At 38.6% G+C, this 72,089-nt stretch overlaps 1 protein-coding gene across 2 annotated transcripts; it reads left to right on the top strand.

The window, feature by feature from the left end:
* The first annotated feature begins 35,594 nt into the window (after window positions 1–35,594).
* Window positions 35,595–50,912, top strand: fmr1 (fragile X messenger ribonucleoprotein 1). Of its 2 annotated transcripts, XR_014031400.1 has the most exons (16): window positions 35,595–35,896; window positions 37,349–37,401; window positions 37,583–37,676; window positions 37,808–37,879; window positions 38,417–38,565; window positions 38,698–38,791; window positions 38,877–38,993; window positions 40,823–40,993; window positions 41,128–41,206; window positions 41,316–41,428; window positions 42,867–42,953; window positions 44,610–44,808; window positions 45,277–45,462; window positions 45,698–45,777; window positions 48,570–48,830; window positions 49,889–50,912. XR_014031400.1 is itself a non-coding variant. In XM_081383246.1 (15 exons), the coding sequence occupies exons 1-15, from the start codon at window positions 35,846–35,848 to the stop codon at window positions 48,735–48,737; spliced, it is 1,713 nt and encodes a 570-aa protein (XP_081239372.1). In that variant the 5' UTR covers window positions 35,595–35,845; the 3' UTR covers window positions 48,738–49,169. The 2 variants fall into 2 exon arrangements, 1 of the variants encoding a protein (XP_081239372.1); XM_081383246.1 differs by lacking the exon at window positions 49,889–50,912 and having other exon boundaries at window positions 48,570–49,169.
* Window positions 50,913–72,089: the final 21,177 nt, after the last annotated feature.

Raw genomic sequence — 72,089 nt, 5'->3', positions numbered from 1 at the left:
GCTGCGACAGCCTGACATATGCCATTAGATCGTGTTTTGAATCAGTTTTTGGCTTATGAACAGACCCCCTGAGGTCATCATTGAAAGTGTGTTGCTCTCCAGTGACCTCGAGCTGAGCAAATGAAAACTGTAATTTGATACAACTTCAAATGAACAAACCATGTTCAATAAATCGAAGAGATATTAGCACCTGCGTTTTGTATTTGAGTGCAACAGTCTGAAACGCTGCTGAATACTTGTTAACTACTAGATGCTTTTTCAACCTTTTGTATAAAGCCCTGACAGTATGAAAGAGTGAGAGCACATTGTTACTGACAGTCGCAGGGAACACAAGCAGAGACTCAATCTCTCATTGATATTGTGGTGCAATGCACCATGCATCTACTATTAAGATCCACTGTCAACATCTTCCTTTGCTTGGCCCCCGTGTACAATAACTACAGCAGCTGACAAGAATCTTGGACATGTCGGGATGCAGTGGCCGTGATAGTTGAAGAAGCGTGCAGAGGGTTCGGAAACATGCCAAACATCCATTTCTTTGCTTCCCCTTCTGTCAGCATGAATCATATGAGACTTCAAATCCAATGCTCCTAGAGATTTTGAGTGGCTGAGGTCCATGAGCCTATGGGCCCATGACTGAGCCAAACATCTGAGTAATGATGCCTCAAAACAAAAAGTCTTGTTACTTATTCAGGAGTTTGTAAGCTGTAGCCAAAGACAGTCACAGTGGGTGTGGCTTCAGACCTCGGATTGGCATTAATTTTATATACAAATATATTAAAATGGGGACATTAGTTGTCCATGGGAAATATCATGACTTGGGGAGATGTTTCCTCCATGACCAGGGAATGTCAGGAAGTTAAAAACGATTCGGTCATGGAAAGGGCAGGGTCTAGAGGCTACAGGCACTCCAAGTTTCTAGTGATCCTGAGGTCCTTGATTGCCTGGTTCAGGCGTGTTTAATTTGGGGCTAGCTAAACTCTGCTAGATGGCAGCCATTCAGGGGCAGGATTGAACACCGCTGTTATACACATACCTCCTCTTATGAGAAAAAGTTTGTTCAAGTGTACTATTAGTACACTTCTTTTAAACTAAAAAATAAGAAAGTATACTTTCAGTATACTTTTTATGTACTTCTCAAAAATATGCTTAAAATTGCACTTAAAGGCCCACTATGCAAGATTTGTACCTTAAAGGAGAACTCCGGTCAATTTTAACATTGAGCTCATTTTTTTGTACATTTGGAGTGCTGTCAATACAGAGAACAACGACAAAAATCGTTGTTGCCTACACCGAGTTATTCTATTTTTAAAATTTGCACCCTGTTGACTTCAATGGGGCAAGTACTAAACCTGCTTTCAGCCTCTTAACATCCTTGATGTGTCATTACAAGTGCACAGCTAATGTGAGTGATTCCTTCTGAGTGAACACGAGTGAATCTGACTGCAGTAGATGTGAAAGATATGTATAAAAATGATGTTATTTAAGCCAGTGCAAATACCTGTGTTTACATCCTGTTTTCGGTTGAAGTCTAAAGTAGTCGATTGTCGAGTTCACGCGCATAGGTTTAGTTACCTATGATCACGCGCGTGAACTCGGCAATCAATTACTGTGGACTTCAACCGAAAACAGGATGTAAACACAGGTATTTGCGCTGGCTTAAATAACATCATTTTTATACATATCTTTCACATCTACTGCAGTCAGATTCACTCGTGTTCACTCAGAAGGAATCACTCACATTTTCTGTGCACTTGTAATGACACATCAAGGATGTTAAGAGGCTAAAAGCAGGTTTAGTACTTGCCCCATTGAAGTCAACAGGGTGCAAATTTTAAAAATAGAATAACTCGGTGTAGGCAACACCGATTTTTGTCGTTGTTCTCTGTATTGACAGCACTCCAAATGTACAAAAAAATGAGCTCAATTTTAAAATTGACCGGAGTTCTCCTTTAATATACCAGCCTCGAAATCATTTTGATGGTAAACGAACTTATAGTAGGGCGAATCATCCCGATAGCAAAACAGGTGGGCAAACGCCGCTGGCAAAACCAGCAATGCAAGATTGAGAGGTGGTGCCCCGCCAAATCTCGCGAGAATCACAACTTGCTTTACGGCACAATGTCACATACATCAACAACATATGAAGCAGCCTCTATGGAAGACACTAGCACGCATTTCAGACGTGAATCATGGCAGAGTCGACAAAGAAAGCGAAGAAAGCGTGGTCGGAAGAGTGCAGGGACGGCTCTGCGCGAGTGGTTTGACGACAGTAACGTTAACCCTTTCACACGTAAGTTTAAAATATTCTGGCTGACCCCCCAGCGTGAGTTTTTCAAGGCGACCGTTATTTAGAACGTGTCACTTTATGGTTTCCATGGTGACGCGTCATTGCTTCTCACGTGACATACCGCAGCAACAACAAAGCTGAATGAATGATGATCTGCTTTTATGTCCGTTTTCCTTTTTAATTCAAAATATTCACAAATTTGCTAGCTATGGCATGAAATATCTGATATTCCGATTGTCAAATATATGCAAGTGGAAGTGTTTTGTTGTTTAAACACCTTTATAATGATCGCGTTAGTTGAGCTGTATGCGCGATGGGCGCCGCCATGTTAGTTTGTGCCGCAGACGCAGTTCAGAGAATCGGATCTGTTGGATTTATTTACAACACGTGAATTCATCCACTTCTCCTGAAATACATAAAAGTAAGTGGCTGGTGAACTGGGAGAAGAATAGAGTAAACTTTAAAGTTACTTACACAATGTGTATCTGATATGAATAAAACGTTATAATGGAAAGGATTGTTGTTGCCTCTTCCATAGACATCAGTGTGTATTTTACAAACTCTAAATGTATTGTTTTTTTAGTACTTATGTAAATGTATATGTCTGAAACCTAAAATAAGCATTATGTGGTTGAAAACACTGAAAAGTTGTGATATATGACAGCTCTGAGCGCGCCTGTCTCTGGCTCAGCGCCAGCCAACGCGCGAAAGCACATTTGAATTTAGGAGTTGATCACGTGATGCGCTGACCGTTCTAATCACACCGGTGTGATCGTACGCTCCAGGGACCAGCCTAGACTGATCACACCGGTGTGATCGTACGTGCGAAAGGGTTAAATACAAGTACTCCACAGCGACTCTAGGGGTCGCTGTTTGAGAAGAACGGAAACTGCATCGTGTGCCTTTAAACAGAAAGGCCTAAGTATATTTGGACTATGTACTCAATCTTTTGAAAGAGATATGCTTAAGGTATAATTAAGTATGCTAAGGATACTTGGCTTGTAGTTGTGTTTGCTCTTGAATGAGTAGCCAATTACATTTCTTTTTTTCACATAGTTTTGCATACAGTCTTATAAACTTATAAACCGCCACTGACTGAATTTTTTACTGTTATCTGATAGGGGACGCTATTATCTTCTAGTACAGATTCAGGATCAAAACACAGTTGAAGAAGCAGAAACAAGAGGTAGAAGATTGCTTGCTAATGGAAAATAACGTGATCATTAAACATTGAACAGCAAATAAATCAAAACTGCCAAATGTTACTGAATGAAATGTTTAACAATTTGTTTTATATAAATGAAAAACGTAGTTGTGAACTAGTTGTGCACTTAAAGTGTACTGCTGTTACACTTATAGTACACTTAAATGTATACTTGTATATACTAAAATGTTTGAAATAGTACACTTACAAGTTTACTACTAGTACTTACCAGAATATCTGATACAATTTCAAAGACTTGTTGGCTATTTAGATGCTTCATAACCTTGGAAATATGTCTTTCTAAAGACAGAGGAAGTGTCTCAGAGATTATTGCCTACATTTTCTTAATTGTAATTGTGACATAAAGACTTTAGGGGTCCGATAAATCATAACTGAGTCTGACAGTGTTCCTTTTGAGCCTTGCACACCTCATGGTTCTGTATTGGATAGAGACTCTGAATGGGTTCAATATCAGTAAATGTAGCATTGAGGGGTGCCTCTGTGATTTTCTGAGAACATTCTTGACCTTGTGGTTGACCTTTCTTTACCACAGACTTTCTTTTGAACCCCATAAAAGCAAAAAACATAGTGTTCAGCTTTTTGGTTGCAAACAATGAAAGAATAAGCAAAGCAGTTCCTAGTTCCTCAGTGGAATTCCTAATAAGGCCAAACAACATACAAAAAGTCATGCTTAACATTATTGCATGATCACTAACAGGGAATACCTGCTGTTTAAATGCAAAGTGCTCCATCTGTCAGCGTGTGTGTTACACAATGCTCTTGCATTGGGTTCATCATGATCGAGATGCTTTTTGACAGCCTCTGCTGGAGCGTAGAGGTTATTCCTGTACGAGGTGTGCAGGTCACAAAGCGTTCCTGCTATTGAGAAGAAAGTGACACTGCTCAGATTTTGCCTCTCATACAGACTGAATTATTTGAAATGAGCAAGTTTCCTTTGATAAAACTATGGAATTGAACTAAAGCCACTGCAGAAATTCAATTAAGGAAGTCTTCAGCATAATTCAAGGGTTGTGTATTGCGCTGTCTGTAGGGATTTGGGGGCTTTGGCAATACAAAGTATTTAGGCTTTATTCAATTAGCTCTCGAAATGCTTTTCCAAAGGTCAGGCTGGGAAGCGAAACAAACACTGCTCTGTTTATGTGCAGTGAGAGGGCCCTCTGCTTCACCCCCTGACTTGCATTTAAAGCAAGTGGCATCAAAGTGAACCACAGAGGTGCCAATTTTCTTGGTTTGAAGCTATACAGCTCGTCTAAAAATGATTATGCAAAAGCAGATGGCTAAACTTAGTATGTGCTACCGCAAAAGTGTGATTTCAGTTTGTGTAGTTATATATAGGTGCTATTGGACCAGTTGGAACAGGCTTGGAATTGACTCACAACTAGCAAGTCCAGTGAGATAATTAGCAATACTAGTGTAATTAACTCACCTAGTCAGAAAGATGAGCTGTTAGTCTCCGTTGGGCGCACTTTAATAAATGTTAATAAACACAGCTTGCTAGACTGTTTGTCATGTCTGAGTCGCAGACTGGTTAAATTTACTTTGGAACTATGACAGACTGACGGAAATTAAACTGGACCTGTGGGAAGTTTCTCATGATTGCTTTTTAGTCTGGGTGCTAACAAAAGTATTCAAGTAAGAAGAGCTTCTACCTGTAGAAGAAAAAGTAATATGAGTTTTATCCTGCACAAGCCTTTGCCTAGTGTATAGGCAAATAACTAAATATTGGCCCTTTTCAGGAATAATAATAATAAGTGATCTTGGTGGTTTTGGGGCCAGTTGGTTTGCTATTACTTTGGATTTATATTTCTGAGGCTTGAGTTTGTTTATCGTGTCAGTTAGCACAGATTAAAGACTCTCAGGCTGGCTCAGGATGTAGCATCTCAACGTTATCTCACGACCAATTCGTACGAATTCGTACGAATGCTAAAAAGTTGGCTAATTCGTACTAATTCGTACGACCTCACTCGTACGAATTTGTACAATTTGTCTAAACCCACGTGATAGGTTTAGGGGCGGGGTCAGGGGTAGGTCATTCGTATGAATTCATACGAATTGGCCAATTCGTCAAATATGTACGATTTTGCAAAAAACGTACTAATTCGTACGAGTCAGGTCGTATGAATTCGTACGAATAAGCCACCTCGTAGAATTTGTACGTTTTCCCGTGAGATCGGGCTCAGCATCTCCAGTAATAATTTTGCTTTGTACATTCAGAATTCAGTAATTAATAACTGAAGGACTTAGCATAGTCCTAAACATTTTACATTCAAGCATTAGAGACAATGTATTATGTTGGATATGTGTATGTTGGATATGTATATGTATATATTTACATTCTTCTAGACATTACTTTAAAATAACTATTCCTCCTGCTCCTTAACTTGATGTGTGATGTGTTACAGGTCTGCTAGTCTCAGTCTCAGACGTCACAGACCGTTGGCTGAACGTCTGATGCATATGGCACACTTTTCTGGCAACACTTCAGGAGTTTCGAAGTCGCAGTCTGATTGGTTGAAATCTACAGGATGTCCGGGAGATGTGAGTGTCGCGTTCTATATCGGTCCGCCTGGAAACAAATGCTGTGACGCTAAAACCCCTTGTGGAAGAAGAAAGCTGTTGTGTTTACAACTGTGGCAATGAACGCTTACCAGGATTGATGCAGTAAACTTGCACAATGTTCTTGAATGAATAATTTATTAGATGCATGCCGGTCTGTTATTGTAGGGACATCGGCATTATATTGTCACGCTCTTAAACATGACGCAGAACAAAACGAACTGTGATTGGTTGCGTTACATGTCAGTCAAACGTCCTCTTGGGCGATCCTTGGCCAATGAAAGCTCTCCATCGTCTCCAGGATGGGCAAATGAAGCACTGAGGCTTTCCCCTGATTGTTCCGGGAAAAGATTCAAAGCATCAAGAGTGTCGAAAACAGCGCCATCTTGTGGCAGGTCAAATTTATAGCAGCCATAAACCCGAGTGTGTAGCGCCGTTGTTTAATCTATTAAGCACAAACAAAAGCATGAGAATGCTAAATGTTCAGTTTTCTGATAATTTAACTCACTACACTTGTGGCAATAAATTAAATGTAACAATTATATTAATACTAATTATAAAAATACCAACAGAGTTGCTTGGTGCAACTAAATGGTGGTCTAATTATTTGATGGTTTCTTTGCTGTTTATATGGCAGAATATATGTAATATCAAGTAACATAGGCTATAGGCTTATTTATATTTTAAAACGCGCAAAGTGAAGCATTCACTTGACTGGTGGAGAATTGTTATGAGAGCATTTTGATTATTTTCTCCATGTTGTAAACTCTAGGGGCAAGGCTTCTTAATCATGAATTTATAGGAGCGTGATATTCAAATGACGATTGTTTTGAGCCGCCACATTTATCAACATATGATCATTCTGATGATGGGCTTGGCAGCATACAAATGTTTCATGAATCACATGTCAACTCTGTCGTAAGATGATTTCTGTGCTGGAATTTGCACTCATTTCTACATTAGATTGATCAGTTAGGCCTATATGTCTATGTGTTGTGGTGTCCTTGCTAGTTGTACACAACAACAAAGATATTGAGCAACTAGTGTAGTCCAGAAACAGTTTTTTATAAGTAAATTTGTTCATGACCCACTTTCACTTTTTTGAACTTCATATTATTTCCATGCATATAAACCATTTCTAAAGCTCCACCATTCTTGATAACTGTGTTCATCCCTCAGGTGAATGAGAACTTCAAAAGGTTCAAAAGGTATCATCTTGAAAACCTGATTTTACAAGCCATTTTCGGAAACCCATATTATGTCCTTGTCAGAATGAATGTCTAAATGATAAAACCAACTCATCCTTTTATCTTTTTATAAAATGCTGTAAAAGTGAGAATGTTAATGCATATGATTAATTCAATGTATTAAAGACAATTTATTTTTAACTGTTAACACATTTATTCTGTAATAAAATACAATTTAGTTCAGCAACTGAATTATCACCCATGAGTGAACAATTGTCACACAAATGTGAAAACTAGTCTTGCGTGTAAGATTATGTCCATAAAGTGTTGGGGAAAGTGTTTTTTTTTTTTCAAATCTTGCAGATCTGCTTTTCTGTATTTTGCATTTTAATATATTTTAATGAATGTTGTATAAGTTGTATGTGTGCTGCTGTTGCAGATGTCTGAAGAGAAACATATACTAAATTATATTTGCAAAAGATATCCTATACCTTTTTTTTTTATTATTGATTGAAAAGTAAACCACGTTACATTTAAACTTTGTGAATATATAAAAGTATAAAAGTGTTTCAAAACTAAATGCAACCCACATTAATGGCATGTATGTTTAAAATTAGATTTAAAAAAAAAAAAACATTTTCCTTTTCCTTATGATGGACTCTCTTGTTCGGCACTGATCTTTCAACACACTGTCAGGTATATCTCACCTCACCAGGACAAAGACTATATTTAAAGTTTAAGACGGTGAAGTGTGTTTCGTTGTTTTGCATGGTGTGATGTTTCATCAAAGTGAAACACAGTTTCCAAATGCTGATCTGACTATCAAGGTCTCATTCTTGAGGTCTGCAAAGGATAAGAACTGCAGATGGCATAACAAAAACTGATGCAACCAGGTGCAAGTCTGGCAAACAAAACCATTGTTCTCTATTCAAATAATAAAGAACTTAATGCTTGTCATCCTTTTTTCTGGGTTAAGCTTAGGGAGCTTTTGTTTCAAAACATGAGGGGTTGGGGATACAATGACTAATGTATCAGAGAAAGCAGTATATGAAGTAAGGCTTCTTAAAAATGATTCCCCTTGATCTAGCCAGAAAAAAAAAAAAGTCTTATTGTTCTACACTTTGTTCTGGGTGCACCAGAGAACTTCTGTGTATTACACACACGCACACACACACACACACACACATGAAAGCGGTCTATTTTTACGAGCAGTTATTTTTCTGTTTGCAAAGATGTGGGACAGTATATCCACCTCTGTCTCTGCTTTTGCACCAGAGGAACTAATTATGTTTCTTTCTTTGCATAATTCAAAACAGTTTATGGTAATGGCAGGGTGGTAGTGATTGCCTCCTGCTTTTTCTGGGCCAAACAGTCTTATTTTTGTGCTAACAACACAGCATTTATTCTGATGCACCTAATTAAGTCTGACATCTTCAGTAGACCCCGATATCTAATTTCTCAGGCTTGAGCCCTGTGTAAGCAAAAAATAAAAATAAAAAATAAAAAAAAACCTTTAGGATGCTTGCTTTATGCTGATACGTCATAGAACTGAAGTATGGTAACCTAGCTTTCACATCTCTAAACATTTTTTTACCTCTACTTTTGAAAGTTATTTCGACATGTATTTGAGTCTAGGGGCCCTATTTTAACGATCTGAAACGCAAGTATCAAACGCGAAACGCAAGTAACTTGTGGGCGGATCTCGGGCGCTGTTGCTATTATACCGGCGGGATAAATGACTCTTGCCTGACGCGAATCTAAAATGGGTTGGTCTGAAGTAGCTTCATTATTCATAGGTGTGGTTTGGGTGTAACGTGAAATAAACCAATCAGAGCGACATCTCACATTCCCTTTAAGAGCAGGCGCACTTGTTCCATGGTGGATTGCTATTATAACGGCGGATTTGGCAGGCGCGCGCCAGGAGCGGTTCACAGCCGAGGAGACCGACGTTCTCGTCAGGGCCATAAAAGACAGAGAAGTGACATTGTATGGGAATGGGAGAAACCCACCCAAATTAGCTTCGATTAAACTGGCGTATAATAATTTGGGTAAATGTGTAAGCTAGATTTATGCTTATTTTTTCACATCTTCATGGACACCACAATGATTTCCCTCGTGTGAAATATTTTTCCTTGTAATTATGTATGGTTTGCAAAAATGTGAACTGCTGAGTCTGTGTAGATGAGAGAAGAAAAGTGTATACCTATTGAGCACACGCTACATTATGGCCAAGCATGCGCCCAATGCGGCCAATAGCATCTGAACACGCCACTGAAAACGCGCCACTGACTTTAGACTAGGTTTTTCCTGGTCTGTGGCGGAATTGTTTTCTGAAACTGCAAAATAGCACCAGGGAACGTTTGAGCCGGAACACGCCTCCTCTTTTCGCTGAACCGCCCCCGGGAGCGCAAGTTCATTTCCTAATTTACCGACGTGCGTCTGTGGAGGGAAAAGTCCGCTGTGTGTCGGGTGCAAAATAGGAATGAAACATGCGTCGGTGTATAAAGTCCTTGCAGCAACATGTATACAATGAAAACAAACAAATATATATATATATATATGTATGGTCGAGGATTTACAAATTTCACTCAGAAACTGCAAGTGAATTTAAATTCTAAAGTAGACTGAAATAGTATTTTCGGTAAAACTTTCTATGAAGTCCATGCTTATAAATAAGTATAAATGGGGCTATAATTCATTATAAGTATTACTATTCTATTAATATATTTATAAAGACATAATGAGAACAGTTTATATTATTTTGTATGTATATAATTACTTATGTCATGCATTTGCTTTTTCAATGTGCATCCTCATAATCCATTATACACTGATTCATAAATGATCAAATATAAATTGATCCACAGACACTTGTTTACTGCACCACTTAGTTATCAATTATGTCTTTAATGGCTAGAGGTCATGAATAGTTATTTTGATTTGTTCAAATCTATATCTCCTCAGCCATATGCAGAGTATTTCTTATAGCAGTTTGAAATTATACTTTAAAAAATATTGTTGCAGTGTTTCTCTAGTATGTAACATATACAAAAATAAAAGTTTTTTTTTTCATTGTTTTTTTTTTTTTTTTTTTACTGTTTGTATTAAAGATTTGGACTAATGAAAGTCAAGTTTTTACAATTCACCACTAGTACAGGAGGCAAAATATCCCCAGAGGTAGTCAAGAAACAAGAACTTAAATATATTGCCATCAAGTGCCATGCTGAATTAGTTGGGCAGATTAGTTCAGCAATATATTTCACTAAAGTATGTCAGTACATTTCTGTTCCAGTGTCAAAACGCTGAGTGGCCACTATCCTTACATGTCTTCAAGCAACAGTGGTGGATGAAGGTTTCTTCATGGTCTGTCGATGTAATTGTTCATTAATGTTAGTGAAAGAAGAACCCAGTGGACTCTTCATGCCTACAGGCATGACCAGACCTACAGTCTCCTATAATGCTTGCCTCAGCATATTAGAATCCACTAACAGGATCATCATGGCTTTCTTTATTCACAAAACATATTCTCTTCAGTATACAGCCAAACTCCCAAAGCCTATTAGCAATAAAGTGTATAACAACACCCATGGAGGTAACTAGTTAGAGCTGCATGTGAACTTGTTTAAACATGCATGTTTTTGTTGAGTGTATAAAATCTCTAAAGCATAATCAGCTATACCATTCAAAAGTTTGGGGTTGGAAAGATTTTTTTAACGTTTTGGAAAAATGTCTCTTGATACTTTGTTAAGGATTCTTTGATGTATAGAAAGTTCAAAAGAACAGAAATTATTTGGAAAATAACTCTTTGGCAACATCATGTCTTTACAGTCATTTTAGATCAATTCAGTGGGTCTCTTTGCTGAGAATGAATGAATGAATGAATGGATGGATGGATGGATGGATGGATGGATGGATGGATGGATGGATGGATGGATGGATGGATGGATGAATGAATGAATGAATGAATGAATGAATGAATGAATGAATGAATGAATGAATGAATGAATGAATGAATGAATGAATGAATGAATGAATGAATGACCCCAAACCTTTGAATGAAAAAAATCTGAATGATCATCAATAAAGAAAGATGCCTTTCGAACCATGAACTCTGTCCTGTGGAGGTAATTGATTTTGTATTCCACACTCATGGTAATGAATTATAATAAATTAGGAATGGACTTTAGTCAGTGATGTAAACAGCTATTCTTTACTGCAGTCTCTAGGGCTTAAGAAGTTTCATAGGAAACTAGTACCACTCAATAAAAGGATTGTGTGAGAGCTCCCAACTAAATAGTCTCATTCGCTTTTTCCTTCTCCCTCCACTTTCCTCTCTCTCTGTCTCTCCTCATCTACTAGTTAGTAAACAATATATAATTTTCAGAGTGAATTATATATCATGTTTAGAATCATTTAAAACATCCCAGTGCAACTGGTACATTTTAGAGAAAATCTGTCATACTTTAGGTTAGTGCCTTATAGCCTAACTATTTAAAAAAAAAAAAAAAATTGCGAAATTATTACGGTTACTTTCATACAATACGTTTCAAGGATTTTATAAAATAATAAATTCAAATATACATAAAACATAATACAATTTTCAGAAATGTTGTAAGCATGGCAATGCTTTTGGGACCATCTAGCCTAGTACTATATATCATTGTCAGTGTTCACCAATAAAGATTCTGTGAATAATATTGTTCTATGTTATTGGTAAACACTTGGCAAAAGTTTTGGGTCTGTAGGTTTTTTTATTTTATATTATTATTATTTTATGTTTTTGAAAGAAGTCTCCTGTGCTCATCAATCCTGCATTTATTTAATCAAAAATATAGTACAAATAGTACAGTGAAATATTATTACAATGTAATGGTTTTCTATTTGAATATATGTTAAAGGGATAGTTCACTTTGAAATAAAATGTTGGTATGTTTTAGCTTACCTCAAGGGCATCCAAGATGTAGGTGTCTTTGTTTACGCAGTAGTTTCAATTTTGATATTTTTAGGCCAAACCGTTCTTGTCTGTCAGTCATATAATGCAGGTATACGGTCACTGTCTCAAAGAGCAAGCACAGTCCAAATTTAAACAATTCCCCGTCGTCCAAATTAAACAATTCCCCATGGTAAGTACACATTGATGGCCTAAGACACGAAACGAGCGGTTTGTGTGAGAAAACGAACAGTATTTATATCGTTGTTACCTCTTGAACTATACCCGCGGGCGGGTATAGATATATACACTAGATGTTGCTTGGCTACGGTTTCGTTCCAATGAACTGCAGTAGCGAAGGCGACATCTAGTGTATATATCTATACCCGCTCGCGCCCTCAGATCATTTGGACGCGGCTGTGTTCAGGAGGTAACAACGATATAAATACTGTTCGTTTTCTCACACAAACCGCTCATTTCGTGTCTTAGGCCATCAATGTGTACTTACGATGGGGAATTGTTTAATTTGGACGATGTGGAATTGTTTTAATTTGGACTCTGTGCATGCTCTTTGAGACAGTGACCGTATACCTGCATTATATGACTGACAGACAAGAACGGTTTGGCCTAAAAATATCAAAATTGAAACTACTGCGGAAAAAAAGACACCTACATCTTGGATGCCCTTGAGGTAAGCTAAAACATACCAACATTTTATTTCAAAGTGAACTATCCCTTTAAAATGTAATTTATTCCTGTGATGTAAAGCTGGATTTTCCACATCATTACTCCAGTCTTCAGTGTCACATTATCCTTCAGAAATATTCCAATATGCTGATTTGATGTTCAAGTAACATTTCTTATTAGTATCAATGTAGATAAAAAAAAATAGTTTAAGCATAACAATCATCCTGACATAGAAAAACTGTCTCAAACAACAGCTTGAGTTTTGGGCAGGACATTCAGGCAACCACTTTGAAAAACCATCACTATTTTTCATTTGGTGCTGCTTGAGAAATTGCACACTTCACCTTTAATTAAGCATTTGATCATAATTTTCAAAGTAGTTTATCATAAAACTCGTAGCATATAAAACACACTTGCCGTGTAAGTTTGTTTTCTGTGAGACACGGTTTGTATAAACAGAACATTTTGAAAATTGCATTTATGACATAAATCATTCAAGAAAAACCCTGGATATGAGTATGTGTTGCTTTTTTTATTTATGAAGTACCAATTAATCTATAAAGTGTAGATTTACTCTAAATTGTGAATTACTTTAGAACCTTTGATGCATAATAAATGACATTCTACCAAGTTTAGTATAATCAAATTTTTACAACGCCAGACTTTAAGTCTGTTTCCTCCCATGAAGCATAGAAGCATGCACCAACAGTTTTAATTAGACAAGCAATGAACCATCAAGAGAAGCCTTCACATCCCAAAGGCCTAAGAGAGCTCACTGTAGGACAGAGAATGAAAGCTAAAGTAACCTTAAGTTCATCTAACTTTATGAACTCAGACATTCTCCAACCACTATAAATCACAGCCAGTGAAAATACATCAACCTTCCTATCCAACCCCTCAAATATAGAGGTCTGCCGAGCGCAGACCACTCTTCTCATCTCAACAACACTTTAAATCCATGCCTTTGATGATCCTTTACTGGTTAGACCATGTTTAATGCCTGTGCTTTCTGATTTGTGCATACTGTGATACTGAACTGGAAAACAAAGAGAATGATTTCAAATTATTTATTGCTGCTCCTCATAGCAAACTATTCATTATAAGACAATTGCTCAAGCTTCAAATAAACTCAAGTGTTTAGAACAGATATTAGACACTACTTTATCCGGGCATTTAATTAGGTGGGTGCATTTGGACATCTGTATCAAAATGCTTTGCAGCCATAAAAAATCGGACATAATAAATAACCTCACAGCCTGTAGGAACTTTTTTGTAGGAAAAGTTTATTTACAGTACATAATACTTTTGTCTAAAAATCTAATATACCCAAATTTCAATAGATTCAGCGGATGAATAATTCAAGAGATCATGCTTCGGAAAAAGAACATTTACATAAACTGAATATCAAGTATTAGGATCCACACTCTGTCTTAATCTCCAGGCCTCTGGTTGCAAAACAGTCGGGATAATAGCAGGCGGTTGAGTCAGCAACTGATCTAAACAATCCTTGCGCCAGTGGCTCAGCATTATGATCAAATCCATTTTGTTTTACCTTGGGAGATGCTTTAATTATTTCGCTTCAGTGACCCTTTAAAGACCATAGCATCACTGGTCAAACAAGGTCTTCGAGGCATTCTCTGTTCCCTTTAGCCAGATCACAATGGGTATGTTTTATCTCTGCTTTGTTGCTTTGTTGCTCTACTTTGGTTTGCCTTCTGATGGGACACAAATTCTACAGTTGTCATAATGAGACAACTTCTTAATTATAATTAGCAGCAAATGTCATGATGGGGTGGGACTATGTCTCCCGGCTGGCCTGGGAACGCCTCGGTGTCCCCTCGGAAGAGCTAGAGGAAGTGTCTAGGGAGAGGGAAGTCTGGGCATCTCTGCTTAGACTGCTGCCCCCGTGACTTGGCCCCGGATAAGCGGAAGAAGATGGATGGATGGATGGATGTCATGATGGCCATAGGAGCTTCTGGTTTGGGGCAACTGCCCTGCAATTGGGCCTATCTATTATCTTTATTGTGCCCGATGTTACAGAATAATCAATTAATTATGAACTCAGCAATGGAGCTCCTTTCTTCCTGTCAAGGAAATAACTCCATTGATGATTATGTGGAATTTTTTTGTGTTTTATCCACTTATCTTCATAGTATTTGATTACCCTAAAAGGATTAAATTAGGACTAGTAAAGTATTGTTTTCTAGAAGTAGAATGGTCAGTAGTCAAGTTTATTAACTTAACTCTATGCCTAAGTGGCTCTTCCTACATGATGGGTGTAATGGAGGAGAACCACATACCCCAAATCAAGAATCAGCTCTTGCCGGGGGCATCCATTAGCAACCACACACTGGCAAAAGGCCCCAACAGTCCCTGCGTTTTGTCACTCGTCTTATCCATGAGTGCCCTTCTGTTACGGAGGCTCCTTTTGTTGAGTCTTGTCTGGAAGGCTGTCCTTGAGTTTTCTGTCTTGGCCACTTATGTGCATGCCATGTCTGCCCAAGTTACCCTGCCCAAATTACCCAGCCCCTCAGTCTTAGCACCATGGCTATAGTCCAGGTGTCAGAATGAGAGTCGCAGATCCAAATGCAAGCAAGCAGTTTATTGAAGACAGGTAGAAACAGGGATAATACTCAAAAAACCCCGTATAGCAGGCGGGCGACCAGGATACAAATTCTCAGGAGAGGATGAGTGATATGAATAAACCCAGCTTGGATGCCAAACTGGAACTGGATGAGGAGAACTCCAAACGATCTCCAGAAGTCTGGAAACACAGACGATATCAAGGAAATAACTCCGTAAGGAAACTCAGGCACCGGAACTAGGTAAGAGAGCACAAACAAGAGTGACGAACCGACACCAAGCAATAATCACTCTCGCTAGATATAGGCAGCTAACAACAGAAGTAACTAGCTGCAGCTGCGGGCTAATTAAGTGATCAGCTGGTTACTAAGCAACAAACAAGCACTACACACTCAGACCCCACACCCACAACAACCAACAGATACACAAAATGAACACACGGGTCGATGAACCGTGACACCAAGCTTGCCTCCTCCACCAGCTCTGAAGCCTCCATTTACCTCAAGACCTAAACCAACTGCCAGTTGCATTAAAACAGCCACTATGTTAAGACTGTGTCTTAGAAACTAGTTTGGTTTACAAGTATTAGCCAAGTCCGGATTCAAATTAGACCAATCTACCTCGTAACTTTACTTTAAAAAGTAATGACCAGTCTTGAAGAAAAAAAACATAGGTGGCTAGCCAAAGCAGTATATGCAACAGGCCACAGATACTGTCTATTAAACCCGCGACACACCAAAACGACATCAAAGAACTGGCAGCGATGGAAGCAGACTTTGTTCTCACCTTGCATCGCCTGCGTTCAGGGGCATCACTGGTGGGTAGAAAAGGCAGACTGAGTACAGGGAGTCCAGAAGAATGGGGTAAAAATCTCCCCCAAGGGTCCTCACAGCCCAATGTAAAAAACGGTACAGGGAGGCCCAGAATATTTTGCGATACCACCATCTGTGTCAGGGCAAAAATGTTGTGCTTGAACTCACAGCAACAGTTGGTCTTCACTTTCTTAATTCCAGGTGGTCATGTTGTTATGTAAATATTCACTATTGAAATGCTCAGATAAGATAAAAATGTAAACAGCCTTTTCTGTGTGCTCTCTTGACTTTGTCATATGCTCGCTTTGATAACTTTCACTATTCTTTTCGTCCACTGGTTCACCAGTTAAAGTGATCTCTCTGACTGCCCAACATCATCATGCTCATTGGTCATGTATCTGACTAGTGCTAACGGTTCCGAAAACACCATAAAAATTGGCCAGATAGATGCTTAATGATGACTTTGCCCGAACCATCGGCTTGGTGTGTCACAGTCTTTAAAGTGGTCAATGGTTAAATAGCTTTTGGATTTTGGTATTAACCTTATTTTTCAACACGGAGACTTCAGATTCATTTGTCGCTATAGGTAAATAATAGGAAGAAAAACAAAATGCACAAAGCAAAAAAACAAAATGGTAAAATTATTTATGCTTGCAAACCAGTGTGTCAGAGTTGTTTCCTGTTTTGGCCATGTTTCTTTGTGTTTTTATTCTGTCTTCCTTGTCTGCAAGTTTACCAAGTTTCTCTGCTTGTTTTATTATCATTCGGATCGCCTGTAGTTCAGTCAGTTAACACTTTAGCCCCTGTGTATAAAAGCCATGTGTTCTGTTCAGTTCTTTGTCCTGTCTAAGTTAATGTTGGTGTGCGTTTTCCTGCGTGTTCCTGAGTGAGTTTTACAGATTGTGTCCTGGTTCCTTCGTCTTTGTGCGCTACTTGTATTTTAACCACCCGTGACAGAAGACAGGACCTAATAGTTAAAGGGTTAGTTCACCCAAAAATGAAAATTCTGTCAGTAATTACTCACCCTCGTGTTGTTCCAACCCTGTAAGACTTTCGTTCATCTTCGGAACACAAATTAATATATTTTTGATTAAATCTGAGAGCTGGATCACTGCTCCATAGGTTTCTATGGGTTTGAAACTTGCCGGCCCAGAAAGTGAGTAAAGACAATGTTTAAAATAGTCCAAGTGACTACAGTGGCTCAACCATAAGTTTATCAAGCGATGAGAATACTTTTTGTGCGCAAAAAAGGAAACAAAAATAACGACTTTATTCAAGTGTGGGCCTCTGACGTGAGTTCACGTAGTGTAACAGCGCAGCGCTTCTGTGTTGTACATCAGAACGTAGGCTCACTATTGGCCGATGCTGGTCATGTGTGTAATGCGTGTGACGTGTGTTCCGAAGATGAACGAAAGTCTTACGGGGTTGGAACAACATGAGGGTGAGTAATTACTGACAGAATTTTCATTTTTGGGTGAACTAACCCTTTAAAGTTTTGTGGTATATTTCTTCCCCCTTTCTTTTTGTTGTTGTTTTTTTTCTCTCTCTCCATGGACCTGCCTGCTGTCCATCTCTTGTGCCTGGAGCAGGGAGACCATTCGCTGAAAGACCACAGCCGATCCTGCTAGCGTGCCAGACGTACTACCCAGTCTAAGGCACACCTTCCAGTGGACAGTCCAAAGGAGGATTTCACCTCATTTGTGGAGTGGGTAAGGGTGAACAATGATTCCCCATTCACCATCGGCTTGGCAGAGGACCACACCAACCCCACTCCACATCCAGAGACCAGACATCCACCACCCGCGAGCACCCACAGCAGACTATGGAGATCGGCCTGCCGCGATGGACTAGCCCGAGCCTGCTATGAAGTCCGAGAGTGTCATCGCCTTGGAGCCTGATCCACATGGAGAGTCTGACCAGGTGGTGAGCCCGCAACACTGTATGCTGCCAAGGGAGTGCTTGTGGAGTTCAAGGGCTGGGAGGAAAGCCCCACCCATAACCCCACCACTGTGGATGCAATTGCTATGGCCTCTGGAATATTTTTGAAAGAATCATTGGAGGTGTTAGCGAAAATAATACCCCTGAATCTCCCTACCCCACTGGTACCACCCAGCCCTGACTCTCCTGTTTAACCGCTGGTTCCACCCAGTACCATGTCAATTGTGACATGGCGGATTCACTATTTACATGGCGGAATTTGCAAGCAGAAAGACTGAACGCTTCTCTAGCGAGGAAATGGATCTGCTCGTGCGCGAGGTTAAAGCGTGCAAGCAGACCATCTACGGGACAAGCCGGATTCCACCATATCTTTATGTACTTAATAATAATCTTTTACATTGTAATCCTTTTATTTTTAATATTTGCCATGTTTGTGCGTGCCCCTTTGTATATAATAAGCAAAGTGTACGCGCGTTGTGTACCCACCTATAGGCGGATATTACTAACGCGCACTTTAAATAACAAAAAGAAATACTGCGCCTTTGACGTTAGACCAGGTTTCAGTTGGTCAATGGCGCAGTCTATTTCAGTTGCCTCAAAACAGGATACAACAATGTGCCTGAACACACCTCGTTTTCAGACCAGCACGCCCATGGGCGAACAGATGTGCGCAGGACGTGAAAATGATAACTGCGTCAGGCTGAAACTAGCAAAAAACACTTGTGCCCATAGTGTTAACAAAAGCATGAGATAAAAACGTATTTGCTGAAGCAACCACAACATTATAGCTTGCTTCTACAAGTCTTTGAGCTCTTTTATTGTGACTCATAGCAAGCACAATGCTGTACCAGGTGAGCTACCGAGCAAGTTAACTACATCCGAAAAGCCTTACATATGAAGCTGGTTAGGTCATACAATCAAAATGTATTAGTTTACAAATCATTAACTAGTTTAAATGTTTTGAAGTCATAACATTGTTTTGTGCAAAGAAACGTACAACAATAAGTTTGTATTAATCGATAATCTTCCCCTGTAATCATACATTTTTGTGAAAAAATAGTTGTTGAAAGATAAAACTGCAGCGAATTGTATGTACATGTATAGGTACGTTTTTCCAAGTTTTACAAAAACGTAGGTAGTGGCACTTTTTTTTTCTAGTGAGTATAGGTTAAGAGAAACAACAGGGGTACTCAGAATACTAATTAAAAAGCTTTTAATTGTTGTAAATAAATGTGCTGAATGAACCAGAAGTAATAACATCAACAATTTTTAACATAATATATTATGACTTATTGTTTGATTTGATTGTCAGAATTAAAGAGTAACCTGCTGTCTGACGCTTTTAAAGAAAGCAATGCTTTTACAATCTGTGTATTAATCTAAGGTGACAGTATGTGTATCTCCCAAAAATGTTTATATGAGGACAGACACAGGTTATGAATGATTTTGGATGGGTGTGCCAATACTGTGTATAAAAATTTTATTTAAGTGATTTTAACCATAGGTTTATTTTACTCATACATCAAAAACTTCAAAGCCATTAGAATTTCAAAGGGAACCCATGATGAATTATCTTTCTGTGTTGTGCCCTTTAAACTGATGTTGTGACTGAACAGCTCTTTTAGCCAATATATTTAACAGAGTAACGCCTAAGGAATGAGGATGTGCATTGTATTTGGTGAATAATTGGTTTAATTCTGTGTAAATCGTGCAGCTGCAGATTCCATGCAGGCATTGGGATACTAGTCTGTGATTGAATTTGCGCTGACATAAATATGGACAGTGGTCAAGCACTACGCTTCACTGCGGTAATCCACATCATAATGTCTCCTGCTCAGTAATGGATTTGGCTCCAGGCTGCCACTTGCAAAACGTGGATAACAGAACACATAGCAATCAAAATACATTGTTCATTTAAATTATGAATCAAAGTTTACATCAATAATGTATTCTTGTTATCCTCAAAAACATGTTAATTGAACTTGCTGGCAACAGCAAAATGCATATACTTCGCTGTAGCTTAAAGTGTATGTGCTTATTCATGGTTTGCCTCAGGTAAAATTCCAGCATTTTTCATAGTTAGTATTCAAAGTGTTGGTAAAAAGCTGTTTTGCTGGTTTAGACACAGTTATATCAAGAAAAAAACAACAAATAAAAGTCAATGGCCCTTAATGGTCCTACATTATGTGAAATTGTGTACACGTGAAAAAGTTTTTATGTAAATTTGAAATTCTGTATTAAGACAAATGTGTAATTGCAAAGTATTCATTCCTGGAATTAAATCCTTCATTATGTCCCGACAGAGATTAAAAATACATGTCTATGGTCTCATTTGTATGCTGGGCCACAACTAAATGTATGAGTATATTCAAATCAGAGAAGTTGCATGTATATGCATCATTTAGTGAGGAAAACCATAACTTATATAATGAGGAGAAGGCTGCAAACTTGTGGCAAATAAATCTCAGGATTGTCTTTGAAGAAGTAGAAGAAGAAGAAGAATTAATCAATTAATTAATCAATCAATTAATATATTATTTATTATTTTTTAATGCAGTTAGCTAACATTTAGTGCAATTTTGATCCATTTAAGTAGGACTTGATTACATCTTTATATGTAATTACTTCTATTGTCTGAGATATGGTTAAAGTTTACTACTGAATTTATGGCAAGCAAAAATAGAATAGATTTGAATGCAATTTCTATTGAAACATTTATATCATGTATTTAAATATATTTTCTATAACACATTTGCAATGATGTAGTTTCAATATTCATTTAAAATATATTAAATTTAAATGAAAAATTGAATAGCACATTAGAGTTAAAATTATAAGTATTTTATATGTGCTTTATGTTGGCCCAGATCCGGCCCACATTTGGTACACGTGGATTCAATACGTACCAGATGTGGGCCGAATCTGGGCCGACACTATGTTGCTGTCTGGGTTATTTAGTCAGCACATCAAAATAAGTGTACTTCTTTAAAGCATAAACAAAGATTATTAAAACAATAATTTAAAATAACTTTAAAGTAAAAAATAAAGTGTTAACATAGTGTAAATGTATTTTTAAAAGTGTACTTACGCATGTGAAGTAGTCCTTTAATGTTATGATATTTTAATTCAATACAATTAATTGCCTTTCTTTAGAACCATGTCCGAAAACCATGATTTCCACTTTAACTCATAAGCATAACATTTTCTTACATGCAATTTTATATAAAAAAAAAAGATTATCAAGAGATTATGTTTGTTTTCCTTTGTTCCATTTTCATTTTTCATTTACCATGGTTTATGATTAATTAGTTGTCACCTGTTTATCATTGAGTTCATTCACCTTCTGTGTATTTAAGTTCCTCATTTCATTCAGTTCTTTGTCTGGCATTGTTCTTGTGTTACACACTGTTACGCTGCCTCATAGCTGTGGATTACCTAAGTTTGTTTTTATTTTATAAATACATTTGTTTTGGAACCTTTTGCATCTCTATCATCTTCGTCGGACCTAAAACATTACAACAGAATAAACACATTGTTCCTATCATACATAAAATACAATATGAGCACGCTAAATAATGAATGTTTGAGTTGACCTGTTACTTTGTAAGCTTGCAGTCAAGCTGTGCAGTAAATCCAAATTTTCTGTGTTTCTGAGTTAACACTGTAAGAGGTCAGGGTTGTTTACAACTAGCTTCAGAGTTTTTCTTTTTTTCTCCATGTGTGTGTGTGTGTGTGTTTGTGTACATACAGTATGTGACACTTCAGGTTTTGATGTGCGTTTGTTTGCACATGTGCTCCACATGTATAGCCTGCCCCAGATACAGATCCGTTTTCTGATATTCTTGGCTTTAAAATAACCTCTTTTATCGATATCCCCTCTGCTCCGCTCTGTATTGATCTCCAGCAGATCCAAAGGTGCCTCACCTTCAAAAATAGTTGAAAATAGCTTTGAGCGGTTGCACCTCAGCTGAGACACCTTCAGTCGCCAGGAGAGCTTCTCTAACACTGTGAAGACATGTTTTCACTGGGTTGGCTTGTACATGTGTGACAGTGGAAGACAAGTTCTAAGAAGCAAGTCAGTCAGATAACAAAAGAAAAAAAAAGACGAGGCCTTGGCCCCACATTGCCCTGATCACAGCCCAGTGATGGACAAGTCAGCTAAATTATACACTGGCCGTCACTTTCTGCATCATTCTAACAGTCTAGAAGTGCTCTCTTTGTCCCTGGGTGTCTGTCACCTCAGATGTGTTTCAAAGGTCTGTCTGTCTATCGAGGTGACAATCATTCCAATTTCTTTTCGTGAAACGGTTGATTGACGTCTGACGGGATTAGTACTGAAATATTAATTTTGCTGTTAGGCGGTGGTAGGGGATAAACATTAATTATGTCTAGGAGGTGATGATAACATACAAAAAAAAAAAAAACATCTGTGCAAAAGGCCTTCATGCATTTTTAAACATGACATGAAGAAAGCCAGACTGGCATGACACTGCAGCCAGCCACCTGTGTTTATTCATTCTTCTGAAATGTTTTTAAAATAATTTTCTAATCTTAATTTAGTCTCTTTCTCTCTCTTTAAATATATGTACTATAATCCCAGTACAGTATTTTCATTGTGGGAAACATGTACTTTTACTCTTCTAAAAATTATATATTGACTAGCCTACATCTCAACATGTTCCTTGTTACTTTGAAGTTACCAACCCAGTAAAAGTTGAATAAATTCAGTTTTTTTATTATTTTTTCGCAACTTAGGGCTCTTTTGCACGCCCCCCGGTCATATCCGTTTTTTAAATCGGTGTCATATGGCTTGACGGGTATAAAAGCGAGGCTGTGAAGGATAAACTCACCGTGTTTTAATGAGATCCGCAGTAAAAAGATGTTCAACTCCTAGATCTCTTTTTCCACAGCTCATATTGACTGGGGAGTTTTGTCTACTGACAGTTCCCGGGAAGATATATTTGCATTGTTTCAGCAGAACAATTAAAAAACACAAATTATTCGAGCACACTTGGCCCATGACCACTGTCTTAATACTAAATTAGTCTTAGTACCTCAAGTCTTAACAACTTGCAATGGGTTTTCAAGGGAGAGAAAATGCTTAACATGAAATCGATTTATTTCTCCTTTCCTCAGTTGCTGTTTGCAAAGATTGCACGTCATAGGCCTACATTTACTAAAAAATCTATCAAACTCTTGAACACATTTTTTTATTTTTTATTTTTAAACATCCTGGTTCCAACAGAGACATTACAGAAGACATGCAGACTGTGCTGGAACTTACCCCAGTCGCTTCTTCTGCCGAGTATTTCTAAAATATGCCAGCAGACTTTCCACACACAACTCACTCTACATTAGCCTAGACTAATTTCCCGCAGATTTTACGTGCGAGCCCTGTGAGGGACTAAAACATACAGCGCTTGTCTGGATTTCATTCAACGTCCACAATGAATACGATAATTACGTGATGAATTTACAATTTAAACTGCATATTTCAAAAAGGCTGCTGATATAGGTGGTTTATAACTAAGGATTTAACAACGCGGCATTTTGTCAAAAAATCTAACCCTGTGGCTATTTAATGTTTCACAGAATAACGTTACCCCTCACACTTCCATATCAAAGGCTGTATTTGGAACAGTGAAATTAGCTTGCTGTTACCACAACTTCTTAAAAATATAGGTAAACATTCATATTAACTCACCATAAAACACTGCCCGCTCCCAGTGGCGTGCTCCTCGAGTCAGAAGTGAAGAATCCAGAAAGTTGCGCAAAGAATGAAACAAGTTGCTGGGTCAAAAAACAACAACCAGCTGTTTATTTGTGAATGACCCCCTTACAACTCATTTGACCCAGCATGAGCAACCCAATAATGTGTTTACAGTACCCCAAACAACCCAGCATTTTGACCTAGCACAATCAACCCTACAATTTGTTTACAGAAACAACCCAGCATTTTTTTGAGTGTGTAAATACAATATGAGAAATGACTGCACAATTACTAGAAATGTGTACCTTGGACATTATACAATTTGCATACTGTACATACAAGAGTCATACATTCACCTAAAGGATTATTAGGAACACCATACTAATACTGTGTTTGACCCCCTTTCGCCTTCAGAACTGCCTTAATTCTACGTGGCATTGATTCAACAAAGTGCTGAAAGCATTCTTTAGAAATATTGGCCCATATTGATAGGATAGCATCTTGCAGTGGATGAAGATTTGTGGGATGCACATCCAGGGCACGAAGCTCCCGTTCCACCACATCCCAAAGATGCTCTATTGGGTTGAGATCTGGTGACTGTGGGGGCCATTTTAGTGCAGTGAACTCATTGTCATGTTCAAGAAACCAATTTGAAATGATTCGAGCTTTGTGACATGGTGCATTATCCTGCTGGAAGTAGCCATCAGAGGATGGGTACATGGTGGGCATAAAGGGATGGACATGGTCAGAAACAATGCTCAGGTAGGCCGTGGCATTTAAACGATGCCCAGTTGGCACTAAGGGGCCTAAAGTGTGCCAAGAAAACATCCCCCACACCATTACACCACCACCACCAGCCTGCACAGTGGTAACAAGGCATGATGGATCCATGTTCTCATTCTGTTTACGCCAAATTCTAACTCTACCATCTGAATGTCTTAACAGAAATCGAGACTCATCAGACCAGGCAACATTTTTCCAGTCTTCAACTGTCCAATTTTGGTGAGCTCGTGCAAATTGTAGCCTCTTTTTCCTATTTGTAGTGGAGATGAGTGGTACCCGGTGGGGTCTTCTGCTGTTGTAGCCCATCCGCCTCAAGGTTGTGCTTGTTGTGGCTTCACAAATGCTTTGCTGCATACCTCGGTTGTAACGAGTGGTTATTTCAGTCAAAGTTGCTCTTCTATCAGCTTGAATCAGTCGGCCCATTCTCCTCTGACCTCTAGCATATACAAGGCATTTTCGCCCACAGGACTGCTGCATACTGGATGTTTTTCCCTTTTCACACCATTCTTTGTAAACCCTAGAAATGGTTGTGCGTGAAAATCCCAGTAACTGAGCAGATTGTGAAATACTCAGACCAGCCCGTCTGGCACCAACAACCATGCCATGCTCAAAACTGCTTAAATCACCTTTCTTTCCCATTCTGACATTCAGTTTGGAGTTCAGGAGATTGTCTTGACCAGGACCACACCCCTAAATGCATTGAAGCAACTGCCATGTGATTGCTTGATTAGATAATTGCATTAATGAGAAATTGAACAGGTGTTCCTAATAATCCTTTAGGTGAGTGTGTGTATATATATATATATATATATATATATATATATATATATATATATATATATATATATATATATATATATATATATGAAGACCTCCAATGCAAAAGCCTTCAAAAGCCACCTCTGTCAAAAATTAGATAATAATACTGAGTGAATGCTCTCCGCACATAGTATCAAATACTTTCACTTCAAACTCACTAAATCCCAGCCTCAGCCCTTTCAGAAATGCCGGTACTTGGGTAGAAATCTATATAGGAGCCTGATAAAAATGTTAATATTAAACAAAAACTTTAGACAGACTTAGAGGCTTTTGCATATATATATATATATATTCCTACTTCACTCATACTTTTACTGGAGTATTTTTCATCAGATGTCTGTTTTTTAACTCAAACAGGTTTTGTGTCATGGTTTTATTCATCCAGTGCTGTATCTCTTTCACCGATAGACCTCCTCACCTTCTGTATCAAGCACACATGATTGCTTGATGAATTCTGGCAGGCCACCTGCTGTCTGAAGAGAGAGTTTCAGTGCTCACACCATCAAACTGCCCACCCTGCCAAAGAGCATAACACAACTGATCTTATCACTTTCAGCAGGGGCTTGAGAAGGGCAGCCATGTCGCTCACACCAGCCACACGTGTCTCCTCTTGCCTATACGTCATTCTCGCTCCTATTCAGCGACATGTGGCCAGACAACACCAGCGGCAGCTGTGAGTGAGAGTGGACACATTGGATTGTGTTGTGACTAGTATAGAAACAAAGATTGAGTGTGATGCTGTTGGTTAACATGAGAAATGCATTTCCTATGGACTTTTTTTTTTATCAAAAAAGTAAAACGAAGGAAACATTGCTCAGCATTTTTGACAATTGAATCTTGTATATTTTTAATGATAAAAAGAAACCTGATATTGTATAATCTACTACATGGTGTCTGAATGATATACTTTATAAACAGAGCACTAAATTGTGTAGCAGTGTGATTGGACTCATGAAACAGTCATTATACAATACTGACATCCAGTGGTGTAATGTAAAATTACAGGCAAAATTGCAATGAATAGATGTGTCAGAATGCAGTTTAACATGTACACACTTACTTTGTATATGCACTACCAGTCAAAAGTTTTGGATCGGTAAGATTTTTAATGTTTTTAAAAGTTTAAAAGTAATGTTTTTGCTCACCAAGGCTGCATTTATTTGATAAAATAATAATAATAATAATAATAATATTGTGAAATATTATTACAATTTAAAACAACTGTTTCACTTGTGAATATATAGTAAAGTGTAATTTATTCTTGTGATGGTAAAGCTGAATTTTCAGCATCATTACTGCAGTCTTCAGTGTCACATGATCCTTCAGAAATCATTCTAATATGATGATTTGATGCTCAAGAAACATTTCTCATTATTATCAATGTTAAAATAGAAAACTTTTGTAACATTTACAGTACCGTTCAAAAGTTTGGGGTCAGTAAGAATTTTAATTTTAATTTTTTGGGGGGAAAGAAATAAAATAAATCAATACTTTTATTCATCAATGATGAATTAAATTGATCAAAAGTTACAGTAAAGAGACATTTATAATGTTACAAATACTATTTTAAATAAATGATGTTCTTTTGAACATTCTATAAATCGAAGCTTCCTGAAAAAAAGTTTTTAGTTGTCCTACACAACTGTTTTCAACATTGATAATAATAATGATTTTTTTTTTTTTTAAATCAGCTTATTAGAATGATTTCTGAAGGATCATGTGACACTGAAGACTGGAGTAATGATGCTGAAACTTCAGCTTTGATCACAGGAATAAATTACACTTTAAAAAAAAAAAAAAAAAAAAAAAATATATATATATATATATATATATATATATATATATATATATATATATATATATATATATATATATATATATATATATATATATATATATAGTGCTATGCATAAGTTTAGACACCCATGCTTAAGTTGACTAAAAGAGGAATAACCTCTAGCCCCACATCATCAAATAGCCTTCACCATACCTAGAGATTGGCATGGTTTTATTTCAGTTAGCCTAATAGCTGGTTTGATTTGCATTGAGAGATGATCTTATGGAAAGTATTCCATGCCAATCTCTAGGTATGGTGAAGGCTATGTGATGATGTGGGGCTATTTTAATTCCAGAGGCCAAGGGAACTTTATCAGGATGAATAGTATCCTGGATCCATGAAGTAACTGGCCTTTAAAAATAAAAATCTGCCTGCCTCTATGGGACTTTAACATAGGGGTGTCCAAACTTATGCACCCTGTATTTTAAGGAAGAACATTTATTTATTTACGATGCATTATTCATTCACAAAGAAAATTGGTGTCCTTAAAGGTTGGATTTTTCCTATTTCTTTTTTAATTAAGGCATTGTTCAGTTTCTAAAATATGATTTTTTATTCCTCTTTTTAGTCAACTTTAGCATGGGTGTCTAAACTTATGCATAGCACTATATATATATATATATATATATATATATATATATATATATATATATATATATATATATATATATATATATATATATATATATATATATATATATAAACTTAATTTTTACTGTTGTAACAATAGCAATGCAGTAGCAGAAGAAACAAAAATGTGTTAAACATAAAACATCGCAAACTGAAAACCAACCTGTGGAATATTGCCAAACTGCATACACACATACATACATACATAACACTGATCAGTCCATCATTAAAACCACTGACAGTTGAACTTAATAACATTGATTATATCATTACACCTGTCAAGAGTTGGGATATATTAGGCAGCAAATGAACACTCATGCTGCGTCCAAAATCGCATTCTGTATATAGGTACTACATTTGGTTTAAAACTTACTCTGCGACCATTAAACAAGTAAGTTCTATAAAGTATCAATGTGTGTAGTATGAATGAAATCCGGACACCTCCATTCACAAATCCTCTCCCGTGGACTCATGGGATAGAAAAGTGTCCATCGAATGTACATTTCTGAATCTCGCCGGAAGTAGTGGGTCATCTAGGACTAGGTGCTTTTTCGCCTACTGTTTTATAAATACTATGAATTACTACATAGCTACTACTCGGCTCACATACTATTTTTCACATACAATATAGTATGGAAGTAGGCATATTCAGAAAATGAATTTTATGTTTTTGGAAGCATGAAAAATGGGCAAAACAAGAACTGTGTGTGAGACGAGGGCCAAATGGTGACGGCTAGACGACTGGGTCAGAGAGTCTCTAAAACTGCAAGTCTTGTGAGGAGTTTCCAGTATACAGTGGTTAGAACCTACCAAAAGTGATGCAATGAAGGACAACTGGTGAACCTCCGTCAGGGTCATGACACCCAGCTTACTGATGCACATGGGGAGCGAAGGCTAGCCAGTCTAGTCCAATCACAGAAGAGCTATGTTGCTCAAATTGCTGGAAAACTTAATACTGCCCATGATCACAAAGTGCAACATGTTCCTGCATCTTTATTGATCCTGATTCCTGAAACAACACTCAAATCAACCAATCAGATTTGAGGGACAAGTTTACAGTTCATGTCAAGTTTAGGCTTACAACAGTGTTATTCACCAATTGGAGATTTTAAGGATAATTATGGGTAGGGTTAGGTTTATGGGAAGGTATATGGTTATGATAAAAGTTTCGGACAGGAATGTTGTTCCAACAAAATATGTTGATCCAGGAACATGTCTTAAGCCCTATTTGGATGGTCATTTTTTTTCTCATGTGGAAGTCCGTAAAAAAATACTTGCATGGCACTTCAGTGATAAAACTCATGCATTCGAATGGAAATTTATTCATGGTAGAGAAGACAAACTTTCATGTTAGATGCGATTAATCGCGATTAATCGATTTGACAGCACTAATTTAATTTATAATATCCTATTTATCATGTGATTAAAATAGGAAGATAGACTCGCTATAGTTAAAATAGCTTTCTGTCATGTATTTTATCTCAATATGTCATTTTAAAAATGTGGAAATTAGCGGAAATAAGTTCATATATCCTCATATTTACATGAGGTACACATAAAGCTGCTTGGTGTGTATTTCAAATGTTTATGTGCTTTTCTTCTCTTTCTCCTTTGAGCACTGATGAAATATTGTTCTTGAAAATACTTTCCAGCATTTCAGTAATAAAAGTGTAGGCTTAAGGGCCCTACACACCGAGACGAATATCGGCGCGCGTTATTCGCCAGCGTTTTTCAATGCGTTTTTTGTGTTCACACCCAAGCGATTTTCGCTGACGATGAGCCGAGTGAACATGCAAATTCATTCCCTGACATTAGATGGCGCTTAATGTAAAACAGAAACCACTCCATAACAGTTCTCTTTTATCAAGATTTTTGTAGTCGCTGTTGCGTTTGTCTTATAGTTCTTTATGTTCTGACACCAACGAGACCAGCAGCTCTACAATCATCTTGCCTTGCATCTTCCTCATCTTATTTCTTCCCGGCAGTGTAGAGCCTACTTGGTGTATATCTTCTTCGCCGTTACGTATGTGTGCTCGGCAAGACCGTTTTGTGTTTGAGCGCCCCCAAGTTGTGTTTTACTGTAACTTCAGAAGCTCCAGACACGTGAACAAAAGCGCCAATCTCAAAAAACGAGCCTGAGGCGCTTTTACGCGTGGCGTTTTTCGCGCCGGTGTGCACACTCACATTGGCGCCCTTTGTTTAGTCACAAGGCGTTAAACGTCGGCGAATATCGCGCGCGAAATTCGTCCCGGTGTGAACAGGCCTTACGGCTACATTTTTTAAAATGCATCCAAATTACAGCGAAGCGCAATCGTTATCGTACGGTGCTCGGCAGTGGACAAAAATGATTCAAACAGTGAATTTTTGAATGAATGTCTTCTTGTAAACTCAGAGATGTGGATCCAGATGGCAGTTTAATCACCACATGACCTTAGTGTTTATCAAAAAACTGTAGGTAATTCGGCCGGGGTGTTTTAAGTGGGTGGTGGGAGAAAAACACTGACATTCTGGATTCGATACAATATAATACAATTGCCCCTGTAAATGTTGAAAATACCTTACGACCCCATTCCCCAGTTTCACAGACAAGGCTTAAGCCTAGTCCTGGACTAATATGCATGTTTGAGCTGTTTTAACTGAAAACAACTTGCACTGATTTATCTTAAAATATGTCATTGCCATTGTTTGTCTCAATATGTGCACTAGTAATAATGTATATTCTTCTAAGGCATGTTTATAAAAGCTACTTAGATGTCCTTATTAAACTAAGGCCTAATCCTGGCTTTATCTAAGCCCTGTTTGTGACACCAGGCCTACGAGAAACCAATACCGTCCGAATAGGGCTAAACTAGGCAAAATCAGCGCAGTTTGTAGCCGCAGACCGGTCAGAGTGCCCATGGCCATGATGACCCCTTTCCACATGCCGAATGTGCCAACAATAGGCACATGAGCATCAGAACTGGACCATGTAGCAATGGAATAAGGTTGCCTGGTGCGATGAGTCCCGTTTTCTTTTACATCAGGTTGAAGGCCGGGTACATGTGCATTGTTTACCTGGGGAAATGATGGCAGCAGGATGCACCTTGGGTCCTGGCATTCATGTGGATGTTACTTTGACACATACCACCTACCTAGATTGTTGCAGACCACATACCTCTTCATGGCAATGATTTTGGCTGATGGAAGTTTCAGCAGTATAATGCGCTCTGCCACACTGCAAAAATTGTTCAGGACGGGTTTGAGGAACATGGTTGAGTTGAAGCTGTTGCCTTGGCCTCCAATTTCCCCAGATGTGAGTTCGATTGAGCATCTATGGGATGTGCTAAAACTGACCCATGGGAAGCCCCTGTTGGCATGGAAGAGCTGTTGGCAGTACGGGGAACAGTCACGATATTAGACAGGTGGTTTTAATTTTGTGGCTGATCAATGTACATGTTATGGTCATGTCCCATCAATTTGGGCCCGAGTCTTGATGACTTATTGAGTATTGAACAAGGGATTGTGTTTTGTGCTAGTCTGATGAGATCCTCCAGCATCCGTCCTGTCATTGTTGTGATCGTATCGATCCATCTCATTGGCGGTCTTCCTCTGCAGCTTGTACCCTCAAGCTTTTCAATCATGGTGTCCTTTTCCAGTGATCATTCCCTTCTTACCCTGTGACCAAAATATGACAAATGCAGTTTCATCATTTGTGCTTCGAGTGATATTTCCTCTATGATTGACTTGTTGGTCCGTCTTGCTGTCCATGGCACACGCAGGATTCTTCAGCACCACATTTTAAATAAGTTAATATTCCTTTGGTCTTGTTTTCGGATGGCCTTTTCAACCAAACTTGACAACAGTGAATATTCATAGCCTACTTGCCCAACAACATAATATTTCTTGAGTGTTAGTTGAATCAGTGGTCTCAAGGGCACCTAAAATGTTCATAATTGACCGTTCGCAAAACCCCGCCCTCGAACGGTCCTCGTCCAATCCTAGCTTAGCAACTGTAACTAAGGAGAAGGACCTCCGTCAAACATTGCGATTTCAGCACATGGTCTGGGCTCTGACATGGTGAAACGATTCGCCTATGGCACCTGCAAGCCTGACACTAGGTACCCCAAAAGTTTAGAGGGAGGGGTCGTTTTTTTTCGCCTTTCCAAAACCCAAGACCCAAGCGGAAAGATGCCGACAATGGATTAAGCAGTGTGGGAGACCTCACTCACAGCTAAATGCCTCGAAGATTAATAAGCATACATATGTCAGCGTATATAATATATAAGCGTCAGTCACGCCCGTTTCACATATACTCCGTAGTCCGTTTGCAGTGCGTTTTTTTTCCCGCACCCATGTTAACAGGTAAAGCTTTCACACTGCACGCGGATGCTGCAATCGTTTCTGCACCGAGTCTATTTTTGCTGCGCTGCACGCGCTGAATTAAAGTGACAGCGCATGGTTCTTGGTCAAAACGAACACAGATTGACATGAAAATATAATAATCTCACCATAAATGCATTTAATAAAATAAAATGTAGTAAACTCACCATAGCCTAAATGTATTTTTGGACTTGCAGACTTGGAGGAGTTCCGTTTGCACACAACACAAGCACACACACACACACACACACACACACGACTTGTTTAAATACATTTATATTAATAAATATCAATAAATTGTTGTTGTACCAGCAATATCTTCAAGTTTTGTTTTTTACTGTATTAATCTCAAATGTCATGATTTGCCAATGCATGAGAGTAACAGTTACTGGCACCTTTTTCCCCCACTTCAAGCACTGGCCTCGATTGTTGTAATATTCCCGTCTTTGCTTATTTTAACATTTTGAACATATCCCTCCACTGCATATTGCAGCCCTTTCTGTCGTGCCCTGGAGGATATGTCTGCTGCATTACTCCAAAACAATCACTTATACCGGTATGGAGCTCAACCCAGCCATGTGTCTGTTTCTCAATTGTTTGACGGGCGTAACAATAACTAGGGGGCGTGGCTTTTGCGAACGGTCAATTGAGATCATTTCAATTTCTTGTCCATCGAGCTTGAATTTATCAATGTTATTAGTTGACATGATCTTCTTCTTTGTGGTCAGTTCTAGTCCCGTATTTCGACTTTCTTCTCTGACTTTCCTCAGCATGTTCCATATCTTCCTTTAAAAAGTCATCAGGCATACAATGATTAGAATAATATCATACAGTTCATTTTTTTTTTTTTTTTTTTTGTTTTTTTCAAACAGTAGTGTAACTTAGATGTTGGATATGCAGAATCTCAATGACATCATAGGGTGTTATCCTTTCAAGAAGATTTTACAGGAAACATGAACATGGAGGCCTTAACTTGTCATTTACTCTTAAGCAGTTTGGTTGCTTTTGGTTTAGTCCCCTCCTCAGACAGTCAAATGTTGTTTGAAGGTGCTTTTGAATGTCATTCTTTTGAATTGCCCACGTGTGGTACCTTAAACTTCATTTGCTAAAATGTGCTTTTCATTGATTCACAAAAACAACAAAGCCATCTGTAAACTTATTCAAAGAGAGGTTGTTAGTCAAATCCTCCAGGGACCCAGGAAAAGACTTTTATCCACTGTAGTGGACATTATATTTTAGTGAATTTCTCTGACAACATATGTCACAGTTTTAAGTCTGATGTCCTGAATGTTTGGAGGTTTCACCATGACAGCAACATTTCCTTGGTCTTTAAACACGACTCATATTTAGTGATCAAATTTATCCCTCTTATGGAAATATCTAATTGTTTGTCATAAATCAACATCTAACAGGGCATTGATTTCATACATGCCCACTGTGGAGGACACCAGGACTTGAAGTATGTTCATCAGGCATTTTGGGAGACACAAGTGAATAGGAAAATAAATTATATAAATATTCCTTTGAAATATTAGTTATTATTGTGAAAAAGTTGCAGATTATTACTCCCATTATTACACTTCTCTTTCATAGCATATTGCCCCAAGAACACATTAATATACAACAGTTACAGTGTAGGTTATAGATTCATTGTATTGAATGGGACTACTCATTTATGGCCATTTTACCCACATATTGCATAAAGTAAATTCATTCCATTATATCTTTCATAAAATATTTGAGAATCATCTTTATACAAAGTTTGGTTTAAAAAAATGTGTTAAATGTACTTCTTGACTTCAAACAATATAATAAGGATTATTAAAAACATGGCTACTGCCTAAGAAATCCAACTTTAGATAGATAGATTGTATAGATAGATGTATTATTTTTTCCTGGTTGTTGGTTGTTATTCATAGTGTTATGGAAGCTTGTTTCCGCCACTGAATAAAACATTTTAAAAGATAATTGCGACTTTTTATCTCACAATTGCGAGTTTACATCTCGCAATTCTGACTTTATTTCTCAGAATTGCGAGATATAAAGTCAGAATTGCGTGTTTTAAAGTCGCAATTGCGTGTTATAAAGTCAGAATTCTGAGATATAAAGTCAGAATTGCGTGTTATAAAGTCAGAATTGCGTGTTTTAAAGTCGCAATTGCGTGTTATAAAGTCAGAATTCTGAGATATAAAGTCAGAATTCTGACTTTTTTTCTCTCAATTGCGGCTTTATATCACGCAATTCTGACTTTATATCTCAGCATTCTGACTTTATATCTCAGAATTCTGACTTTATATCACGCAATTGGGAGATATAAAGTCAGAATTGCATGATATAAAGTCGCAATTGCGTGTTATAAAGTCAGAATTCTGAGATATAAAGTCAGAATTGCGTGTTATAAAGTCAGAATTCTGACTTTTTTTCTCGCAATTGCGACTTTATATCACGCAATTCTGACTTTATATCTCAGAATTCTGACTTTATATCTCAGAATTCTGACTTTATATCACGCAATTGGGAGATATAAAGTCAGAATTGCATGATATAAAGTCGCAATTGCGTGTTATAAAGTCAGAATTGTGAGATATAAACTATTCTGAGGTAAAAAAAAAAAAAAGTCCGTCTTTTTTTCCCCCCTTAGAATTGGACTTTATATCTCACAATTCTGAGAAAATATGTCAGAATTGCGAGATATAAACTCGCAATTATGTGTTATAAAGTCAGAATTGCGTGATATAAAGTCAGAATTCTGAGATATAAAGTCAGAATTGCGTGATATAAAGTCGCAGTTGCGAGAAAAAAAGTCAGAATTCTGACTTTATATCACGCAATTGCGACTTTATATCTCGCAATTCTGACTTTATATCTCAGAATTCTGACTTTATATCACGCAATTCTGACTTTATATCTCAGAATTTTGACTTTATTTCACGCAATTCTGACTTTATATCTCGCAATTCTGAGAAATAAAGTCAGAATTGCGAGATGTAAACTCGCAATTGTGAGATAAAAAGTCGCAATTATCTTTCTTTTTTTTTTTGTGGCGGAAACAAGCTTCCATATAGTGTTGTATAATGTTGTTTAAAAAAAATGTAAAAAAGGGAACGGGAAAGCAATTTTGAATATTATTTATTTTGGGTTGTAAAAAATTATTCCTAGCACGTCAAGCTAATTTAATTGCAGAAAAGTGGCGTGCAAAAGAAGCAAATCTGACGCGTGTCACGTGACGGCGGCGTGGCTTCTCGACTGAAGGGAAGCGGGCCTGTGTCACGTGACAGGGGGGGAAATAGGGAGGCTCTTGTGTTTACATCGATGCATTCAACAGCGGCCGCTGCAGACCGTCTACACATCAATGTTTTGCTTTCATTTCGTTGAAAACGAGCACAAACATCGGTACACACGGTAGTTACGACACCGTCCGAGCATAAGGCTGCTGTGTGTTACAGAGCGCGCGCGTCTGCTGCAGCTGTGATCAGTTGTGTATTAGATTACTGGAGACATGGACGAGCTCGCGGTGGAAGTGCGAGGGGCGAGTGGAGCTTTCTACAAGGTGGGCTTCAGATCTCGTCTTATATGCCTCCTGTGTGTGCCTAACGCAACGGATGATGCAAATAATGTGTGTTAAAATTGATCCAGTCCGTCGTGAATGCAGGGCTCAAATGCACGATGATGCAGTAGGCCTTCGAGGCCTCTTCGACGTGTGTTTGCATGAACAGGCGTTAAAGATTCATCGAAATTATTCGATATCATGTGTTTTATTAATGCATATCAAGTGTGTTGACACCGGAATCTGTCAGCTGGCTCGGTTCTGTTTGGATCTGTGTATGGTACACTGAGTTCTCCACTTAATGGGCGATTGATGTAATGTATTTCACTTTATATTTTAACATCTGTATGGCTCTAGATCTTTAAAGCGTAACTTACATGACAATGTAAATGGTATTAAAATTAATTTATATGTTTCCCGAGTCTGAATGCTTTAAAATGGCGTTATGTGTACAGTTGAGGACAATGAAGTTGTAATGTATGTTGTAGCAGCTAATAAAGCAGTCAATTTTTTATTTTTTCTCATGTTCATGGACAACTTTTAACGTTAAATATCAGGTCATTTTTAAAATGCTTGTTTCTACGCCTGGGAAAAGTCACTGAAATGAATACAACCCGAAAATATTTTATTCAATTTATATACATATTTATTTTTCAAGTTACGACCCACTCAAAATCGTATTAATAATAATGAACTAGAAATTATAATTTGCCTGTATTTATGGACGGCTAGAATAGTCATGTAAAAGGTTACAAATAAGCCATTTTCCATGTTTATGGAATACCAGGGGATTTAAAAATGCTTGTTTCCATACCTGGGGAAATTTTTATTTCATTTTATATACTTTTTTTCTATAATCCACTATAAATAATAATAATAAACTGGAAATGATAATTTTCCTGTTTTAAAGGACTGCTAGAAAAGTAATGTGAAAGTAAAGGAATTTTTTTTCTCAGATTGATACAATTCTGTAGATATCATTCGGTGTGGACTGTGTTTTTTTGTCAAATAATGTTTTATTGGAAGACAACTTTTAAAGAAGGATTTGCAATCTTCTTTTGCGCATACATATACAAATAAAATAAAAACAATCAAAGAATTGGAGAGAAAGCAGGAAAAAAAAACAGCACATCACAAACCATCCCATACTAGACCTGTTTACATTGAATTGAAAGGGTGTGAGGAAGAAGTGTTAAAACATTACATTAGCAAAATGATGCATTAGTCCATATGGTTTCCATCAAGATGACAGGTAAAAGGGTGGCAGTTTTTGCCAAACCAATCAAATTTACCCTTCAAAAGATATCTAATTTGTTCCAAGTGTAAAGTAGAAATAAACTCCAAGACTGTTGTTTATAGGCACCTTTGATGCCCTCCAAAAATGATGTCTTGTCTCCGTTTTGAGACAAGATCAAGATATTAAGTGCATCATTAACCCCTCATTATTTCTTCCAGGCTTATATTAAGGATGTTCAGGAGAGTACAGTCACAGTGTCTTTTGAGAACAAGTGAGTACCAACTTCAGCACACGAACGCCTTGTGAGGTCAAAATAGTTTAATTTTCAGATGCACAGTTTTATATTGTTTTCAATATAAATATATACTTGTCATACGTGAATATATAACTTTGTCATTTCTGATGGTGATGTTTCCTAATGCAATGTCTAATTAAATTGAATTGCTTTGCAGTTGGCAGCCAGAACGACAGATTTCTTTCCAAGATGTCCGGTTTCCACCTCCAACCGGCTTTCAGAAAGAGATAAACGAGAGCGATGAAGTGGAGGTATGGGCTGTCAAAGATTGTTCAACATGGAAAACGTTCTTTAAACCTTAATCAAATATTACACACATGCACTAAAGTCTATATAGTGCCCTTTTTTGCGTATTTAACACATTTACCTGTCTCTTCCACAGGTTTACTCCAGGGCCAATGATAAGGAGCCTTGTGGATGGTGGCTAGCCAAAGTTCGCATGGTGAAAGGCGAGGTAAGCGATTTTGTGTTGTTATATAGACCTTGTGTAGCCCCGCCCCTTTTCTATAGACTTTATGCCCCATAGAAACAAGCATCTTTATCATTTTGTCTTTGAACTTCGTTTCAGTGAGTAGTCTGTATTTCTATGGCATCGCTGTCGAAGAGCAATTAGCTGGTGAAGTGGATACTTATCATGATGAGCATTACAATATTTGAAGCATGAAGAATTTGTCATAAATGCCAGTAGATCGGGAAGATTTCAAAATGAGTGGTTCATTCATAAATCCATAAGATTTTACCTTCATGCTGTAGAAATAGAAACTGGAAGACAGAACACAAGGAGTGCAACGCTGAAAAGGGGCAGAGCTTCATAATGTCTATAAAAGTAGAAGATTCCATTTTAGTAGTTTATGTAAAATACGTAACACTTAAACATGTTTATTAAAATGAGCTACAGTAAAATAGTTCTGGATACTATACATAGGCATGAAGTTGAATGCTGATTTATGTGATGTATTGTAACTGTTTTGTTGCTCTGTCCTGCACTTAGTTTTATGTGATAGAATACGCAGCCTGTGATGCAACGCTAAATGAAATCGTCACATTAGAGAGGCTACGACCTGTGAACCCCAACAAAGCAGCATCAAAGAACACCTTTCTCAAAATCAGACTAGATGTTCCTGAAGACTTGAGACAGATGTAAGTTCATGTCTTTTAAATATCGAAGTGGATTCTTTGTTTGTCTTTTGTTTCAAACTTTAAACCGGGATGCTATCACACAACTTTGTGTTTATGGTACAATTTTAACTAGTGTTTTGTTTTTTTGGATAGGTGTGCAAAAGACTCAGCACATAAAGACTTTAAAAAAGCGATCGGAGCCTTTAACGTCACTTATGACTCGGAAGAAAAGCAGTTGGTTATTTTGGTAATTTGGAATGTTTTAAATCCAATTTGGAATGCATTTCTGATTTTGAAGTTTTCTTAGGTGTATTGTTTTCTTTCTCTTTCAGTCTGTTAATGAGGTCACCTCCAAGCGAATAGGCATGTTGAGTGACATGCACTTCAGGAGTCTGCGCACAAAGCTGACGCTGATACTGAGGAATGAGGAAGCAACCAGACAGCTGGAGGTACTGTCCTGGACTCCCTGACGTTTAGTGTCAGGTTCAACACACTCACTCACAACTAGTCCACAAAGACCTAACTGATACTCTCAAGCGGTCACTGGATGAATTTTATGTAAAATGCTTGTTGTTTTGCAGTAGTGCAATCATATTTTATTGCTGTAATGTAGCTGAATCAAGGAAGGCTGATTTATTGCTGGTTTATTACTTACTATTATAAAGTCATGCAGCATATCACTGGACACTAATGCATGGAATGGCTGTCTATATTTAAAAGGTGCAAAAGGGTATTACGTGCATATATGCACCGCTGGGATGGCCCATGCTCCTGCTATGGCATAATATGATACTCTGTTGATATGCAGAGCTATATTTACAGATGCATTGGCTCCATATAGGTATTGTTTTAGCTCTTAAATTTGTGTATAATGAAATCTTGTGTATAAAATGTTGTGATACATATACACACTTGGGGTGAAAACGCAGTTGAATGTGACGGATTGGCCTGGACACACACACACACACACACACACACACACACATATATATTATATATGTTTATATATAACTTTGTACATTTTGAAGTTAAATTCATAAATCTGGTGCACTTTTGAGAGTTCAAACTTAAGAGCTCCAACCCATATTCATTGTGCAAATTGAACGAAGGAAAAGTCAGTGCATTCACTTGTACCTGAACTTTAAAGGGAACTCAAACCTCTTTTTAGTTGTGATATAGTGTCTCAGTCTACATTACACTACATACTACTACTACTACTACTACTTCTACGAATAATAATAATAATATACAATTATTCCTATGACAGTTAACAGTTTACTTCCGGCTGCCGTTCCATTAGCAGCTGCTTCTGTAGTCCCTATTTTGGTGGAAACAAGTTTACAAATGCGTCTCATTCCAAATCTAGTGAAATTATTAGTATTCGGCAACTATGGAAATAATGTGTTACTGGTGACCGCTATGTTCCCAAATGCACGCTAAACTCAGCACATGCACAGATATGGAGTTCACTGCATTCATTCACTGGGGTCTAATCACGTGCTTATCTCGTGAGAGAAGTGCACACTTCTCTTTGCACAGCGCAAAACAGTCTTTTGATAAGGACATAAAGCCTTGTTGCACTTTCGATTTTAGTTTGTTTAACAGCAATGGTGTAAAACAAGACATGAAAGACCTTTTATCTTGTTATGAGAAGTTTAAATAGAGACAAATAGGGGCTGCCACAGATAAATAAATGTATGAGAGACACTCAAATTAGCGCATATGAGGCATTGAATAGTTTTTTGTCTTTAAAAATCCATGTATTTAAAATGTCTTTAAAAATCATCTCTTCTTTTATTTTTTTTGTTTTTCACTATTGACTTCTGTTTAGTTGAATAAATGTTTTATGTCCATAATCTAACGACTACTTTATTAATGCAGTTATGTCTTTGCATGAGTGTGTTTGATTTGGAGAAGATTTGGAGAATGCTATCAAATTTGTGGCTAAACAGTGCTGGATTTATTTATTTATTTTTTACGGTTCAAGTGTAGCTGGCCTGCTGAGGGCTTTTGAACCCACTGTTGAGTTTAGTACAGAGAGCACTCTTGTGGCTCAGGCGCTGCAATTTCACACGTGAATATGTGCTCAAAATCTAATGCTGTAGACACGTCCTTGCATATCCTCCTCAAAAGCCACAACTGAACTGAACATGCATGTTTTTAACCATAACATTTAAACAGCTTAAATCTAAAAAAATAACCACTTTTAAAACACATGCCATCATGGTTTTCCATTAAGTACAACATTCGCTTATTTAATAAATAAATTCCCTTCCAGAGCTCTCGACAACTGGCTTCAAGGTTCCATGAGCAGTTTGTGGTGCGCGATGACCTCATGGGATTGGCCATAGGCACCCATGGGGCGAATATCCAGCAAGCCCGAAAGATTCCTGGAGTCACAACCATAGATCTGGATGAAGAGACCTGCACGTTTCACATCTATGGAGAGGTAACTGCTTTATTGGGGACTTTCTGGTGTAGGTAAAGTCAAATAAATGTGATGGCTGTTAGAATATGTGAGCCTAAAACTCATATCTGAGATGTCTTGATTGGTCTTTGTGATGAATTTTGTTTCAATTCCAGGACCAGGAAGCTGTACGGAAGGCCAGAAGCTACCTGGAGTTTTCTGAAGATATTATCAAAGTTCCTAAGAATTTAGTCGGTGAGGACAAACGAAATGAACAACATTCTCCTTCACGGACTGGACTTTCTGTCCTGCACCAAGATGGTTAATGTGAATCATTAAATTATTTTCTACCCCCGTCCTGCAGGAAAAGTCATTGGCAAGAGTGGGAAGCTGATTCAAGAGGTTGTGGATAAATCGGGAGTTGTCAGAGTTCGAGTGGAACCTGAAAATGACAAAAAGCCTTCTCCATTAGAGGAGGTCAGTGAGTGGGCGGCTGAACACACTCGTTGTTGTATTTATGGGTGGCAGAAGTGGTGATGCATGAGAAAATGCATTAATTCATAGTAATTGTAGAAGACTGCATTAGCCTACTAATCAATTTTAGGAATACATATTTCAAAGCCATCCACAATGCAATCTAGTGAGTGTGTGTGTGTGTGTATGTGTGTGTGTATATATATATATATATATATATATATATATATATATATATATATATATATATATATATTAGAGTTGCTCTGATCGATCGGACGCAGATTGATAATGGCCAATAGTCACATTCTATGACTCGATCGGTAGTCACTAAATTTGGCCAATCTCCCGAACCGATCGCAATCACGTAAAACATGCAAGTAAATGGTATACAGATGAGGCTTTTGCACCACGTTCTGTTTTGTAACTTTGCAATTAGTATTTGTAAACCACAGTAAATTGCTCATCTTTATTTAGAGCAGGTTGTTGCGATTCAATCAAGCCCACTCACAACATAACATGATGCGTAGATCTGGGGAAAATCCTCACGGAGTAACATGACATGCTGCTTGGCTAATATGGAACCTCGGGGATCCGATCGCGTCGCATGATTCAGTGTTTTCCAACGTCATTTGAATGTTCAACAAATGGAAACTGACAAAATTTGGCCCAGATGCAGTCATGATTGTGAACAATCCCAAACTTGATTTTATGACCTGTCATTTGATTCTAATAATCATCATGTCAAGCTTGAATAACTAGCATAATAGATCAATAAATTGCATCACTTTTTCTGGGGTTTTCTCCACAGTGTTGTAACATAAGAACCTCCAAAGATGATCAAAATCGATTTTCCTCAATTTTAAAGGTTTTCTATCAAATGAGACCATGTATTTGACACCTTTTTATTTTATTTTTTTAACCCTTGTGCATCAATTAAAAAAAAGTTGCACATAGGTCCATAGTGGACCATAGTGCTTGTTTGGATTAACAGATTTTCCCCATTTAGATGCAGCAAAACTCCACCGGTGCACACAGTGGTTGGATTTGTTATTTGCAGTTGAGTTTCTCTCTCAAATATTACAAACACTTCAATAAAATTTCAATAAAAATACAGACCTGTGCCAAATTTTGGCGCACAGGCAAAGTGATTAAAAAAAAAAAAAAAACTGAAAACAACAAAAGTGTCCATAAAGGATGCACAAGGGTTAAGTATGTCACTTGAAATCACATGAAATCATTCAGAGAGCCTACATATCACTTATATAAAGCTTATACACTTATACAACATATAAAGCTTGATAAAATCCTGATCGGAGCATCCCTAATATGATACATCCTACTCCTAAGTCGACTGTGTATTTATCCAATATGGAATTTATCATTCATGCTGACAAATTATCATTCATACTGACTTTGCATACTTTAATTGCAACTGCAGGGAATGGTGCCGTTTGTGTTTGTTGGGACAAAGGAAAGCATTTCAAATGCACGTATTCTGCTGGACTACCATCTGAATTATCTAAAGGTAAGAACCACTTTTTAGGTTGCTTGGATAATTACTATTGATCATACTTGGGGTTATTGATTAAAAACCCTGACTATCAAACTTTGGTGTTTAGCTCTTTCTGTTTACATTTTCCGTTTGGCGGTCAATAAAATAGCAACAAAAAAGAAAAAAAAATGATAGTGTTGCAATAAAGAATTGACTAGAGACCATGGGCTGCATTCTCACAAACATTCTTTGGAATAAAAATCTTCTAAACTGGTATTTTCTTTTTCTTTTCTAACTGAAGAATAAGTTTAAAAATACTGTCTTCCCTAAAACATTTCTCTTGCATATTATCATCTTTTTTTCTCTTAAGATAGTTCTTTAGACAAAACTTAAGAGGACTTTGAGTTCCTGAAAAGAATCTTCTTAAAAATCACCATAACCTTAAACTCGTAGTAAATCCACAAAGTAAGATGTTTAATGAATTTTTTTGCAAAGCGCAAATGAATGCACCAGACAGGCTCTTTAAAAATAATCTAAATACAATTTCTAGAAAACACTGTTGATATTTGAAATCAGCACAAACAAACACACCCCTCCCTTCATTGCTCCGCCCCCAAAATGCACAAACATGCAATGCTAGAGTGTCTCTGTATCATACACTCTCAGAAAAAAAGGTACAAAAGCTGTCGCTTTGGCGGTACCTTTTACACTTTTGTACCTTAAGAGTACATATTAGTCCCTCAAATGTACCTTTGAGGGACTAATATGTACTCTTAGGTACAAAAGAGTTTTCTGAGAGTGTAGTTGAAGCGAAGCAAAATAAAACTAAGATGGCGAATGAATGACAAGAGACAAAAAAAGAGCAGACAGAACACAGAGTATACAAGCAAGAGTTGGTTGTTAGTCGCCAGCAGCTCCAGACAAACAATGACACTCAAAACTGTCCTGTTACAGCTAACATTACAACAACAGCATATCATAGCTGTGATTATAGCAAAACTCATGTATGGAGCAGAAACAAAGCAACCTCGGCATCCGTTTTCAAGCCTTCCCGCTTTGCTCTCTCCCGTGCTGGAAAGCTTTTCTAATATTAATGCGGGAATATTAGAATATTTCAAATCATCACCCTTCTTTTTCCAGTGGTATTCCTGTGAGCTTTTGTATTGTCTCTCACTCTCTCTCCTCTCCCATCATGAGTGGACACGCCCCCTACTGCTGATTGGTCCAGAACGTGTTGTGGTGCTCAGTCCTATCCACTTTCAACAGCGTTTCTCAGAAATCGCTTACTGTACCTTTATAAAAGCGCAAACAGCCTTTGAGGTGTTTGAGCTGATCAGCAAGTTTTCTGATAGAAATGCCATACAAACAGATAGTAGTCCAAAGCCTCTCATTTTCCTAAGAAAACACAGGATTTCCTTAACATGTCCCCATAATATCAGACATCAGACTTAGCATTTGTTGTAACGAGTTCTGCTCGAATAAGCATTTTACATTTTCTTCAGAATACTTATTCTTCTCGTTGAGCAGATTTTGATCACAGAGCACATTAGTACTCGTTGCAAAGCAGCACTTGTTGAGTAATGACATACTTAATGCCCCAAAGATAATCTTGTGATGTTCACTGCTCTGATTTAGCCTCTTTGTTCTTGTGTGACGGTGCATTGTTCATGTTTGTTTGGTCTTGTTTAGGAGGTTGATCAGCTGAGAATGGAGAGACTGCAGATCGATGAACAGCTCAGACAGATCGGAGGAGGACCCAGAGCTCTGCCGGGACGACCCGAGAAGGAAAAACCCTTCATGGCTGATAATGGAATGGGGCCATCGCGGGGGGGCGGCAAACCCTTCGGTCGTGGAGGGAGAGGGAGAAGGGGCCCGACACTGGCCTCAGGTATAACCGGCCTCAAATGATAAAAGTCGAGCTTGACTAGTTATGGAAATTGGTGGCCCTAAACATCACACTTAAAATATTTTGACCTGGTTTCACAGAAAGGGCTTAGATAAAGCCAGGATTAGGCTCAATTAGGACATTTAAGTAGCTTTTATAAACATGCCTCAGAAAAAAAAAAAAAACATTACTGGTGTATCTTGAGACAAAACAGTGGCACTGATATATTGTAAGATATTCGTGCAAGTTGCTTTTTTGCTTTGAATGTGCATTTTAATCTGGAACTTGGCTTAAGCCTTGTCTGTGAAACTGGGCATTTAAATTAAAGACAATTGTTTTCATGTGATAGTATTACTTTCTGTTACATAATAGCTGTTGATTTGATATTTATGCATCAATCATCCACTAATTAAAGCGTAGTGTCAATTATCTGATTATCAGTTTCTTGATTATGGACTGTATTTGTCCCAGGCACCAATTCTGAGGCCTCCAATGCATCTGAGACCGAATCCGACCACAGGGATGAGCTCAGCGACTGGTCCCTGGCCCCCACAGATGAGGAGTCCATGGGTTACCCCAAAAGGGCCCCTGATGGACGCAAAAGGGGTGGTGGACCCCGGGGTCGTGGAGGGAGAGGAAGAGGAGGAGGATACAAAAGTCAGTTTTTAGAGCTGTTACCTGTCTAAAGGGACTTTACAATGTCACGTACAGTAAAAAAAAAAAAAAAAAGTGAAATACTTGATTGTAAATCTGTTGATATCTACATTGTATAAATGGACTGTACATTATACATTTCTGCATTAACAAGCTGCTCTCGTTTTGCTTTTTATTTATTTATTTTTAAGTCATGTATCAGTTTTTTGTAATAGTCTTTGTTTTTGTCTTGAATCAGCTGAAGACATGCACTGGAACGAGTCCCGCTCTCGTAGTTCCAGAGACTCAAAGCTGAGACCCCAGGAAGACTCATTGCAGGTCTGAATCAACATATATGATCAGTTATTTCAATATTTATTCACTATAATTATAGCAGATTACACTTAGTAAATTCAAATACTATATTTACAATACACACAATTTACATTATATTTACAATACAATATATTTTTCTTTGTCTATAAAAAAGGCTGTTAGTTGCTAATGCCAATATTTATTTTTATTTATTTTTTTATATTTGCCTACTAGATTATCAGTAATATTTGCGGTATACATTGTGTATTTTTTGTGTTAAGTTTAATTATTTGTACATTCCTTGATATTTTTTTACAATACCAGTGAATTTTCACGATTTTAAAAAAAGTTTTTTTTTTTTTTTTTGAAGTACATTTGCTATTGAACACTAGCCTGGGAAAACCCAGACAACTTCTGGCAAATTTAGATTTGCTCTGCAAGTAAGTCTGGCAAAGAGCTCATTCAAGTCCATTTCCCCATGCCAAGAAATCAAGGCACCAATCAGAAACGTTGAGGCGGCTTTACACATGAGGATCGCTCTAATTGGTTTTTGGTCTAGCCTATCCAGAGGCATTTGAGCGACGTCCACTCCGACGTCCGTTGGTGAAGCACACCAACTTTTAAATGCATTATTATATTCAAATTGCAAACACATGAGGACAGTCTCCATGAAAGACCCACTGGCAGATGAACGTGTTACTACATTTCTCTCCGAAACGGTAGGAAAATAAATTAGATTTAATAGAGGATTTTAACTGTGACAAGATGATTGACAGGGCAGTTTACATGACGGGATGCACGCGACAGATCCGTCCGATAAAGATGACGAAGTAGTATGTCCCAAAATTGCCTACTTTTTTGCTACACATTCAAAAGTAAATACATTTCCTTCACAAAAACAGTACATATGGCGTAGTGTAACCATAGACTGTAAAAAAATAGAGTGTAACATAGGCGAATTGGGACGCAGCATATGGCTTTACACATGACGATCTCTGATTGGTTTTAGGAGTTTTAGGTCTATCCAATTGTGCCCAGAGGCATTTGAGCGACGTCCGTTGGTGACGCCCCTTTGGTGCGTTTTTTTTTTTTTTTTTGATAAAACAATACAGGAAAAAAAGTAGTATTTTGAAATATTATTACAATTTAAAATAACGTTCATATATTTTAAAATGTAATTTATTCCTGTGATGGCAAAGCTGAATTTTCAGCATCATTGCTCCAGTCTTCAGTGTCACAAGATCCTTCAGAAAATTCAGATTCAGAAATCATTCTAATATCCTGATTTGCTGCTCAAGTTACATTTCTGATTATTATCAATGCTGAAAACAGTTGTGCTGCTTAATACGTTATATAAACCGTGATACCGTTCAGGATTCTTTGATGAATAGAATGTTCAAAGAAACAACATTAATTTGAAATATAACTCTTTTGTAACATTATATTGTTTTTACTGTAGTTTTGACCAATTTAATGTGTCCTTTCTGAATAAAAGTATTAATTTATTTATTTTTTCTTAGTTTTAAAGGTAGGGTAGGTAGGATTTTTATAAAAAACTTTTTTCAAATTTGTTTAAACTGTCTTTATATACCAATACATAATTAAAATGTAAGTGCTCTGAAAAAGAGAGTATAAAATTCGAGTGACTGTAGACCTTTTAATCTGCAATAAACACAGCTCATTATTTCCATTTGGGACGAAACAATTGATCGCACCCGTTTGATTTGAGGAGTGCAAGAGAGGCGCGGAACCTACGAAGAGTAAAATTATGGCAGAGAAAGAGCATTCAAAATTCAAAGCACCTGCATATGCAGTCAGCGAAGGCAAACAAGGCAAAAACTACTTCCTCGGACCCTGGTTGCCTGCACTCTTGAACGACCTCCTCTGCTTTGCCCTCGACCCCGGACCTGTCCTCGAACCGACGATGCGGTACTTGTCACCGGACTGTAACGTTAGTCCTCATCAGAGTCAACAATGTTTTCATCATGGAAACTCTTACATACAAAACACCGTATATGTTATGAATCTTACACGAAATTCACCTTCATCACAGTGTAACTGATGGTAATGGAAAAACGTGTATCAATGCAACCTGTTTTTAGCTTTGCCTTATAAATATAGCTCGTTACCTATAAATATAGCTCGTTACCGAATCAAACAAAATATATTTTAAACTTTACCAGTATCGATATGCTAGCTTAAGAGTGAGTACTAAAAGAAACCTTATTTGTTTATATTCATAGTGATAAAGTTAGGTATTTTATTACATGTGATTCTGACATGATGTCACTGCATGCACTGCGCTCTTTCCTCTCCACTCGTCTCAGGTAAATAAATGCGTCTTCCAGCTGAGCCTGAGCGTTTGGCGTCGCGCATTCATGTGTTTTGGGGGCGTGGCTTTGGAAGGAGCCCAGAAGGGAGGGGGTGGAGTGAATGGAAATAATGAGCTGTGTTTACAACAGTCGTGAGAGGTCTACAGACACTCGATTTTTATACTCTCTTTTTCAGAGTACTTACATTTTAATTATGTATTGGTATATAAAGACAGCTTAAACAAATTTGGAATGTTTTTTTTTTTTAGAAAAATCCTACCCACCCTGCCTTTAAGCGTACTGACCCCAAACTTTGGAACCAAGTGGTTATTTAACAGTAATAACAAATAAACAATTGACATGAAATGGAAGTTTTTGAGTTATTATTAGAAAAACACACTTGGAACTGGTACTTTTGACATCCCAACCAAAAAGAAGAAATGCATTGCTTAATGTGTGAAAGCTTTCATCTTGTACAACCTGTCCAATCTGTTTGTTTGCCAGATCCGCATCGACAGCAATAACGAGAGGAGCGTCCACACCAGCCGAGGCTCTCAAGCTCTGGCAGGAGACAGTGGAGGAAACCGACAGAGACCCATAAAGGACCGAGTGCTAAAGAAAGAGAAGCAGGATGTCCCCGACAGCCAAGCCGTTGTGAACGGCGTTTCGTAGAGAATAAATTGCCCCCTTCCCCTCATTCTCCCACTCAGCTCCACCAATCCAGATGCTTCTTCATTAGAGACACATTAGGCCAAAGAGAACCAGGTCAGTAGGGCTGTCGCAAGACATGACATAAAGCACACTTTGTAATTGTTAGTGGGGGTAAAAAGACGAGGCCTCTTGGTGTATGGTGTGTGGAATTTGGAATTTGGTAGTCTTCGTGGATTAGAGAGACCGGTCTCTAGATCACAACTGAAGCTACAGGTTTTCTAATTGACTTTCTAAATAACTACCTATGAAACTTAAAGAAGCTGTGGATTAAATGTCTCTCGAAAATGGAATCGTGACTTAAAAAAAAAAAAAAAAAAAAAAAAAAAAAGGTTTTCCAAGCAATTGGTTTTTAAAGTTTTTTTTTTGTTTTCCACAATGTCCAATAAAGGGAAAGTAACACATTGGAGGATGAACTCAAGCGCTCGGGGCACAAGTTTATGCCACATCTCATGGCATACATTGTTTTTACGCGCTTTGGTGTCCGTGGTCACTCGAGCCCATTCTGATGTGAGATCTTAGCCACATCATTAGCAAAAAAAAAAAAAAAAGAAAAAAAAATGGCAAACCATGTAATAAAAAAAAAAAATGCTCCTGTCTGGATCTGTGCCTTTAACTAGTGTGGATAGTATCATAATTTGGATGTTTAAATCAGGGAAGAAGACGTGAACAACACCCGACTGAGTGTTGAAATCTCAGCCGACGACTTAAAAAAAAAAAAAGGTTTTTTTTTTTTTTTTTTTTTTTCTGTGCTGCATGTAATTCATGAACATTTTGTATGTCTGAAAAGCAGGATTCTATCAAGTCGGCCGAATTATATTTCACCATAGTAGTAAAGGTATTAACCTAACTAACCTAGTCAACTGTGGAAGTCATAAATTGTAACCAACCACCCAGAGACGAATATCAACGCTAATTCAGTGACGTAAGCATCACCGAATATACATTTTGACGTTTAGCATATCTTTGCGTTGTAGAACAATTCAGATTTTTTCTTTTTTTTTAATAAAGTAGCAAAGCAGGTTCCTTTAAATAAATGTCTTTGATTTCTCTTACTGTACCTCCCATCATAATAAACGACACAAGGTGATTCTTCTTTCTCTCTCGCAAAACAGGGTGGAAATGCTCTTTTTCTTTTCCGTTCACGCTGGCCACAGTAAACTGCCATCGTTCCTGCTGTATTTTTCAGCATCAGGTGTTGAAGCACTTATATCAACTCTCTGTAACATTGTCTTCGTCCTAACAATGGCTCATCATAGACTGAAAAATGTTGAACTGTGGGGTTGCATTCTGTATATTATGTCATCCGTTAAGAGATTGTTGCTGTTCTTTTTAGATTGAACTTTAAATGTGCACTTATCATGTTTGTGTTACTCTGCAAGTACTTTATAATCTATAAACCTATACTAAACTAGAATGTGATAAGACTTCCTCGGCAGGTGAATCACATGTATGCTGTCAACATAACTAAACGGAAGTTTAGATATCTTCGCTAATTTTGAGTCTACTGTACTTTTTGCAGCTGAATTCGCTTCGAGAGGGAGAAGAAGGGGCGACACGATGTTAACTTTGATATGAAAACCGTCTGTCTTATCCGATTAGTGCTTGTGCATTAAACTTTAGTTTACATTTTTAAGACGCGATGCTGTTTCTTAACCCATGACTCTTTAGAAACCTACTGTGACGGTAACCATGGTAGTTTTTTTTCTGCTTTTCCTTTGACTGTACAGCAAGAAAACCGGTCGTTTGTTATCCTCTTTGCTCTTTTTCCTATACATTTCGACTTCTCTTTATGCTCCTGTACTCTCGCTAGTCACCTTGGCAGATTACCAGCTCTACCTGTTAAGCTTTTACACCAGTTTTAAAGTGATTTGCCTGTGAAAAACGGAACGAAAGGCTTCGGAGACGTCAAAAGAACCTGTGACCGGCGGCAGAGGATTGTGGGTCGGGAAAGACAAACCACTCTCGAAAATTCGAGGCGGCCCCGGCTGTGTCCGGCCCCTCTCGCGTGGCTCTTAAATTTAGCCTTTACTTCAAAATAAGGTGTTAAATGGTTTACTATCAGTATTTTTTAAAAACCTGCACATCCACGGCGGGCAGTAAACTGGCAAGATGGCTCAGTTCACTGCAGTCTGTTCCAAAAAAAAAAAAAAAAATTAATAATAATACTGTTCCGAATCTTTGAAGTGTTGCCAAACAGACTGTTTTCTAGTTATTTATTTTTTGGAATGTATATGAAAATGACAAATTGTAAAACCATCTCTTGCACACATCATAGGCTATTGTGATTGAAAAAAGAGCTGAAAAGAAAAACAAAACAACAAGAAAAAAAAAAAAAACATGAAATACTGTAGATAATGAACTGAGGTAGACTGACCTTGTATGTTACTGCACTTTGGGTAATAATTTCTTTGTACATAATAGCAGAACAGACTGGGTTTTATGTTGACATTGTTTGGTTATAGTGCAATATATTTTGTATGCAAGCAGTTTCAATAAATAAAGGTTGATCTTCCTCTGCAATCTGAAGTGTTTTTTATTCCTCGCTGGGAATTGGACGTTTTACAATTCCGTATGTGGCGATAAATCTGCGCGTCATTAAAGGCGATGGCAGATTTAATTAGTCCTCTCTGTAACACCAGCGGCTTCCTCTGCATGTTAAATGCATGTTGCCAGTGCTCGGGTCATTTGTAGCTGTCGTTTTTCTTTGTTCCACCACTTGGTGGCGCTCTGGCACAGGCCGTGCAGAGTTCAGCACAACAATGGCGCTGCAACTGCTCCTTTAACTAATGAATGCTGGCATAGGGTAAGTTGGGACGCTTTTGACGTTGAGATGCTTTACCTGAATTCACCCTGTATGTAGCGGCTCCATTAACTAGTGTTTGTCTTTTGTATAGCAATTACTGTGCGTTATTTCAAAAGGAAAATCATGTCAGGTAAGATTGTTTACTCTTGTTATTAAAGATGTGAGATTTTCATGTTTTGACTGCATTCAGAAGTATATATGTGTGTGTGTGTGTGTGTGTGTGTGTATATATATGTGTGTGTATATATATATATATATATATGTGTGTGTATGTATACGTGTATATAATACACACTACTATTCAAAAGTGTGGGGTCATTAAGATTTTGTTTTTGAAAGAAGCCTCTTATGCTAGGGTGCATTTATTTGGTAACACTTTATTTTAAAGTGACATAGTTACACGTTACATCATGTACGTCATAATTACTATAAAATTATGTAAATTACGCATAATTACAACTAACTAACTCTAAAACAAACCATAACCGTATCTCTAATTACATGCAGTTAATTAATATTACTCAGTATTTAAGTACAATGAAATAAAGTGCAACCCATTTATTTGATCAAATGTCATTACATTTAGAATAACTTATATTTGAATATATTATAAAATGTATTTTTTTTTTCCTGTGATCAAAGCTGACTTTTCAGTCTTTAGTGTCACATGATCTTTCAGAAATCATTCTAATATGATGATTTGGTGCTCAAGAAGCATTTCTGATTATTATCAATGTTGAAAACAGTTGTGCTGCTTCATATTTTTGTGGAAACTGTGATACATTTTTAAAAATATTTTTTTTGTAAATATTGAACTTCAAATATATATGAAGTAATTGCACATTTTTATTTTTTATGAAAACTACTCAAAAGGCTGTCTGTTTTAAATTACCTGTTTATTTAGTACAGTAAAACATTAGCTTTATATTCAAGTGAACTTTGTAAATATGATTGCTTAAACCAATAGCACACCTCAATAAGGTGCATAATTATAAGTTTGATTCATGTAATTGGTGTGGCATGTTGCATACTAACATTTAATAAAATATTACGAATGAGCAATGGTAACAATGATGCTTGCCTTACATTATAAGATCAAAGAAATTAAAAATCGCAGTCATGTCTCTTTCCATTCCACATATTTGGACCTGCAGTTTGTATTTAACTATAAATCTGTAAAGAGGACACGCATTGGCTAGTTAAATATCTTCCCATTCCCTCTACTTTCTCTGACGCTCTTCTGCTAGATGCAGTGCGATTGCAAAAAAAAACAAAACAGTTTTGGTCCCGCATCACTGGATTTTCACCAGAGCTGACAGAAATGTAGATGCTCTCTGCCTTTTTGCAGGAGGAAAGGGCCAATTACCTCCAACCCAAACAAAGTCTGTTGGAGCCCTTATCCTGGAATCCGTGCCATCATCCACCCAATGGATCCAACAGACTGACCTAGATTCCCATCCACTAACAACCACAAGAAAGCACATACAGTGACCTGTGTGTGTGTGTGTCTCTCTCTCTCTCTCTCTCTCTCTCTCTCTCTCTCTCTCTCTCTCTCTCTCCCTCTCTCCAAAACTCAAAAACCTGTTCCCCCCTTCTCTCTCTCTCTCTCTTCCCCTCATTTTTCCCTTTCCCTGTGCAGTCATTAATAAATGTATAGGAAATTAATGACAGCACTTAAAATTATGCCTGCAGTACTGTTTAATTGGTATGTAATGACAGAAGCTGTACATCTATCACAGCTCTGTCTCAGTCAAGCGCTTTAACTTAAAACGAAAACGCACTGCATTAATTGAACATTGATAATTGTTACTGCACAACGAAGATTACATAATCTTTTTAAGTTACAAAATGTCACAAAATGATTTAAATGTTTAAATGAAAATGGTTTTCTGGTTTTATTTCTCGTGATTCTGTGACTGTCTTTAATGTTTTTTCTCTTTTTCTAATTTAGGTCATAAAACATAATATATTGATAAGCAGGTTAAGTAAAAATACAATGAATATGCAATATAGTGCATGTATTCAGCGAAATGCTCCCCTCTCGAGTTTTCTTGTTGACTAATGAGTCAGTGACATTGTGTTTTATCGAAGTCTTCCCACAGTTGAAACACTGAGCGATTACATGTGACGTGATGCGGATTTCGGTAAGTTGTACCGTTTATTTCATGTTTATTTTGTGCTGTAACTAGTAGTCGAGAACTGAACTGAGACGCCACAACGATCTGTTGCGCCACTTTAAAGAGTGCTGGAACGATATTTATTTTTGAATTTCGTGATAAAATTGACAGAATTTGAAATATGGGACTTTTTTTCATATCAGAAGTAACAAAGATTTTGTAATCGATATCAGTTCTTCAAAATGAGAAATCGATATTTTTAATAAATACTGATTTAGAAACTTTTTTTTAAATCGCATATGGAAATATGATAGAGGTCTTGAAATCATGTGAAATCAGATATTTTGACCATTTTATAACTTGGCAATGTTTTTATTTTTTTAAATGTAAAATGTTACAAAATTGATGTTTGTCAACAAAAACTTCTACTTTGGAAATTACATTTTGTACACAATTTCTTCAAGGAAAGTATGTTTACACTACGTGCCTTTTAGAGCCATTAAATTCTATTTGTAGTTGAAGATTGTACTGTTTTCATGCTGGTTTCAGTTTTGAGAGGGACAATTTGACATTTGTTTTTATTTTAATCATCCCAAACATCCTTATTTGACATGTAACTAAAAATATATTATTATGTAGTGGAACCATTACAAGATGAATGGTCTGTTCTGTTCTCTTTGTGATTTTAAAAGGTCAACCAAACATCATTATTTGTATCATTAACATGTTTAATGCATTAACGCAAATTTTGAAGCCTCTCTCTCTCTCTCTCTCGCTCTCTCTCTCTCTCTCTCTCTCTCTCATTTCTCTGTAGCCCCTGGCGTGTGAGAGACTCAGACTCGTGTGTGTGTGTGTGTGTTGAAGTGGGATTCAGGGGCCACACACTGAGCCTGCTGCCAAATCTCACACCCCAGCGTCATCAGTCTGGGTTTTACATCACAGGCTCGATATCTGTTCTCCATCTTTAATGTATGCTTTATATCACAGTGACATCAGAAAGCTAGAAGAAATTTAGTTGGTTTCATCGTGAAGAATCGCATATGCTAAACTTGCCCTCATAATTTTATGTTTAACTCTATTACTCCATTTAATGTGACATCTAAAACAAAAAATCATATCTTAGTATTTTTAGAGAAAATATACTGTAAATGTGCATGTCTTGTTAACTACTATTACATTGTAAATTGTAATAGGATATAATTATACACACAACCATTCCGTTTGAGGTTGGTAAGATTTATGTTTTTGAAAGAAGTCTCTGATGCTCACCAAGGCTGCATTTAGCGTTATTTTTTTTTTTTTTTTTTATTCAGCAAGTCAAGTCACCTTTATTTATATAGCGATTTTAACAATATAGATTGTTTCAAGCAAGGGTAGCTACATTAAATTGTTCAAAAGTGAGATTTCTGCAAAGATTTCTGTTTCAAACAAATGCTGTTTTTTAAAACTTTCTAAGTATCAACAAAGAATAATTAAAAAAAAATATATATGGTTTATATACGGTATTATGGATTTTTGAAGGATCATGTGACACTGAAGACTGAAGTAATGATGCTGAAAATTCAGCTTTGACATCACAGGAATAAATTAGTGGTATATTTCAATATTTACAATATTTATAGGCTACTGCTTGTCAAGGGCAAGATTTCATATTTGTTTTCGATAGATAGATATATGGATAGATAGATTATCCTTTCTTATTCTTCTAATATCATTCTCCGTTGCCTCTGGTTTATTAACTGAATAATGTAACATGAATGACCTCAGTATGCCTGTCAATATGGTGCATCCGTGATGAAAAAATTATTTATCCATCTTTACAAATGGTAATTAAATTGATAATGGAATGCAGCGCTGAGCCCGGTTAACCTGAAAAAAATCACCAGATAAACAAAGACGGGAAGGCCCATTAAATCTACTACATTGTATTAATTAGCAGGAGTCAAACGATGTTACCTACCTATGGGCCCTACATTTCCAGATAATACATGACATGTGGAGCCGGTCATTATTTTCAATGAGCGCTAATTCAGACGGATGGCATGGGAGGAATTTGTGGTCAAAGAACATGGGGACTAACCTCTGTTAGTTCACTTAATTGAAAAGTGAAATTAAATTATTGATTTTTGTATTTGCTCCAGACAAATGGAGGGCCATGCTGACATCCCGAGAGAGAGAGAGAGAGAGAGAGTCTAGAGATGTCGAGCAAAAGCAAAGTGCTCCCGCGAGCAAGACGGCCCCTCACCAGAGTAGTCAAATTCAATTTGCAAGAGAGTCGTTTTAATGCCCGTGTCAGATGCTTGTCTCCTAATGCATTTTGATGAGTATGAAGTCTTCTGCTCCTAATGAGGCGGTGCGTCTGAGCGATCTGATAGCTTATCTCTCTGAAGGAGAAACAATAACGCTGCTTAAACGTCCTTGTCCTCGTATAGACGTAAATTTAGTTGTTTATATGATTGTTCTCCATCATACACTCAGTATGTGAAGTATCAATCGTGTTTTGGGGAAATGCAATGTACACAAAAAATCAAATATCCAGTCACAATTTATGTTTAGGTTTCTTTAACTATTATGTACTTGCAAAAATAAAAGACAATTGTCTGGTTTTATAATACAAAAACAATTGTACTTATTGTGCTGCTATTGAAGTAGGAAACGGGTAAGGTTAAGGACAGGTTTGTTGGTATGTATAGGTTTAGGGGTTGGGTTAAGGTGTAAGTGAAAGGTCAACAGTGCAATATGCAATTACAGAAATTAATTACAGCTCTTACATGCAGATATATTTTTAAATAAAAGTACAATTCAAAATGTATACTCAATAATTGCACTCTATAATTATTAATTTAAATATGGGGACAAGTATTCTGTTAAATTTACAGTTAAAATAAAAATAAAATGACTTAAACTTAACTTATAACCATTCATTGTAATAAATTATATAATACTGATTTTCTACCATGAAATACCAAAGTCTCTGTTAACCTCAAAATGCACTGATAACCACCATGATAATAAAAGTGGTTAAATAGAAAGCTATGAGATGAATCATTGTACTGTAAGTGGCCTGTCCATAAACACAGTCAATATACAAGTTATACTTGTGTATAAGGTGCACAGGGTCATTCAGACAAATACAAAACACCATTAGGATAATACACATTACACTATAATACTACAATATCAAATGAAATACAGAAAATGTAACAAAACATTGAACGTACATTGCTGAGAACATAATAAAAGTAAGCAAAATTATTTATATGGAATATAATCATGTGATGTCACTCAGAGACTGGTAGGGATTTCCAATTACTGATCAATTACTGATTTCCATTATATATTGATCAAAACATTGACCAAAAAATGTGCTCCTTTAATTTTTAGAGAGAGACAGGGCTGGGTCTCCCTTATCAGGAGGGAGCGCTTGCAGGTTCACCACTTTATCCCTGAAAGGGGTAGTAGGAACCTTAGGCACATAGCCGGGTCGGCATCTCAGGACCACGTGAGAGTCTGCCAGCCCGAACTCCAGACACGTTTTGTTAACTAAGAGGGCTTGTAGGTCTCCCAACCTCTTGACCAAGGTGAGCACAGTCAGGATGGTCTTCTTCATAGAGAGGGCACTGAGCTCGACTAACTGTAAAGGCTCAGATAAATCTCTCTGTAGGGCCTGTAAGACCACGAGAGATCCCAAGAGGGGATGAGGCACTGTCTCTGAGAATTTAACCTCTGCACACCTCTCAGGAACCTGGTAATAAAGTCACACCCTTTGCACACGGTGCCTGTCTTGGATGCGTCTGTTATAACAACTACACATATGTACACTTGTTCTAGGAAACTCCTGCCCGTAGAAAAGAAAGGTCCATCCAAGAACTGAATGTGCGACATCACCTCAGTGTGATGACCACGTGATGTGTGCTGCGGCGCCATGCCCATCTTGGGCGTTACCGCGACTGAGGATACCATATGCCCCAGGAGCCTCTGGAAATATTTGAGAGGGACCGCTGTTTTGTACTTGAAAAAATTCAATCAGTTCAGCACTGAGCGAGCACAGTTTTCTGAAAGACATGTTCTCATTGTGACATTTCAACTCCTTGCAGTTCAACTCGACACTGATAAAGGAGATGAGCTTGCTCTTTTGCCAGTTGGCCCGAAGTCCCAGTGCTCGAGGACCATGTCCCTGTGTGCACAACTCTCGAGAGTGAGGATGCGAATGGCCACTTCCCTCAAGAAGGCAAGGGCCGTCTGCGACTTCGGTAAAGATGCAAGGAGACAGGGACAACCCGAAAGGGAGGACTTTGTATTGATATGCCCCCCTGCAAAGGCAAACCGTAGAAACAGGAAGGATCGATACGTGAACGTATTCGTCCTTCAGGCCTATCGCCGCAAATCAATCCTGGTATCTGATGCACATCAGCATGTTTCTGAATGAGCATCCTGAACAGGAGCCATGTGAGGGGCCTGATTCAATACTCATAGATCCCGAATCGGTCTGAGCCCACCACCCTTCTTGGGTACAATAAAGGTCTGTAGAACTCCATATTCATCTCTGCTGAAGGGACATTGCTATTGCAGTTCTTTGCAAGGAGAATGCATTTCCGCCCAGAGAGAATGTGAAGAGAATGCCTCTGTACTTTGGCAGGTACCATGCAAATTGGATTGCGTAGCCAGCCGAACCGAGTTGTCCTGAGAAAGGCTATGTGACGGGAAAGTAAGTGCTAACCATGCGTCCAAACTCTGGAACCTCATACACGACTGCATTCTCAAACTGCAGCATTTGCCTCTGAAAGCAAGATAATGTGTTTATTGCTTTTCTTCCACGCGCTCTGAGACACAAGTACTTTATTATATACAAAAATTATTACATACAGTGGCTTCTCCTACTTTTCTACGTGGCATTCAGTGCCTGTTTATTAGGAAGTGACGATTTTCTTCTCTTCGACTCACTGGATGGAAACGCTGCTTTATTCGCAAATGTTCTCTTACGAGAGGTTCTCTCGTACTGCGTAAGTCTTACGCTAGGGGAAAAATCTCTTTTCCGCGAGATACTGAAGCCAAAAAATTATCGTTAATTTTGAAATAATGTAAAACGCGTTGCGGCAGCATGCAGACACAGGCGAGACGGCTCGCGCGCCTATTGGCTGCCCTGCAGCAACTGCAGCAGCCTATCGATAAGGCCCTCTCGCTGAAACGGGCGTGGCCTTGGGCTATAAATATAGCTTCGATAGGCTAGCTCACAGATTTTTTATCTCTTCAGCGGAGCTCACGCATCGCTGGATCCTGAGAAAAGAAGCCGCGCCGTCAGAAAAAGCCGCTGGCCGCGCCGCCTTCAGCCGCCGTTCCTGCTGCGCTATCCAGCGTTATATCCTTTCTCTGCTACTGTGTTTGTGTGTGTGTTCGCCGCCACGACACACACTCTCATTGCACTAAAAAAGCTGGGCGTCTTTTTCAAGATGCCCCTTTCCTGGGTGAGGTTAACGCACCTCTCGCGAGCTACTGCCTGGGGCGACTCTGAGGACTCGCCTGGCATCCTTTCTGAGACTGCACCTCTGCCCGCCGCACCTGTGCTCCTTTTTCTCACACATTTCTCAGTTCCCACTGAAGTTCAGGCAACTGGAAATGTCAATATTACAGTAAACGAGCCTGTTAATACATGCACGCCTGCAAACAGACGCCGTCACAAGACGTATTGACGCTCTCTTATATGCTCGCGCTATTGAAAGCTTATGTATTCCCCCCTGTGGCTCAGTGGCGGAAACTTAGGCTTTCGCGCCAGAGACCTGTGTTCGAATCTCATGTCTGCCGTCAGATAAAATTATGCCATCAATGCTTTCGTTCTGTCAGTTCCCTTAAAGGGGGGGTGAAATGCTCATTTTCACTCTCCTGTTAATCTTGAGTACCTATAGAGTAATATTGCATCCTTCATATCTCCAAAAAGTCTTTTGTTTTATTATATTTTTAATTGAAAGATAGGCTGTACCGAGTCTTTCCGGAAAAAAACGAGCGGCTGGGGGCAGGCCGTGTGGGCGAAGCTTAGCTGTGCTTACCCGCCTAGCTAACAACACACAGAGACATTTGTTCAACAGTTTTACTCACCGTTCCAACGCACGACCGCGAACCTTTATCATTGTGACTGCTCGATCCTTAAGCATTAGACGATCTGCAAATCCGTCGATCTGGGCTTTCTTTGTAAAACAATCATCGTCGAAATGCAGGGAACAACAGTCTTACACAACTCCGTTTATGCTCACGAAAACAAACTCCATCCACGGGTTCCTTAACGCTGGGTTCTTTGGGAATCTGTGCAGGGTTGTGTTGCCCTGGCAACCAAAAACACACTTCTTTGGTGACATTGACTTCCCAAAAGCCGGGCAGGGCGCTTTGATGACGAACTGCTTTCGCTCTCTTTCTTTGGTCTAGGAGTGCGCGCGCGCCCGCGATCTTACCGGAGAAGTGCCTGTAACGGAAAGCAGATGATCAGGTCTGCCTTTGTGTTGATCAATCAAATCTAATCAACAAACAAAAGGTACTGATTAACCCCTCAAAACAAAACAACAGTGTTAGCAGATGCTCGGTCAGGTCCCCTGAGTTAATCTCATCAACTCAAGAAGATATTCACACTGAAAACGAAGGACAAAGTTCGCCACGCGGTTCCACGTGTGCACGACTCTGCATACACACACACAAAACACAGACTCCTTATCATGCCCGACCACTTGTGGTCAAAATTACCTTTTTAAAATGTTTAAAATGTATTTCTTGCTGTGCTTATGACCCTTTTACCCGAAATACGATATCTATAAGCTTTATTGATATGTAATCAGTTTAATATGCATGTAATCACGAGAAATCCTGTTTCTTTGTGTTGTTGACTAACAGAATTGTCATTCGCGGTATTGTTTTGTTCAGAAGAACACAACGGTGTTGAATATTTAGCACAGAATATTAGAGGATGCATTATTTGATTAATACCAGTTTTATAAATGTTTATGAACGAAGTTTATTCCGCCAGCATTAGTTAGAAGAGGCGTGTACCTTTCCAAATGAAAGGACATGACCACAATACGTCCTCCCAGGCGATTGGGTCACGCACGCAAGGGGGCGTGACTTGAGCTCCTTCAAAACACAGCGGGCTCTCTCACCTCTCTCTCTCTCACCTCGCTCTCATCCTTCCTCCTCTTCTACCGGCGCGACGCTTCCCCGAGGAACATCCCGGAAGGCCTCGGACAAACACATGTTCGAGTCGTAGCAGCCGTTCCTTTGCAACTAAGTTATATTTGCCTCTTCCTTCACGGAAGATGAAGACGAACTTTCTCGGTAACGTTACATTTCAGTGAGCCTTTTCAAGCTTCCCGTGACACCGGAAGACGCAGTCGAAACAGGACCTCGTCCGCGCTTTCAGCATCAACCAAACAGAGAACAGACGTGCAAGTATATTTATCTGATAAAAGCTGCTTTTCTGGGGTCCGTCGTTTAGGTTTCTGTATGTAACAATTACTAGCTTTTCCCTTCTCTCTATTTCTCTCTTTCTTTCTTTCATTTCATTTTATTCTTATCACGTATGTTATTATTGTTTAAATGTTTGTTTGTGTTTATTGTTTGCATTTTTACGTACGTTTCTATTCGTAGCTCATATAATCTTTAGTCACATTTATTAAAAACCATTTATACTTTTCACTGTCTCTGTTTGAAAACCCACCATTCTAAAGTCAATGAAACAAAAGATCCAGCTACAAGCTCGATATTAGACTACATTCAGTAGTTTTAATTAATAAACTCAGAAGATTTGATGTCCGTGGCCAGGAGATCAAACTTTCTTGGAGTTTGTAAAGAGATAACCCTTCTTAACTGTGATAATCTCACCTTTATTCGCTGGACGAATAACGATTAGATCAGTTACAGAACCAGTTAATCTCTATAATTGATAAAATAAAGGTACATGCGACTTATGAATTATTAATACTTATTAATATTTCCACAATTCCCTATATTCTTGAGCTAATTCAAATTTACCCAAAGTCGTATTCGCTATATTTTGGTGGAGTTATTTTAGGCAGTTTCAAACTTTATTTGGTGGGAACAAATTCAGTTTCAGTGAATGTGTATTATTGGTATTAATATTTGTAACGTTACACGCGCGTTTTGAATTGTGAGGTAAGTCGCTATAACGCGAACTCACTCAGCTGACGTTATAGGCACAAAGCCAGCTCAGCTCTTCAAATTAACAGTTTCAAAAATGTCTAAGCATTTTTAATCACTATTAAGTGCTAAAACTGCAGTTCATGATATTACATTTGTCTCTGTAAAGACGAAGCAAAACTCTTTACAGTTAGTTCATGTAATATGATTTAAACCGACTAAATGAAGACGAAGGATCTCTTTTAGGACGAGGACGTAAACCTGATCTGAACAGTGCTTCAGTTTTCAGTCGTAATAGGCCTTATACAAAACGTTAACGATAAACTCCTGGTTAGACATTGGCGTCGCGAACCAATTTTGAAAAACCTACGCATAAAATCATAAAAGGGCTATTTTGATTAATGCTTATGGGAGATGAGTAGATGATAATTCCTGCTCATAGCTGTTTGATGCATGTGTGCTCACGGCTTAAATTCACAGATGTCTAATTCCTGTCGTGCTCATAGCTCTAATTAAGTAAAACAGAAGAATAATCCCTGTTCCTGTAATGAACAGAAGATAATACCTGTTCATAGCTGTAAGTAAACAGAAGAAAAAAAATTCCTGTTCACAGCTGAAATAAAACAGAAGGTCTAATTCCTGTTTTATTGTAAACCGTTTCATATATAATGTGTAGTTGGAGACCAGTTTTATGAATTAAAATAGATGATAATTCCTGTTTTCATTCTAAACCGTCTCAATGTGTAATGTAAAATGTGTAATTCCTGTAGTTACATGTTGTGAAACTCGCATTTTCCGCATGCAACAGAGCGCGAAATACTCGTGATTTCCACAGATAAAAAAATCTGCTGTCTAAATTGCTGAATCACGTCACCGACACTAGAGGGCAGCCTCTAGGTGTGTGGCAGGTTGTCAAATCACGCGCCCTACACCGACGTCATCCTGCGTAAGCGTCGCTTCCCCCTGACGTCAGCCTGCACGAGCGCAACTACGCCATCTTGTGGCGTTCTAAGATAATACCTGCTTTCAATTTCTTTTTCTCTCTGCATTCAATTTCTCTCTCAAACACTTAACTGCATTCAAGCTTAGCTTATGCTGATATTATTTGGAGTTAGACAATTCCTTTTTCCCTGTTTCTGACTGTCACACTTTAAGTGAAGTTCGAAAAAAAAAACTTTTTTTGAATTAAAGCTTAGACTTGATTCACTCAGTTATTGATAGTCCACCCAGTCCCAGTCTGCATGTAAGTGCTTTATTGCTACCCTTTTCGTTTGATTATTTTTATAAGCAATACTAATAACTTCAGTGTTATTGTAAGGATTATAGGAAGTCATTCTGAATTTCAGTTTAATTAATTTTAGTATTGATACATCACTGTCATCATTCTAATTTTCTTTCCTTCCTTATTTTTATTATTTTGAACCTCCCCTTGCATGCTTAGTTGAATTTCAATTCAAACTAGTTTAGGTTATTCTGATAAATCACCATCAGTTATCCTAATTTCCCTTTTGTTGTATCACTATTTTAGTAAAACCTTTGCCTCGGACTCCTGCATACATATTTACTCAATTTGATGACACCAGAAAGCCTTAATTTACATTGAGTCTAACACCTTAATCCCTTATTGTGTATCTATTGGCAGAACTCAGTCAGTGTTTATAGGCTTAGGCCTCTTTATTTTTATTTTATAACACTCCCCGTGTTATTGCTTGTGACATTTCATTACAGACCAATTCACTTCCTTGTGTTGTGTTTCCCTTTGATCTTCCCTACCTTCAACTTTGTTTTTATTTAAATTTTTCTCCATTTCTGTTGTGATTTGTTTCTCTCATTTCACTTACAGACAGAACCTAAGAGAGACCCCAGGAAAGTGAATAGAGTAACGATCAGAGCCGGCGTCATTAGACGACCCCCAGGCTACCGCCTGTCAAAATCTCTATTGTGGGCTTTATCCATACCCACGAAATTGGCTCCGCTAACTGTCGGCATCAGTTAGCCCCGAAATTCTCATAAACGGCCTAGCCCGTACGAGTATAGCTCATTTGACCCTAAAACAAACTTGCATTCTGTCTCTTTTTGTGTGTGCTGTGCTTCTCTCACCACAGTAAGCAAAGATGTCGAGCTCATCCAGTCACCCAGTCCGCTGGCACACTCTCGAAACATGGCTGCGAGAAATGACAGCAATGGTTCTGCCCCAGGACGCCGCTGACCCACAGTACCTGGACCAGTTTGAGACCTACGATCCAACCCAGAAGTACGACCATGAGCAGCTGGCTAAAATCTTCGGAGAACTCGCACTCAACCTCGTCATCAAGGCCCGGGCCAGCGAAAGGACCAACGCCGACCTGCAGCAAAAGACAGCCGCACTACAGCTCCAGGCCACAGAGGCCCTGGAGGACCTGGCACACACACAAAGCCATCCAGAACTCCAAGCCCAGACCGTCGAACCTGGAACCACTCTCCCCAGAACACTGGTGAGCCAGAGTCTTCTTACACAACAGATGAAGACAGTGCAGCCACGTCTGACACCGACACAGAAAACGAACACTGACACCTGCTGCTTCAAGGTCATCTCTGACCTGCAGCTGAGTAACCAGACCAATGTCTGCGCCACACACAGACCAACCACCCTCACGATTGCAGTGACTACACAGCAAAAACGAACTTTACCAACTACACTGCACGCCTCAGAGCTGCTTACGCTACCTCCGCTGTGTTAAAAGGTCATGCGGGCCTCTGAAGAACAGACTTTTTCTATGCCGCCACTTACCCCTCCACCACCCTCGCAAGGCATCTGAGCTCACTGGCAGCCAGTGCCTCAGACAACTGTCTGCCACCACGCACAAGCTGCGTTCACAAGACTTCAGTACGCATTGTGCACCTGTGCCATCACAGCGCCACAGCTTGTAAGGCCACAGCGCACAAAGGGGGGTCAGGCGTGCCGAGAACACATCATGTGCTGAACACCGCAGCACCAAACCCACGATGCTGTGGTGGTTCGCTAGAAAGCAGCCACAATCGGACATCACCAGATCCGGCATCCGGCATCGCATGGAGAGAGAGCAGCCCCGAGTCCTGATTACCAAAGCAGGACTCACACTCCGAAAGTGTACATTCGACTTAAACCCAGCAACGTCGAAAGAGCACATTACCTCAACGAAATGTGAACATCCACAGCCAAGCTCACAACGCCGTGTCCGGCGGTTTCCTATGGAACCCCGAAAAGGGGGGATCCCACACTATCGACCCCCCTCAACCTCATTTGAGCTGAGTCATCAGCCTAGCAACCACCTGCCATCTGACCATTGTTACCGTGATGAGTCAACTAGGCCCATACACGCCCTATCAACTCATCAAGGGGGGACTGTAACGGAAAGCAGATGATCAGGTCTGCCTTTGTGTTGATCAATCAAATCTAATCAACAAACAAAAGGTACTGATTAACCCCTCAAAACAAAACAACAGTGTTAGCAGATGCTCGGTCAGGTCCCCTGAGTTAATCTCATCAACTCAAGAAGATATTCACACTGAAAACGAAGGACAAAGTTCGCCACGCGGTTCCACGTGTGCACGACTCTGCATACACACACACAAAACACAGACTCCTTATCATGCCCGACCACTTGTGGTCAAAATTACCTTTTTAAAATGTTTAAAATGTATTTCTTGCTGTGCTTATGACCCTTTTACCCGAAATACGATATCTATAAGCTTTATTGATATGTAATCAGTTTAATATGCATGTAATCACGAGAAATCCTGTTTCTTTGTGTTGTTGACTAACAGAATTGTCATTCGCGGTATTGTTTTGTTCAGAAGAACACAACGGTGTTGAATATTTAGCACAGAATATTAGAGGATGCATTATTTGATTAATACCAGTTTTATAAATGTTTATGAACGAAGTTTATTCCGCCAGCATTAGTTAGAAGAGGCGTGTACCTTTCCAAATGAAAGGACATGACCACAATACGTCCTCCCAGGCGATTGGGTCACGCACGCAAGGGGGCGTGACTTGAGCTCCTTCAAAACACAGCGGGCTCTCTCACCTCTCTCTCTCTCACCTCGCTCTCATCCTTCCTCCTCTTCTACCGGCGCGACGCTTCCCCGAGGAACATCCCGGAAGGCCTCGGACAAACACATGTTCGAGTCGTAGCAGCCGTTCCTTTGCAACTAAGTTATATTTGCCTCTTCCTTCACGGAAGATGAAGACGAACTTTCTCGGTAACGTTACATTTCAGTGAGCCTTTTCAAGCTTCCCGCGACACCGGAAGACGCAGTCGAAACAGGACCTCGTCCGCGCTTTCAGCATCAACCAAACAGAGAACAGACGTGCAAGTATATTTATCTGATAAAAGCTGCTTTTCTGGGGTCCGTCGTTTAGGTTTCTGTATGTAACAATTACTAGCTTTTCCCTTCTCTCTATTTCTCTCTTTCTTTCTTTCATTTCATTTTATTCTTATCACGTATGTTATTATTGTTTAAATGTTTGTTTGTGTTTATTGTTTGCATTTTTACGTACGTTTCTATTCGTAGCTCATATAATCTTTAGTCACATTTATTAAAAACCATTTATACTTTTCACTGTCTCTGTGTTTGAAAACCCACCATTCTAAAGTCAATGAAACAAAAGATCCAGCTACAAGCTCGATATTAGACTACATTCAGTAGTTTTAATTAATAAACTCAGAAGATTTGATGTCCGTGGCCAGGAGATCAAACTTTCTTGGAGTTTGTAAAGAGATAACCCTTCTTAACTGTGATAATCTCACCTTTATTCGCTGGACGAATAACGATTAGATCAGTTACAGAACCAGTTAATCTCTATAATTGATAAAATAAAGGTACATGCGACTTATGAATTATTAATACTTATTAATATTTCCACAATTCCCTATATTCTTGAGCTAATTCAAATTTACCCAAAGTCGTATTCGCTATATGCCCTTAGGACCCATATAAGGAAATTCCGCTCTATCTTACGTAAGACAGAGCCATACTCGAAAAAAACTTTCCGAAACTTGTGACAAACCGGAAGGAGTATTTTTGGAACAAAAATACTCCTTCAAACGTACAACTTAGTTTTTGAAACTTTGTCCATGTTTAGCATGGGAATCCAACTCTTTACCAGTGTAAAAAACTCAGTATGCATGAAATAGCATTTCACCCCCCCTTTAAAGGAGAACTCCGGTCAATTTTAACATTGAGCTCATTTTTTTGTACATTTGGAGTGCTGTCAATACAGAGAACAACGACAAAAATCGGTGTTGCCTACACCGAGTTATTCTATTTTTAAAATTTGCACCCTGTTGACTTCAATGGGGCAAGTTTTAAACCTGCTTTTAGCCTCTTAACATCCTTGATGTGTCATTACAAGTGCACAGAAAATGTGAGTGATTCCTTCAGAGTGAACACGAGTGAATCTGACTGCAGTAGATGTGAAAGATATGTATAAAAATGATGTTATTTAAGCCAGCGCAAATACCTGTGTTTACATCCTGTTTTCGGTTGAAGTCCAAAGTAGTCGATTGCCGAGTTCACGCGCATAGGTTTAGTTACCTATGATCACGCGCGTGAACTCGGCAATCGACTACTTTGGACTTCAACCGAAAACAGAATAGAATAACTCGGTGTAGGCAACACCGATTTTTGTCGTTGTTCTCTGTATTGGCAGAACTCCAAATGTACAAAAAAATGCGCGTTGTACAACCCGTTCGCCTGCACCCAAACACTGTTTCTATGGCAACTCAAAGTCTTCCTAGCCAGTCTAAGGAAACGACGGTGTTCAAGTCCCGCTGCGGCCGGACTTCCACCAAAACTTCTCGCTCATTCAGTTCCAGAAAATGTGACTGTTCCAGTGTATTTAGCAGAAAACAAGCCGGTTTCACAGCCCGCTTGCCTGCACACAAACCCAGATAAATCCCATAAAGAGTGTATTTTCTGGTATTCCGACCACGGCCGATGGTGTTATGAGTGTAGTAAAATGCCCACGCCCAGTGCTCATTCCTACACACAAGCACAGCCCGCCACATTTCAGGGCTCGCACACATGAAATCGACTCATGTTGATTGCGCATAAAATGTAGTGCACACTGCATGTCTTACGGTTTCTGTAAAAACGAAACCAACGCACATACAGTCGGCTCATACTCATATGAGATGCGCGCGTGCACACAAACTGTCCACGCACATTTTCATATGAGACGCGAGCACACACACACACACAAACTCGCGCACATACTCAATGAGACGCGAGCACACACACTCACAATACCCTAAAGATGTGGAAAAGTCGATCAAAAGTGTGGCTACATTTCTCCAGGCTCAATGCCAACAGCGCGCGATGCAGTATTTGCGGTAAAATAATTGCTGCAAAGACCGGTACCACGACAGATATGATGAAGACCTTGACAGTGCACGGAGTAAACATAAGAGCAGAAAGTTGCTCCGTCTTTGACTGGTAAATGAAGAGATACCTTGTTGATCACTCTGACAGTGCTTATATTGCAATTTACTGAATGTACATTGTCGTTCAAAAATGTGTTGGTCAATTTTTTTTCTGTAAGGATGCATTAAAGTGATCAAAAATGACCTTAAAACGTGTAATGTTACAAAACAGTTCTGTTTCAAATAAATGCTGTTCTTTTGAAATTTATATTCATCAAAGAATCATGAAAAAATGTATCATAGCTTCCAAAAACTGTTTTCATATTTCTGAAGGATCATGTGACACTGAAGTAATGATTTTGAAAATTCAGCTTTGACAACACAGGAAAAAATTACATTTTGAAATATATTCAAATAAGATTTTAAATTGTAATACTATTCCACAATATTACAAGTTTTACTGTATTTTTTTTTTTTTTTTTTTACAAATTCAGCTTTGGTGAGCATGAGCTCTTTATAAAAAATATTTTGTTCCTTATGTATATGTATAAGGAATATTTTGTTCCTTTGTGCTGTTTTTTGTTCCTTTGTTCACTGACTAAGGAGCATGAGTCAAACTGAAAAAATAAAACCAAAGTTTTTCTGAGGTAATGTGTTATGTAATCTTGTTAAAATGGATTTAAAAAAAAATTGGTATCGAAAAAAGTATCGTTCAGGAACCGGTATCGAAATCAAGGTATCGGTATTGGTATTGAAATTTTTTGAACGATACCTAGCCCTAAGCCCAGGGCTCGCACAAATAAAATCGGCTCATGTCGATTGTGCGTTAAATGTCCGGCCACGGCCGATGGTGTTATTAGTGTAGTAAAAATGCCCACTACCTAGTGCTCATTCCTACACACAGACACAGCCCGCCCCACAGGGCTCACGCACATAAAATCGACTCATGTCGATTGTGCATTAAATGTAGTGAATGAGCCCACGATCCATTGCCCACAAACACTACACACTGCATGTCTTTCAGTTTCTGTAAAAATGAAACCAACACACATACAGTCAGCCCAGGCCGACGGTGTTTTCAGTGCAGTAAATGTGCCCGCTGTTCTGTGCCCACATTCACTCACAGACATGACAAACCCCACGGGGTTCCCCCGCTCGCGCTCTCAGCTATCCGCCCAAAGAGAGTCGAGCGCGGACAGGCTTCCCGCTGTGATCAGCGCGCCCCCCGCCTCAAACGCTGCAAGCACGGCGTCTATGTTACAGCATACCGAAGCTCTCCGGCCGCCACTATGTCGCGGCCAGAGCCCAGATCTCATTCAACCCCTAGCTATCCATGCTAATGCGTGGGCAAAGCTTCCCGGGGTATCAGAATGGGTGCTGAACATTATAAAAAGAGGCTATTCGCTACAGTTCGCTCGACGCCCCCGCCGTTGCGCGGCGCAAATCGAAACCACGGTAGAAAAGGAAGTAGCACATCTACTTCGTGCCGAAATTGCGAAACTGTTGAACAAAGGGGCCATAGAGCCTTTATCTCAAGCTCAGAGCGAAGGGGGTCTATACAGCAGATATGTTCTGGTACCGAAAAAAGATGGGGGTCTCAGACCCATTCTGGATCTAAGACAGCTGAACAAAGCGCTTTCAAAACGCAGGTTCAGAATGCTCACGACCAATAAAATCCTCTTGCAAATTCGCCAGGGGGACTGGTTTGTGTCAATAGATCTGAAGGACGCATTTTTCCAAATACAAATAGCGTCACGTCACAGGCAATTTTGAGATTCGCCTTCGAGGGCCAGGCATATCAATACACCGTCCTACCGTTTTGGCCTGTGCCTAGCACCCCGTACATTCACGATGTGCATGGACGCAGCCCTCGCTCCCCTGAAACTTCGGGGAATACGAGTTTTGAACTACTTGGATGATTGGCTGGTTCTAGCTCAGTCACACTCAGAGCTCATAGAACACAGGACCATTTTACTCGAGCATCTCGAGAATCTGGGTCTCGAAGTCAATTGGGCGAAAAGTTCACTGTCTCCCAGTCAGAGAATATCTTTTCTGGGCACAGAACTGGACTCGCTGTCTATGACAGCTCAACTATCGCCGCAGCGCAGACTGGTTATTCAGCGCATGACGGAAACCTTCCGCCGCGGCGCTATAGTCCCGCTCAAAAAGTTTCAAAGGTTGCTGGGTCTCATGGCCTCAGCATCAGCAGTTCTTCAGCTAGGTCTGCTTCGCATGCGCCCGCTGCAGTTCAGGCTAAAAGCGTGAGTACCGCGCCGGTGCGTGGACTTCCGGTCTTTTTCGCCTAATGTTCGATCAGAAATGCATCTCAGCACTGAAACCTTGGAAAGCGACAGACTGGTACCAGTCAGGTGTAAGCCTGGGGACTTCCTCGAGTGTGAAGGTGGTGTCTACGGACGCCTCCACCTCGGGATGGGGAGCGCTGCTCGAGGGCAGACCGTTCTTCGGCCAGTGGTCAGAACGGGAAAAGCTTCTGCACATAAACTGGCTAGAAATGATGGCAGTAGACAACGCGCTGAGACGCTTTCGTCCCCAGATAAAAGGACACCACGTCTTGGTCCGCTCGGACAACATGTCAGTGGTAGCCTACATAAATCGCCAGGGAGGCATCACATCCAAAGGTGTAAATTCACTCTATAAAGCACAAACAGGGCTACCATAATATGTGAGCCATGTGTATGTACATGTTTTCATTTTTGAGAGAATAATGTTTATGCGTGGTTATTGAAAAAAATAAAAAATAAAAATTCTGAAATAAGGCCACAAAACACATAGTAAATATGTGTCAATAAGACTTTTGACAAATGGATGTCCTCGCCTAGTGTTTTTTCTTCAAAATTATGTGAAAATAGTCTTGCTTTATCGTTCACATAAAACCATACATTGATTTAAATTGATGTAAAACAGGTTTTGCTTGGAAAGCCAATATGCGAGGGGGAGGAGTAGTTTACACCTTAGATTACAGTGTCCCACCCACTTTGCATAATGATGAGCCATTCACTCAGGTGTGAAACTGACTGAGCCACAATACAAGAACAACAGATATATTTAGAAGACTTATATTTACAAGATAGATGTAAGCAAAATCTTAAATGGTCAATATGTTTTGCTATTTTATTAAAAAGGTTACAATTACAACAATAATTACAATTTCAACAATATTTCAAGTGTACTCTTTCTTTGTAAAAAAAAAAAAAAGATTATAGGCCTACATTTTATCTATGTATTCATATTTCAGTCGATTTTTACTCATCTCAGTAGCAATTCAGTTTGCTAAAACATCATCATTCATTCACACACGCGATTTAAATTTAACTTCTGGCAAAGATGAAGTTGACGATAGGCTATTGACTCGCGATCTTCGCAGTAGGCTAGTGTTTTGGATGGTTTGTTTAGAACCAGCTTTCTGTAAATATATTTCACATTTTTTAGACATGTGAGGCGAGTATAGGCTACGGTCTGGTTCATGATGATCTCCAGTTCAAGCACCTTATGTTGTGATTGCTAGCCTATATTTACTTTAAATCCAGGAAATTTGTTAATGAAAAAATTATTAAAATTAAGATACAATTGATACAAAACGAAATTCGTTTTAAAGAAAGGATTTGTACTTTCTGTTTTGAGGTCTCTGTGAAAGTTTGAAAGTCTTTTAGTGCTTTTTTTAGAGCGCTCGCGTCCATAATGGAGAACTGTCACGTAATATTGTTTTTTCCTCATAAATGCGAACACGAAAAATAAAAGACAAAAGACTTTTAAGTAAAACTTACTCTGAAATTGTGTTCTCGGCGGAATTCGCTCTTCAAAATGCTGTCGTTCGTCCTCTGAGGAAAAGGTGCATTCTTCCTCGCTGTCC

The sequence above is a fragment of the Scardinius erythrophthalmus genome (genome assembly GCF_964197995.2).
Source record: "Scardinius erythrophthalmus genome assembly, chromosome: 13".
NCBI lineage: Eukaryota > Metazoa > Chordata > Actinopteri > Cypriniformes > Leuciscidae > Scardinius > Scardinius erythrophthalmus.
Note: the sequence above shows the minus strand (reverse complement) of the source record. Positions and strands in the feature narration are given on the sequence as shown.

Excerpts from the sequence above, each read along its gene's own strand:
- fmr1 (XM_081383246.1), top strand. The coding sequence starts at position 35,846 with ATGGACGAGCTCGCGGTGGAAGTGCGAGGGGCGAGTGGAGCTTTCTAC. Across the intron at positions 38,792-38,876 it reads AAAAGCAGTTGGTTATTTTG|TCTGTTAATGAGGTCACCTC; the intron begins GTAATTTGGAAT and ends TTTCTCTTTCAG. Across the intron at positions 38,994-40,822 it reads AAGCAACCAGACAGCTGGAG|AGCTCTCGACAACTGGCTTC; the intron begins GTACTGTCCTGG and ends ATTCCCTTCCAG.